Source organism: Xiphophorus maculatus, chromosome 16 (assembly GCF_002775205.1).
Source record: "Xiphophorus maculatus strain JP 163 A chromosome 16, X_maculatus-5.0-male, whole genome shotgun sequence".
NCBI classification, from domain to species: Eukaryota; Metazoa; Chordata; class Actinopteri; order Cyprinodontiformes; family Poeciliidae; genus Xiphophorus; species Xiphophorus maculatus.
Genome location: NC_036458.1, coordinates 23,107,522 through 23,179,172, shown reverse-complemented (window position 1 = coordinate 23,179,172; position 71,651 = coordinate 23,107,522). Strand labels below are relative to the sequence as shown.

Here is a 71,651-nt window from a genome sequence, read left to right as displayed (position 1 = left end):
ATGACCTTGGATTTACGACCTTGAGTTTTAGTAAGACATGAATTTCATAAGAATCATTGTCCATTACATTTGTTTAATCTGTCATGCTAGCACTTCTGCATTTCCCTTTAATTAATGTGCCAGTGAATTCTTTACCTGCGTCTCTCCTCATCTTTATCGGATTCTAGAGTTTTATAAGAATCTCTATTGAGTTCAGTTTGTTTAGCTAGCTCTACAGGAATTGATATTTTAATTTGGTAGTATTGCTTCAGTCTGCAGTTCTAATCACTTTGTAAGAATTTAAGTGATGCTTTTGCTACATTGATGTTTGCTAGCTGAACACAGATGTAGCCTACATACATTTTGTGTCTTTGGAAAAGTCCCTGAATCTGCACCTTTTTTAGTCTTACAGCTTTTTATATTGAGTTTCAGCTTTAAGTTAGAATGTAAATGCTTAGCTATATTTATTTGGATGTATATTTTTTTTATTTTATGGAAGTATTTCCTACATCTAGTTTTCCTCTATTTCACAGGAATTCACATTGAGTTTTAGCTAAATTAAATGTTTAGCTATAGACATTTACACTTTAAAGGTGCTAAAGTTAGCAATACCCATTTAGCCACTGCTTTTTATTTCTTCTTGTGATGTCAAACCCAGAACCTGGACAAAATAGACTAACTCACCATTACCAATATTTTTGAGATTAACAAAAATCATTTTAGATAGATTTTGGAAGGTTTTAACCGGAAAAAATCTAATTATGTAATGCAATGTCAGTAATTCTTGTTAGAAGAACAATTTAATTATTTTGGCGTTGTTATCAAAATTTCTAAGAGCCAGACGCCATGTTGTGACATACAGAAGCTGCTGCCTATAACTGTACATGCACACATTTGGCTGTGTAGGTTGCTGCTAAAGGACGCTAAAGGATGCTAACCGTTGCTCTGTCCCGGCCTTGCTGCCATTCAAGTGAAATCTGTCAACAAATGGTTAAGCTAACAATTTGTCATCTGCCTAGACTGAAGACACTATAGCTCTTGTTCTTAGTCTTTGTTACTAAACCTTAAAACTGTCTTTATTTGTTCCTCAATAAAGATGTTTTGAAGGAAAATGTTCTGGTTTGACATCATTAGGTCTCCATGAGTCTGTTCCATGATGAAGGCCAAGGTGGTATCAAAATACACTTCTGGCTACACCTGGATTTGACTGCTAGCAAAATTTAGCTAACATTAAACTCAACAAGGCTTCATTTTGTGTAATGGTTAGTAGTCCCTGGGCATTTATAGCTTCTAGTATGTGTGAAACTGTATGTGCAGGACATGGTGAAGCGCTCTCTGTCATAGATCATGTTTCCACTCTACTTGATACCTGTTTTATTTAACCCAGGCTGGCTAAAGAAGCAAAGGCTTCACATTTACAGTGAGCCAGAAATAGCAAGAACACACTGAGGCGATCATGTTGAGAAAACTAATATGTCTGGGATAGAACTCCTCTTATCCTGGTTAATATGACATATTTCTCTATACAGCTACACTTATCTATACCTACAGGTATACAAAAAGTAACCTAACCTGTACCAGAAACTGTTAGACCTCCTCATGGTCTACCAGCCCTTAACAAGTTTACTGCCATGATTGTCATGACGATGGGACTACAGGATGATGTTTACTTCCACCTCATCGCAATTTTGGCCAGAAAAAAAAAAAATAAATAAATAAATAAAAAAACCTTACCTTAGAGATTCTTCTTTCATTATTTTCTGTGTACTTTACATGGAAACAGTTTTTTGCATCATGTGAGTAATGTGATGAACAACCTGATGTTTTATGCTGGCAGGAAGTGGTAGGAGGACCACTTCCTGTTGTTGGCGTGGCATGTTTTTGACTTATCGCGTGAACAAACTTATTCACGTGTGATTTTAGTTTCTTATTTAATGGAAAGAGCACAAATGCGGAATTGTGTTTTTTCAACATTAGCTGAATATCGACAAAGTTTTGTGCACATTTGGAATGGAAATGCAGCTTATGATATGCAGTTTCCTTATAGCGACACTAGCTAGGGCTCACAAAAAGTCTTCCCAAAAAATGATCAGAGAGCTGGATCTTTGATTTTTGACTTTATTCCTTTTACTTTTAGTTGTGTTGGAATTAGTCCCCTCAAATCTTTCCCACCTGCTCTCCATCTAACATGTGTTAAGCCCAGCCTAAACCACCTGACCCCCTGACCAATTCTTGTTCTCCACATCAACCTTTAACCTCTGCACCTGCCCACTGATGTTTTATATATATATTCATCCCCGATGACTCACTACACCTAACGGAGCCTAAATAATTCATCACCCACATCCGGCCGGGGCAGGGGGACGTCACTCCTTAATGCTCCTCGATCCACGTCCCAGGCCAGGACGTGGATTGACCGGACATGTTGCTATGACAACTCAGCTTTGCCCCTTGACCCTGTACTGATTCTCTGAGGAGATTACGCAATGGCTTTGTTGGTGATGATGTCATCAACTTCATACATACAGACCCGCTAACTGTAATCCCCTCATCCGGTGAGCATACCTGCTTGGATCCTTGAAGGACCTCAGTGACCCTCTGAAAGCCGACATTTTCATTAAGGACAACCGGAAATCCATTATTTTGAACAAATTATTCCCACTTTTAGGATTTACATTGTAGGGAATGCTTTCTGGGCCCGATGTAGCAGTAGCAGGGTTTATTTTTTTCCAACACCCTCGGGGTGCCGTTGTTGCTCTCTTGTTGGGTCTTCAGACCCAATCACGTTTCTGCTCTGTCCCACCACACGGGTGTGTACAGTGTACACTCGGCGGCCCGTCTCTTCCCACATCCTCACAAGCAGCACACAAACACACTCTTAGCTCCATCCCTCCAGGCAGAGCAAGGCTCAGAGTGATAATCTGCCAGCTGGATGTTACATCACTGCTGACAACGCGACGCAGCAGAGAGGGGAACGAGGCACAACTGGTGAATCAAAATTATGAGAGATGGCAACAGGGGGGCTCAGAGGGTGTGGGGGGTGGGGGTCCTGTTGGTCCTGTTGAATTTCCCCAGTGTTGGGTAATAAGGAATATTTCTATTCTTTTCTCACATCTGGTTTGGCTTTGAACTGAATGAACACAAGTCCATATGGAAATGGATACTTTTCATTTCACCATGAAAACTGAAACCTTTGAAACAATATGTATTGTGATAGACACGTGATCAATATCAAGAGATAATACATCTGATAGAATAATCACTGAGCTCTGATTCAGAACCACGTAGCATTCTGGGAAATGTAGGCAGAGCAAAGTCTTTAGCTGCTCAAACTCTCAACCTTGTTTGTCTATGATGGCATCAACTAACTAACTCACCCTTTGGTTACCCAGCAACAACTTATTGAGTGACTTGCGTGGCTCATAGCTGCTTAAAATGAAACAACAGCATAGAGTTAAAACTGTGAATGAAACAGAAATGGTGTCACCCACCATCCCATTCCTTTATGTGTGAGTGTATGTGGGCAGGGGTGGGTGTGTGTGGGGGGTGGGGGGATGCGGGTGTGTGTGTGTTGGACATGAGAGAGGGTCATTGCTAGATGAAAATGTTGCCTTTGTTTTTACAGTAAAACTTGTAATACTCAGGCATGTAAAGATTTCTAACACGTATTCTGAACTGTAGCAACGAGTAACAAGCTGAATCATTTCCTTTCAGTTCGTTACGTTTGTAGATATTCTGGATTCAGACCTTTAACGCCAAGTGAAGCAAATTATTACAAAAACAATAATAATAAAAAAGTTCAGGTTTTCTTGCTGTGGGTACATAGTGAATATAAAAGTCATGCTGGGGCCTGTTGCTGGAGGAGCAGCTCCTTACAGGGAGCTGATGAAGCCCTGGGAGGAGAGCCAGAGGATGAGTCTACAGTAACATGACACTCTGTTATCTCTGTTTCATCACGCAATCTTCTCCTCCTCCCCCTCCAAACACATGGACCCATCCTCTCTTCCCTCCCTCCTCTCTTCCGCTCCATCACCCTGACGCTCTGTGGCAGCGTCTGCTGCTGAATGGGAGCCTGTATTAATCCGCAGCCATCTTTTCCCTCTTTCCTTTCATCCCTCTCACTCGTCGGACGTGCTCCCGCTCACGTCTTTTTTCTTTTCTTTTTCCCCCACATCTGTTAGCATTTCAAACAGGCATCTGTTTAGTCAGCAGGCTTTAAACCGCGGATGCAGATTTAAAGCATCCGCGCCAAATCCTTACCGACAGAATTTGGCGTTCTGAATTTTTCTTCGGTTTGCCCCTTAGTCTTTATCGGTCTGATTCGATCGATCTGTCTTGCAGCGTGGCGGAGAAGGGAGTCGAGGGCTGCAGGGAGCTGATGGAGGCCTTCGCCGCCTGCGTGAAGAGCGCAGCTGAGGGGACGTCGTGAGGAGCCCCCTGCAGCCTGACATGTAAGGATGGACTCAGTCCTGCTCAGTTCAGATGGGAACAGTTGGGAAGCCTTTTTTGTGTGTGTAGGTGTGTGTGTGTGTGTGTGTGTGTGTGTGTGTGTGTGTGTGTGTGTGTGTGTGTGTGTGTGTGTGTGCGTGTGTGCGTGTGTGCGTGTGTGCGTGTGTGTGTGTGTGTGTGTGACATAAACATAAAAAAAATGTTTTTTTAAAAGATGTCAAACTCATGATATGAAATCAGAATTTTTCAGGGTGATACTCTTGGAAGGTTGATAATGTAAATGTCAAAAACTATTGCAAAGTTAAATAAAATAAAAAAATATATTTTTTCCAAATAAGAAAGCACTTATGTTATACTGTTACTTAGTTCATGTGTGCAGATCAGGGGAAGACTGTATAAAACCAATGCAAAACCTCCAGAAGAGAGCTATCCAAATTATGACTGTGTGAGATTGTTTTCATCCAACTAATGAAATATTTCTTACATTGTATACTTTAAATAATGTGATTTAGTAGAGCTCAGACCAGCATTATATGTACAAAGCCTCTAATAAACTCTTTTCAATGTGTATGCAGAAGGGGTTCGACATTAAAGAAACAAACTGATTTCAGAAGGTCAAATATTAAAAATGACTGTACTTCAGTTAGAGGGATTCAAGTGTGGGATAATGGTTGTGGAGAGTTAAAACTGTGTTTTTCTCAATTTAAATAAAAAAAGGTGTGTTAAACAAATGCAATAACATTTATTCATGTTTTCTTTTATGAGTTTGTCCACAAACTTGACTGGAATGTTTTAGAAAATAGTAAAGAAATATTGTGCTTCTTTGAGTCTGAGGAGGCTTTGTGTGAAAGCCTACTTTTTCCGGTTTACACTTTGTGTTCTTGCCCCTGACAGGAATTTAAATATTATTAATCTGTTTTTCCACTAGTTTTGTCTTGTGTGATTTTTTTATTTTATTTACCTGTGTTAAAAATGACTGAAAAAATAAACTAATTAATATCTACAGAGTCACAACTGTTTTTGCATTTTACCAAAAAAGAATCCTCGCAGTGTCACAAAGTGCCCAGATGCTAAAACACTACAACCACAAACTTTAATGTAGTTTATTGTGGATGTCATGTGAAATAAAAACAAAAGGTGTCAGGCTGTTTGAGAGGACAGAGCATGCACACAAAATAGACAGAAGCACGAATTCTGTACTTCTGCTGTTAAAGAAAGGTAAAGATTTAGTATCAGCTTCTTTATCTTGGAGAGAAACTCTACAGTTAAACATGTTAACCATATTGGCAGAAAAAACAGAACAAAGCAATATGAAATAATATCTTCAATGCTAATACAACACATTTCTGCTGAAAGAAGGATATTAACGTTGCCATTTATGTCCAAGGTTTGTGGAATATATACAAGAACAACTGAACCGATATAAAGTTGACAAGATAAGCAATTTAAAAACCTGAAATCATTTGCTGTCATAAGTCTCTGTTTTAAATCCGCCCTCCTCTCTTCCAGGTCCAATGCACCGAGTCCTCCAAGTTCCCAGCATTCCCTTTCTGCACAACAGCACTCGACTGAATGGTGATAACAATAAGGATGACGATTATCGTGGGACAAACACTGTGTTGATCGGTCTGAGTTTGGGATCTGGAAGCAGTAACCTTAGCATCCCCTCCCTGCCCCCTGCGTTCCTCTCCCTGTTTTAGCCGTACCTGGTCTCCCTCAGTCTTTCCGTCGTCCTCCCTGCTGATATCCAGTACATTGACAATTCCAGAGAGCTGATGGGCTGTGATGTAACCTGTCGACTTGAGATAAATGCTTATAAATGGAAATAAAGTATAAAAGAACTGGTGTGAAAACAAACTGATGCTCTTGGTTTTTTGGGGGGGGGTTATGCCTGTATTGTAGGATGTGAACGCCACGTTTCCACTGAGCGGTACGGCGTTGGGTGTTGACGTGGTTCGGTGCGCCATTTTGTCCGTTTGCGATGCCGCAGCATACAGCGACAAGTCGATTGCAAGTTTTTAATTTCCAGCTCTGTAGGAACATTTTGAGGATTTGAGGACAGTTGAGGATACCTCAAAGTTTGTCCTGTACACAAACCAAATGTTTGGTGACCGTCCTGCAGAGAACAGAGAACCTTTAGAACAGGGCTGCCCAAAGTGGGTCCTGGAGGGCCGGCATCCTCCATGTTTCAGTTCTCTCCCTGATGGTAACAACCTTTTCAGCATGTCAGTGTTCTTCTTAGGCCTTCTAACGAGCCATCATTAGATCCAGGTGCGTTAAACCAGGGACAGATCTAAAACATGCAGGATGCCGGCCCTCCAGGACCCACTTTGGAAACCACTGCTTTAGACGCAGCCTGGCAAGAACACATTCAGTTACAGCAGAGACTCTACATACTTGATCAAAGCAGAAAATTCGACTCTGAGTCACGTGGTTGCGGACTGTTCGTTTTTGTACAGCGCTTTCATACTACCTAAAGCAGGGGTGGGCACTCCTGGTCCTCGAGGGCCGGTGTCCTGCAACTCTTAGATGTCTCCCTGGTCCAACACACCTGAATCCAACAGCTGAATCTCCTCCTAAGTGCAGTCAAGTTCTCCAGAGTCCTGTTAACGACCTCATTATTTGACTCAGGTGTGTTGAAGTAGAGATGCATCTAAAAGTTGCAGGACACCGGCCCTCGAGGACCAGGAGTGCCCACCCCTGACCTAAAGGATTAGGTAGTATGAAACCTAATCCATAGGTTCTCCTCACGTTTTATTAGACCACGGACAACAACGTTCCAATTTCCATCCAGGGAATTTCAACCGATCGGCAGTCTTTGTAGTCAGATTGCAAAGAATCATACAAATGCACATAACTTCATTTTAACTTCATTTTTGTTCAGAAGTCTTTACTCTAGGTGTTTGTAATATACTTGCACTAAATTAATAATAATTAAAAAGTCATTCTCATATATACAAAAAGTTAGGAGGAAGAACTTTTTTATTTTTAATTTTCTCTGACACTAGATGTTCCATCCGGTGTTTGTTAGCTAATTTCTTCCCTCATAAGGTCGTTACGTCTCCTGGCAAAACGAAAACCGGACAGATGAAGCGGACTGGTTGATGAGAAATGTCAACGTTGCTGCAACGAATGAAGTGTGTGGGTGACGTTTTTGCATTTTATTTTGTGATGTAAAGGGTCAAAAAAAAAATTCCGTGCATTTCATTTGTTTTATCATGTTTAAGTTAAGCCCCTGTTTTTAGTCTCTTACTCTTGATTTTTCCTGGAATCGTCTTGTACGTGAAACGTGCGACACAGATCATCTCGCCCCACTTTGCCTTTAGCCAGGCCTTCTCGTCCATCATCAACGTCTGACCTCACAAAAGACTTCCAGCAGACTGCCTTCCTGCAAGAGTTACAGCTGTTATATTGTATTAAGAAAGGGGTCTCATTAAAGTTAATGCCAAGCATCTCAATACAAACCATTCTATATTGTGTCAGTGCTGAAAGGTCTTCAGCCTCGCTAAGAAAGAGCCGAGGGATCAGATTCTGACAAGCTCACCCGAGACCTAGCAGCTGTCATCGGCTGTCCCAGAGGGTCAAACCGGACAGTCGTTTGTCCACACGCTTCCTTCATTCACATAACTGTGGAGGTGTTTGTTAAATCTGGTGTGTGCATGTAACAAAATGTACAAAAAAGCAAAAAATAAGCAACTATTTTTATTAAATATACCAACAAAAAAAACACAAGCGGAAGCTAAAGTTACTCGTCTAACGTTTATGTAAAGGTTCCCACTTCAATAAATTATAATGTCAAGGAAAACTGTATGTCATTTGTTTGAAATGGTTAGACTCATGTACCTGATATGAATTCATAACATAAAGATGTAACTGTACTAAATCTCATGTGATCCAGAAATCAACCAGTCTGTCGTATCTATTGAAATATCCGTCTGAAGGAAGGATTCCTTTTGGATTTTTCAGAAATACTGAAGATGTTTTGTAACTCAAATAACTGAACTGTATTTCCTGGTAACCATTGGAAACGCACCGATCCAATATTAATATATATATCGGTCCAAATATTGAAAAGAAATTCTATCTGGTGTCATTGTCACAATACCCGTCACATCTATTCAGTCTAATTCTATACTTTGTCCTGTGACCGATGTCATGCTTTATTGTTTATTTTACATTATATTTAGAATTCCTAAGTGCACTTTCTGAACCATCTGAAAGGTTTGTTGCAGTTTATTTTACATGTTTGACCAACATAATCAACCTATTGTTTTTTATCAGTTTCAGTTTCTTTATTATTCTTTATTGTAATTAGGAGAAGCTGTTCTACTCCTAATTACACTGACTGCACAAATGAAAACTGTGTTGCTTTAACATGTTTGACCAAGATTGTGAAGCTATTAGTGAGCTGTACTGGTGCAGAGTTATTAAATAAATGTTTAATTCAGCACATTTATGTCTGTGTTTAAAAACAAAGAAACATTTTTAGTCAGTTCAGCTGTTTTTCTGTATCGGATTCGCAAAGATCATGTCTGACATGAGACAAGAACTTTTAAAAGGACATGTCATCCTTCCACTCAACTTCCCAGTAATATGCTGGGATACAGCCCTTCTTCTTTAGCATTGGCTTACCCTCCATGTTGAAGATGTCAGTGACTCTCTAGGGCTGAGGCAATTAACCGTAATGAATCGATTGTTGAATTAATTGTCAATTTAGCTAATTGATTGATCAAAAAGGCCTAAAACTGAAAGAACAAAACAATTACAAAAGGAATTGAATTATTTTTTTACTTGCATCTTTTAACATATTTTTAATATTGTACAAAAAAAGGCTTAAATGAAAACTCCGCAAAATGTGAATAAATTTTACCCGACTAATCAATTAATCGTTAGAATAATCAACAAATTAATCCACAAATTAATTAACAGATTAATCAATAATTAAAATAAGTGTTCGTCACGGCCCTGCTACCTGCTGTAAAATTTTCAATTTAAGGCCATAACCAAACAAAAACCTCAATTATGTTTTCTTAGATTTTAGTAATATTGAACCTAAACAAGTGTTTAGATCGACTTACCTGAGCAAGTAACCGTTTTCTTAATAATATATTCTAATTTACCGCATTGTACTCGCCAACATTACAGTGCAGGTGTTGTAACTTTAAACATCATCATCCTCAAACTGAGCTTTTACTCTGCATGAACAACTTCGATACGCCACTCAAACATGAGCAGTCCAGACCAGAACAAAGTCTGAGTGCCTGACAGCAGCTGTATCATGTCTTCTTGTTAAATACCAAATAAAAATTCCACAGTGGGGAGGAGGACATACTGTATTTCTGTACAGACGAGCCTAAAGGGCAAAGGGAAGAGCGTAACATCAGAGAGTCAGTCAAACTACACGTTAAAATGACAAAACCGCTCAGTTTAACCAGTCATTTTTCATTACACAAGTTTTCTGAACACATTGAAACTGTAAACTGAAAGACCTTCGTTGTATTTTCACCCAGTGCAGTTAATTCATCTACATTCAAAACCTGGTTCTGTAAAAAAAAAAAAAAAAAAGTGACAAATCTTGTTTGTCTCTCATTTAATCAGTCCAGACGACATAATTCTGACCATGTGAGCTTCTAAGTTAATTCAAAGCATTTGAGTAAAACACAGAAAAAAATGTGAACATATCACAATTTAACGCATCGCTTCGTTGAGTGACATCATAAAAGAAATAGAAATAAAATAAAATCTGTAAATATGTCAACAGATTTACATTATTCATAATAATTTTTTACCAAATAATTTGACTTTAAAAAAAATGTTCATTGTTCTGGATTTGTCATCACAAAGTTCTGACCTCAGTGAGGACAGACCCCAGAAAACAGTGTGTACGCATCAGGTGTCCGTCTGTGTTTGTGTTACAGACTCTGTTCAGGAGGACGGTCCATCCGACTGAAACACACCAACAGCAGTGAAAAGATCTGCCAACAGCATCTTCTTCCATTTATGATAACATGAGAGGGACAAAAAAATCAAACCAAATAAAAACGTAACACCGCCATCTTGTGGTTGGAAACATGTACTTGCATTAGCAGGAGTAAACAAGGTTTTACATCTAACAGTAAGTGCATAGCCAGTAAAAGAGGAATATAAACAGGGAGTCTTTATACACTTTCAATGTCTTCCAGAGGAAAAGTATGAAAAATTGACAAACATACATCTGAAAAGTGTGGCTTGCATTTATAGTCGGTCCATCTGAATTAATACTTTGGAGAACTGCATTTTGCAGAAATTAAAGCTACAAGTTTGAACATCTAAAGACAAAAATTGTAAAATTTCGGATCCAAATTTCTTCACACCGTTTCTTAAGATCAGTCGCTCCTGTTGAGCAAATCTTGACCCAAATTCTCAAACAGATTTAGGTTTGGACTTTGACTGGACCACTCCACCAGATGGCCCCTATCAGAACAAAGGAGTCTGAGTAGACATGGAAGGCCACACTTTTGAGATCTTTATTGTGAAACACAGAAACGTCTGTTTGCAACTTGATCAAGTGAAAGAGCATGAACAATTTCTAGGAATCTGTTTATGAACAACAACAAAAACAGAAATAAAAAATGGCGCTAATCGCCCAGCAATCACTAACCATCGACTCCTTTGTTGTGATTTGATTTAATTTCCAGTTGCAGAAACTGAGGAATTCAGATTATTATTATTTGTTTTATTATTATTCACGATGCTGCCTCAGCGGGTCAGAGACAGAGGGACGTTTGTGCGCTTACACACTCACACACACACACCCCACACCCACACACGCACAAACACACACATACGACAACACACGGCACCAATGGATAATCTGAGCTGCATGCATCAACCTGACCACATCCAGAGATTAAGATTAACGTGGATTAAGCTTTAGGAATCAACATCATGCAGCTATCACAATGTGGAGCCTGGTCACACACACAGATTTGTAATGTCTGAAAAGCGGATGCAGCCGGTAGCCCGGGTTAGCCTGTTAGCTTGTTAACAATATCAGATTTTTTAATTTATTTATTTTCAGTTTTACTATTAATTGAAGAAGAATTAATCACATAAAGACTATTTTTCGCACACTGAACGCAGATTCCGTCCAGGCGGTCTAATCCTTCTGATAACTAAACTGGGGCTTTAATACTGTTCCTAAAAAGAGAAAATAAATATTAACGTAATAGCTTTTCTCCATTAGACTGCGCAACTAAGCCGCATATTTGTAAAATCTTCAGTCTGAACAAGAGAGCCAGCCATCTGGCACACCATAATAACCACTTGTTTGACTGTCAAACCAATTGTTTTCTCTTTTTTTTTCTTTAATTACAATATTATATTTGTGATTGTGATTACCTTCCTCAGTTTTCATGTTCTTTTATTATGCCAAAGTTCCACACGTCCAGTAAAGTTCAAGGTTTCCAAGCCCCGAAAATGTCAGATTTGTGTGATTCTTAAATATTAAAGTTTTTTTTAATCCTTTATGCTTAATATCACACTGTACACTCCTAAAACCTCTTTTCAGTAATCCTCCAAAAGCTGTTTCATCTTCTTACCACAGTAAGATGCTGCGTTTCTTAGAGCTGTGGCTTTAAAACGGAGGCTGATGCAGCAAAACACCAGGAAATAAATCTATCTATCTATCTATCTATCTATCTATCTATCTATCTATCTATCTATCTATCTATCTATCTATCTATCTATCTATCTATCTATCTATCTATCTATCTATCTATCTATCTATCTATCTATCTATCTATCTATCTATCTATCTATCTATCTATCTATCTATCTATCTATCTATCTATCTATCTATCTATCTATCTATCTATCTATCTATCTATCTATCTATCATAACAAAGTAATAAATAACAAGATTAAGTCAGAATATTCTGACTTTATATTCTTATAATTTTATGGGACGTTTATCCCCATATTATGATTTTATTCTCATATGAGTTTTTCCATATCATTATAACTTCATTCTTGCAGTAATATATGAATTTATTCTCATAATATTATGACTTTATTCTCGTAAATGTCATTATTTTTTTCCTTCTTTGTATCACCTAAACACTTGTTGTTATTTATCTGCCTATGTATGAACATTTGCAAGTTCTTTTTTCATTTCTAAGCAGAAATAACCAGATTGGGCGTCCCACAGGAAGTGGGTAAGTGTTTCGCCCACGACGCTCTTCATGCAAGGACCGCCACTGGTTAACTAAATAAAATCTCCTTCTGTCTTCTCTCTCAAAACCTTTGTTTTGTAATTTCCCGTGACTTTGATTCTGACCTTCCGGTTGAGATTAATAGATATTTTTTCTTTTGTGGCTGCGGCGGGTGAAAAACTGGAAGTTGCATTTCAGACAGGGAGCAGGGTGGGGCCGCATCAGCGGAACCCGGATGCTGATGCTGACCGATGGAGAGCAGGAAGCTGGAGAGAACGAAGAGGTAGAGGAGTGTAAAGAGAGAGGGGGAACCGGCTGGAGGGTCGGCAGCAGCAGCAGCAGCGGTACCAGTCTGCAGCAGGACAGGGACATCCCGACAGCGAAGCGCAGCTCCTGTGGATTGTGTCCGTCTTCAGGAGCAGAAAGCCGGCCTGGTTTAGTTGTTTGTGCATCATCTGCGCCGGCTGATGAGGGAGGAGATGCGGTAACATCATGAGCACAGCCGTCCAGGGAGGGAGGAAGCAGGGAGGGGGGAGCGCTGGGGAGTCGCCAGCTGAGGATGCTTGTTGTTTCTAGAAACGAGCTCAACCGTCGGACCGAGTTCTGATCCACCTCCAGCAGCACCGGCACAGGGCGCGAGCCCCTCCCCGCCGCAGCCGTCCCGAACCCGGGGGCGCATCGCCTGTCTGCCTCGGCCTTCCCGGAGGGTGTCTTTTTTTTTTCTTTTTTTTTTTTTTCTGAAAGCTCACCCTCCTCTTCCTCTGTTTCCTGATGCAGGGTCAGGGAGGGGGTGAGCCGAAGTGTGCACCGGATATTGGAAAACCCATTCTTCTTGCTCATGCCTTAGTGATAGCAGATTATAATCTGGACGACAGCAGACAGGAGCCGGGACATGCGTGACGTTAGGAGGACTACGGGAACATGTTTAGACGGCAGCAGCAGCAGTGAGGACAGGGGGTCCCTGATATCGATCCTCGGGATGGATCCAATCAGGCCGTTCTGACTCGGGTTATTTGAGACTGTACTCTTAACAGAAATCAATCTGAGGCCAAAGTAGCCTTTCCTGTCCAGCTCCCTGCATGAGCTTCTGCTTTCCTGCTCCACTTTGGCCAACTATTAGCTGGATGCACACGTCATCTCTTCCCACCTCTCCATGTGGATGATGCTGCATTCCGCGCGGCGCTGAAAGGGAACTGCTTCTGGATCCGACCGCATGACAAGTTGAAGGGAGTAGCCTGCAGGAGCCCCCCCTCTTCACACACACACCTCGTCCCCAGCTTCGGATCACGACCAGTTTACTCTTTTTTTTTCTTTTTTTTCCCTCCGCGCGCGCGTGCGACGCGCGTTGCGGCGGTGCGCACGTGATCTGGATCTGCCGTACAGTCTCGCGGGGGCGTAAAGTCGACTTTTGGCAAGAATGAGCAGCAAAGAGATCACGGTGGGCCAGTCCAGCCAGTACGTGGGGCCTTACCGGCTGGAGAAGACCCTCGGGAAGGGACAGACAGGTAGGGCCCAATTTAAATTCATCCATACAACTAAAATCAGAGGCGGTGCGACGCTATGTGAGGCCCTGGGCAGATATGTATCTAGGGGCCCACTTACAGTCAGACTTAATGCAAGTGTTAAAGACATAATTTGATTCTTTGTTCACAAACCATTTTGAGGCCAATTTCCAACTTAATGTTTTCATAAAAATCTCCAATTTGATTTGTATTTATTAACTGTATCAAATAGGGATGCAACGAGACGGCTGCTACAGGATGATACCAGTTGACAATTATCTTTTGAGTCAGTCTGATTCTGGCGTCGACTAAAATTTCCAAGGACTATAATGCATAAACGAGGAAAGAAAAACTGCTGTGTGTTCATTGATAGAGGAAGTAGTTTTGAATCCAACCGAACATTTGAAAATCACAGGATCATCTCAATTTATATAGCACAGCAAGTGTCCATAACATTTATTTAATAAAATTGTTCATTGTAAATGTGATTAAAGACCTGAATTGATCTGTTCGATTGAAATCCAAAATTCCTCACTGCAAATGAACCAAACCTTTTGAGCAACCTGTCCTCCTACTCACCTGTGGGGGGCGCTGCATCAAGAACCACTGAAGGACACAACATGAAAACCTCTGAAGACACTCAGAGCAACTTCCTTCTTCACAAAATGTAAACAAAAATGGAGTGGCATCAGATTTTAGCGGTTGTTGGATTTCTCTTTTATCTTTGGCAAAAGACCATGAGCCATTTCTCCCGCTGGCGCTAGTTACGTACATTTGTTTTGGCTGTATTTACCCATAATGCCCTGCGCTATAGTCCGCTTCCTGCTTTATATACATGTCTATATATAAAAACAAAAGTGATTTGTTACAGAGTTGATATTTTTAGCGTTCAGAGATTTTTAAATCGCGTGGTAGAGATTAGCACAGTTAGAATAACTTCCTCTGTCTCTGTGTGTTTTCCCAGAGAACGTAGATCCTGCCATAAGGCAGCCAACAATTTGTAAGTCCATCATGGTCCACAAAAACTTTACAAAGGATTACAAGATCACACAGCACAATTTTACTATTTCCTGTTAGCTGTTAGCTTTTTTTGATAGTATTCTTTTGAATAGCTTTGTTTTTTTATCTCTGCGCTCTAGCTGACTTCATTTTTCGACACCTAAGTGCTACAGAAAATAACTGAGACTTTTTTAGGGGCACCAACTTCCATACGACTGTTGTTGTCAACACAACCTGTTGGAAGTTACCTTTGGCGCATTTGCTGATAAAAAAAACGTGTCAATGTTAAGTCAAGCAGAGATTTACACGTTGATTCATCCTTTGCTACAAATTATCAAGCGTTCACCAAAGGAATGGTTGCATTTTAGGCAATGAAATGTTTATTTTTTTATTTTACAAAAGAATTTAAAAGTTTTTGCATCTCTTAACGCATTTCTAACCTCTGCATAAAAAAAGGCTTAAATGGCTAAATGAAAAATCTTTGGAATTTTTCACATTTTTTCCCAGATCAATCAATTAATCATCAGAATTGATTAATAAAATAATTGTTAGTGGCAGTCCCAGTTATGAGTTATATACATAGATGCCAACCGGATTCATTTTAATGACACATGTGGAGAAAGTCTTCCTGAATGAGTGGCTTTTATTTGAGCAGCGTTTGTGACACTGTCAGAAAAAAAAAAGTAAAAATTTCTGAATTATTCATGACATTTTGCTTCCTTCCTGCTCCCCCTCTGTCTGCCTCTCAGGCCTGGTGAAGCTGGGTGTCCACTGCATAACCGGGCAGAAGGTGGCCATAAAGATCGTGAACAGAGAGAAGCTTTCCGAGTCGGTTCTAATGAAGGTACGGCGCCCGGTTCTGTTCGGGCCTCCGACTGATGCGTTCACGTGTGTCGGTGTCTGTCGTGTTGCTCTGCAGAAGCAGCAACAGGAGTGGTTAGTTATTTTGTGTCAGTAAAAAGCCTCCCGGTGCGTCTTGAGGCCGCTGAGTGTGAGGGCACTGCCTCTCTGCGCTGAACAATTGGAGCGATTTCAGTCTGCTAACTGATGAGAGCTGCTGCAGACAAAGTGGACTAAAATAAAACTTCTGCTCGGCCCCGGCATCTTTGCTGTGGCTGCAGGCAGAGAAGGTGGAGTGTCAAACAGAACGTAATGCCAAATAGAACGTCAGACCCTATGGAAGCCAGAGATTTAGCTAGCTTCCATAGGAGCTAGCCAATTCTAGCTCCTATGGAAGCTAGAGATTTAGCTGCCATAGAGCCTGACCTTCTGTTTGGATTTAATCTAAATCTCCATAGAAGGGTTTGCCTCTATGGAGAGAAGACAAAAGTATAACAGTTGGAATAACATCAGTTAATGCAAAATTGGAGAGTAGCAGAAGAAGAAAGTGAGGACAAGTGGTCAGTTTGCCCTCCAGTAGCCTGAGCCTATAGCGTCATGGCTACAGAGATAACTCAGGTTGAGCTTACTGCTTAGAATGAGACATGAGAAAACCAGATAAGCACATACAATTCAAGCGAAATACTCTGTATTGCATTTGTAATGTAACAAAAAGTAAAAAGGTTGAAAGAGGAATGAACACTTTTCCTCTGCCCTGTATTTCACACCGTGGCTCAGGCCCCATGGAGCCTATTTAAAGGACAGGGAGCATTAGTGTTCAATACCCAATCCCTGAGTGTGGAGCGAAAATCAATGATGGGCCTCGTGTTCTCCTCTGAGGCAGACTCTTTCAGGACATGTCACAGACAGCTACCTCTGCTAACGCCATAAATGACTGGCTTTAGGAGCGAAATCAGTCATTCATAACAGTTAGTGTGAATATTTGTCAAAACTTGGAGATAATTGCGTTCTTTTGAGAGTTAAGGTTTGCTGTCCACATCGGGATATGGATATTTTCTGAGTACTTCCGAGTTAGAGTTGATATTTACTAAAGTGGAGTTTAGTGGGACTACTAGGGTCATCAATATTATCAATAATATCAGAGCTACAACTTATCAGTGGAGTTCAGTTCACACCAATTTCAGCTAAATAATTCCACCATGCAGAATAAATTCAGAACCCATTAAGAAGTCTAAGCAAACACCATTGACCTGGCAGGAGTTAGGTCAATGTTCTTATTTTGAAAAGTAACCTATTCTTCTCATTCAATTTTCTTTAGAATGTCCAGAAATGATAAGCAAAGGTGACCTACTTTTTCCTGTTAAATACCCCAAAAACCTGGCAACGCAACCTCGGTAGAATCTGTAAGATACGAAGAGAAACATGCTTAAACTGATTTTATAAGGAAAATTTGATCCGGCGTTATAAGTAGACTTAACAGAGGAGTGTCTTATTAATAGGAGTGATGTAACAAGGCTCCTTTTGAGATGTGGAGGAGGAGAGTTCAGAGCCAAGGGCAGGAGGAAGGCGACGATGAGGAGTTGGAGAGCAGAGGTCTGTAGGGGTCAAGAGGTGAAACAGTGAAAAGCTGAGACAAACCATAACGCCAAAAATCATTTTTACCAGGACAGGTAAGCATTAACTTCTACACAATACCCCACATGTTCAGGCTCACCCCTGAAAAAGAAAGTTGAGTCAAACGCCTTAAAATAAATGTACCATCTACTTCCACATCATGGAAGTGCATTTATTCAGTGAGACAAACGTCGTCTTACACTGAGAAATGTTTGTTTCCTGTAAAAATACCTTTTCCGGGCATATTGGTAACCTCAACAATTCAGATTAAGAAAATACGACTGGTTTTTGGATTTTATGCTTCAATATTTTTAGAAAGGCTGTTGCAAACTATTATTTTAGTAAGCAGGCAATCAATTGATTATTCTGACAATTAAATGAGCAAGTGAATGAAACATTTTGTTGAAGTAAAATATTGGTAAGCAACTGCCATAACAGGAGTATTAATATCGGAAGTTAATATTGGCCCAAATTTTTGCATCCCTGCAATTACTTTACTGTGGCTTAAAAAAATGAACCTGTAACAATAATAGCTCACTTTTTAAGTTAACCTGGACAAAAATGATACAAAAATCTGAAGCTATGTTAAATTTAATAAGAAATCTGCAAGCTCACAAAGACACTTCTAAAAGATGTCTATGCTCCAGTTTATGTGTTCATCTTCAGCCAATTTAATAGATGATCTCTCACTTTGCAAAACATTTAAAGCTTTTGTGTGCATGTTAGCAACGGGATTTGGCACCTTGGTCACACACAGAAACAACACATCCCAGCTGTACACACCACGGTGCGCTTCACCGCCCATTTGTTGCGAGCGCCGTGGTAGGAAAGTTGATTTCTGGTTAGTCTGTAAAACTACACACAGCACCAGCTACCGCAGCCCGCTGCGTTCCGTGTGTCAGCGTGAGTCTCCGCTCCACCTGCACACCTTCACCCGCCGCGCACTTCGTCCTTAATGGCACACGCAATTTCCAGTAAACTTCATAGGGCTGATGCATTACATGTAAAATGTTGGCGATTGGGTGAAATCAGATCACACAATCGCTCACTTTTGCTCCAGTGAGCGAAAGTTTCTCAATAGTCGAGGATCCAGACCCTCGGGACGAAGCAAAGCGTAAAACAGATGGCAGGTGGTTTCTACCAGACTAAGACAAACCAGGTCTTTTTAGTGAGGACATTTCGAAGATCCATTTTCTTTGTGTGTTTGTGAAATATTATAGGGAAAGACTTATGTGCCAAAGCACTAAAACCACTGGTAGATTTATTCAGAGGAATTGCACAGGGTGCGTACAGCAGTATTGGGTCGGATGGGGTTCTGTATCAGTTGTGAACCCTGGCATTGGCTCTACAAGTCTCAGCTTCATGCTCACCCTACTGCTTATCACTAATTATCTCTGTTTTAAATTTACTGAACTAACTAAAGACTATTCAGCATCGGAGTGCTCTGCATTTCACCTTACCTCCTCTGAAGACTTGCTTCTCGGCTCTTTAAGTCTCACAGTACACCAGGTTTACCTCTCTCTCCCGTCTGACATTTCTATCTCCATCATTTGTAACCTTCTCTTTTCTCTCCTAACCTTTCTCCATATCTCTCCCTCCCTCCTTCTGTGCAGGTGGAGAGAGAGATAGCTATTCTTAAACTAATAGAGCACCCTCATGTTCTGAAGCTCTATGATGTCTATGAAAATAACAAATACCTGTGAGTATCCTTGTGTCCGCATCGTCACTGCGCTCTAAAAATAAGAGAACGCTGCATTGTTTGCCGTGTTTCTGTCTGAAACCGAGATGAACGACCACATCTGAAAGCAGAAAACAATTCCTTGTTTTAATTTTATTCCCTTAGGTATCTGGTGTTGGAGCATGTGTCTGGTGGAGAGTTGTTTGACTACTTGGTGAAGAAAGGCAGGCTGACTCCCAAAGAGGCCCGGAAATTCTTCAGACAAATCATCTCCGCCCTCGATTTCTGCCATAGTCATTCCATATGGTCTGTAAAAAGCTCGATTGATAAAACTGATTAAAGTAGCTGCAAATCATTAACAATGACGTTAATGAGTATGCTGATGAAATATTGTGTGTCATCAGCATAACTATAGCACTATTGAAACATCCTGTAGTTTAAGCTGGGGGGGACATGTAGATATTGAATATAATAGGACTAAGAACACAGCCTTGAGGAACGCCACATGTGATCTGAGCCACATGAACACTGAAACAGAAAATAGCAACATCTATTTTTAGCTCATTTCCAAGTCATTCCTGGAAACAGACAAGAGTACAATTATTTTCAGAAACATACATCATAATAGATATATTGTAATAATCATAATGACAAAGCAATTTTCAGAAGGAATTCTTTGTCATTTTTTGAGCACTAAAGCACACACCCTCGGCAGGGTCCTGGAGGGTGCATGGGAGTTCGCCCAACCAGTCTACATGTGTTTTGTGGACTTGGAGAAGGCGTTCGACCGTGTCCCTCGGGGAGCCCTGTGGGGGGTTCTCCGGGAGTATGGGGTACCGGGCCCTTTGATACGGGCTGTCAGGTCCCTGTATGACCGGTGTCAGAGTCTGGTCCGCATTGCCGGCAGTAAGTCGGGCTCGTTTCCGGTGAGAGTTGGACTCCGCCAGGGCTGCCCTTTGTCACCGATTCTGTTCATCACTTTCATGGACAGAATTTCTAGGCGCAGCCAAGGTGTTGAGGGGATCCGATTTGGTGGCCTTAGGATCTCATCTCTGCTTTTCGCAGACGATGTGGTCCTTTTGGCTTCATCAGATCGTGATCTGCAGCTCTCGCTGGAGCGGTTCGCAGCCGAGTGTGAAGCGGCCGGGATGGGGATCAGTGCCTCCAAATCCGAGGCCATGGTCTTGAGCCGGAAAAGGGTAGAGTGCCTTCTCCGGGTCAGGGGGGGTGTCCTGCCCCAAGTGGAGGAGTTTAAGTATCTCGGGATCTTGTTCACGAATGGGGGAAGAAGGGAGCTGGAGATCGACAGGCGGATTGGCGCAGCGTCTGCTGTCAAACGGGCGCTGTACCGGTCCGTCGTGGTGAAGAGAGAGCTGAGCCAAAAAGCGAAGCTCTCGATTTACCGGTCGATCTACGTTCCCACCCTCATCTATGGTCATGAGCTTTGGGTCATGACCGAAAGAACGAGATCGCGGATACAAGCGGCCGAAATGGGTTTTCTCCGTAGGGTGGCTGGGCTCTCCCTTAGAGATAGGGTGAGAAGCTCAGTCATCCGGGAGGGACTCAGAGTAGAGCCGCTGCTCCTTCACATCGAGAGGAGCCAGTTGAGGTGGCTCGGGCATCTGGTCAGGATGCCTCCTGGACGCCTCCCTGGTGAGGTGTTCCGGGCACGTCCCACCGGGAGGAGGCCCCGGGGAAGACCCAGGACACGCTGGAGGGACTATGTCTCTCGGCTGGCCTGGGAACGCCTCGGGATTCCCCCGGAGGAGCTAGAAGAAGTGGCTGGGGAGAGGGAAGTCTGGGCCTCCCTTCTGAAGCTGCTACCCCCGCGACCCGACCTCGGATAAGCGGAAGAAGATGGATGGATGGATGGATGGATAAAGCATTTTAGGAAAATGCTTTATTTTCCTAGCATCTGACTGAACTAGGTGGAAACATGTAATAGTCAATAAGTAATATTGTGTTTCTTTTCTTTTTTAACTGGTTTCTTATATTTAATATGTTTTACAGTCAATATGTTTTTACATGCAGTTTATAGGAGATATGACACAATCAAAAGGAAATCTGCTTTTACTTCCAAGATGTAAATGTCTAGTATGTTTTGTTTAACAACTTTTATTTTTACATACGCCTATGCATCTTAACTTATGATATTTATTCGTTTGCTATTCGTTTTTTAATGTATGTGTTTTGTTAATTTATCCTGTATGCGTAACTTAAGCATTCATACGGATTTTATTGGCATTTGTTTATTTATTTTATGTAAACAATTTTCGCCTTTATCATCAGTAGCAGCTATAAATGTGTATAGTTCAATTCAAGTAGGAACTGGTTTCATATGTTAATTAGAACATGCTTAGTATAGCTTTTGAGAGCCAAAGGCGCTTTTATGAGCTCCAATGTGTGCAATCTTACGACATAGGATGTCACATAACGTTATTTCTTTTTCTGTGTTTTTAGTCACAGAGACCTGAAGCCAGAGAATCTTCTCCTGGATGAGAAGAACAACATTAGGATAGCAGACTTTGGCATGGCCTCACTTCAAGTTGGGGGCAGTCTGCTGGAGACCAGCTGTGGGTAAGCAGAAATGGCTGGTTTCTATTTAACACTCGGATCTTTTTTTTTTGTTTGTTTATTTATTTTCTTTTTTTTTTTTTTCAAATCAAAGGGAAAAATAAGGAATTGTTTGATTAGGAAATATTCTAAAATGATGAACCTAAACACTTTCCGCTGAGAGATTTATTTCACTTCCTCAGGTTTTAATTCTTCACTTCATGAAAACAATGTTTCATCTGACAGACTCCAACATATAGCAGCTAACAGATCAGCTCTGCGTTTGTGTATTTGGTTTAGATTAGCAAATTTCAGGCTTATTCCATTGATATTTTTCCCACTTGAATTCTATCAATAACAATGAGAGGGTTTTTTTGTTTGTTTGTTTTTAAAATGATTTCCTGAAGCCAAAAAGCCAAAATTTTCACAAAATAATTTTGGAATATCTTTGAACGTGTCTCACCTCCCTAACAGGAGAAGTGACATAATCACTTGTATTGTTTATTAAGAGCTTAAAGTTCTGAAACCGTCCATGCATCAGAAGAAATGAGGATCTAAGACCTAAAGTTAGGAAGAAATTTCTGCCTTAACGTTTGGTTTTCTGTGGTTGTGTTGTCCTGTTTTACACTAACACTGTGAAGGCAACTGTTGAGACTTTTTTTCCTGTTCTCTCCTCATAGGTCTCCTCATTATGCTTGCCCAGAGGTCATTAGGGTAAGTAATTTTTCTGTGTATTTTCTGAAGGCGTGTGTGTGTGTTTGGTTGTTTATTGCTGCCCCACTGTGTGTTTCAGGGAGAGAGGTACGATGGTCGCAGGGCTGATGTTTGGAGCTGTGGAGTTATTCTCTTTGCTCTGCTTGTGGTAAGGAGTGATTTTATTTTTTTTCTTAAGATGTTGGATTTTTAAATTACAGTTTCTTGTGGTATTTTTTAAAACTGATTAGAAAAAAAGTCTTGGAACTCTGCATGTTGTTCATTCTTCAGTTTTTAAACAATCTTCTATTTAGTGTCATGATCGCCTGGGGTTTGAGTTTAATTTTTTTAATATTTCCTTTTTTTAAAATTTGTGATATTCCCACTGTTCCTCGTCATCACACACCCCACACGCCATTAATCACCTTCCCTGCATTAAAGCCACCAACTATTTCAACTATTCGTTGTCAGATCCTGCTGCTCACAAGCTTGTTCTCTGTTCTCAAACTTGTTCCTCTCACACATTGCATTAAGTTTCCTTCTCCTCAACACATTTTCTGCATTTCCATTGACCATATAATTGCACAATTTGACATTTAGAAAATAAATTTGCTTACTGGAAACATGCCAATTTAAAAAAAAAACTTGTTTTTCAATAAAAAGTTTGGTGCTAGGAGGAGTTTTTTTTTTTTTTTTTGACTGTATCAAAATTAGGTTTCTTTCCCAAAACTGCAATGAAAACAATATTTTTCGTATCACGAGTCACATAATCAACAAGTGGATGTTGAAAATGGGTACAAACCACGAACGAGAAGAAGAAGACAACAGGAAGTAGTTGGAGGATCGTGGTGTGGCATGTTTTTTTAATGACTTATTGTGTGTACAGATTTATTCACATGTGATTTTAATTGAGTGTCTAACTTCATGGAAATACTGCAAAGTAGACAAAGATTTGCGCCCTATAGCCTCAGTGAGTTAAGAACTAAAATGCAAAGTGCTGTGTTCCAAAGTTTCTGATCAGATTTGAAGGATTCATTTTAAGTGTTGGAAGTTGGGCTGTGAGTTTCTCTCTCATATTCTCCGTAGCAATAACTAAAACTTCGATTTTGTCCTGATTTACCTGAGGGATATTCAGGATAATCCATGACTTAATATCTGAAGTACAGTTCAAAAGTGCATATCTATGAAAATGAGTCCCATATCTCCTGACGACACCAGCCAGTGGCAGCATATGAGCAATAAAAAAGAGTAGGACCTAAACGTGAGCCTGTGTTTAGTTCAGAACATCGTAATAAACAGTTTCTTATACTGGCAAAGATTTTATCATCATTCCGCTATGGCAGACACACCAGATTGTAAGGCCAGCACAATCTTCCACTTGACATTTTTTAAAAATCCTTACATCTGTATACAACTAGAACATACTGATGATGAGCTGAGGAAGAACTGGATGAATTTTCAACCAGTGCAAAGCTAAAACGTAGCATTGCAGTTGTTTTCAAAGCTACGTGCCAGCTCTGCCAATCGGATCGGCTGATGGGACGGTACCAGTCAGAGTCGACGAGCGTCTCCGCCGCGTTTTACTTAATCGGGGATTGATTTCATCAAGAGCCAATGCTGCACTGCAGAGGTTAGAGGGCTACAGGAACTGTTGCTACAGGAATAAAACCAGTCGGGGAATCTTAAGTGATTGATGTTGTGCAGAAGCGAAGCAAGTTTATTTATAAAGCTCCGTTCAGGCACAGGGCAGTTTAAAATGCTTTCCTGAAGCAGGTCTGTAGACTAAAAGGCAAATTACAAAATAAGGCAGGAAACTGTTGAAGGAATTACATTAAAACTGACCCAATAGTTAAAAAGGAAACGCAAGACTGAAGCAAATGATTCCAGACGAGCGGCAAAAACAAGGTTTTAAATTAGTTAGAAAAGCTTCGGTAAACAAAATTATAATTTCAGTCTCGATTCAAAGGAGCCAACCCTTTCTGCTTGTCTAATTTTCAGGGAGTTGCTGCTTCATTGAGTGTCTTGTAGCTTAATAATATTTTTAACTATATACTCTTCAGAAGCAAAGAACTGGTGTAAAACTGGTGTGACATTTCCAACTTCCTGGTGTTGCTCAAGGGTCTTTCGGTAGCGTTTTGGTTGAGCCACGACTGTCTGATTTTATTTCATGTCAGTTCAGTTAACTTTATTTATTCTGTATGGCGTCAGTTCTAAACAAAGGTTGTCTCAGTGCCCTTTACAAAGCAAACAGACCAGATTTATATACAGAAATATACAGTAAATTCAAAAGTACAGAGAGATAATCCTGCATTTCATTTGATAGTTCTACTACAGTGCAGTCAATGGATCTTACATTTAATAACCTACTTAAAAGAAAAGCATGCATCTTTTTGGTGCCCCTTTATTCAAGCATTTTTAAATTTACTTGATTACAGGATATTAGCTGTGGGCTAATTTTGCAATAGAGTTTCTACAATGCTACACTTAGATTTCTGGTTTTCTCCACAGCTTTTAGAATCTTTGAGTCTGGTTGTTTGCTAATTCCTAGCTTAACCTTATTTGTAGCCAAACAATGACTTATGTATAGACATACTTACTTAAAAGTGTGTCATCAGCATTGTATGGTAAGTGATGGTACATTGTCTGAACCAGACGGATTACAAAGACAGTAAATAAAAGTGGCTTGAGAATGCAGCCCTGAGGAACACCAGTGATCACTACAGACCAAAAAGACTAAACAAAAAAACTGCTGCATGAAACTTTACTCTATGTTCCACATGTGGAGGGTGGGTGAAACATTTTATTTTTGTGTTTAGGATACTAATAAGGTTGCTTGTTTAAAAATTACATCCAGAATTCCTCTTGATGTCCGTCAATCACTGTCTACTCTGAGCTCTTATTGTCGCAGAGCAGAAAAACCCACAAATATTTCCATACATTTTGAATAGAAAGCCATTTTGTATTAACTTGATAACTGCTTAAGTTGTTAACCTTCAACTGAGTTCCTAATATCACAATATTCTGTGTGGAAATACATACATCATATCTATTATATCTGCTTTCCTCTAACAGTTGAGTCACTTTGGATCATAGTCATCGGTCCCAGTTCTATTATCAATTAGAAATTGATGCCAGGTTGCCAAAAGCTGTTTTCCATTCATGGCAGTAAATGTTGATGTCATCACGGCCAAAATAATTTGATCAAATGCATCTGATTGATGTGTCTGTCATTCATAGTGAGAGATCTGTGCCAGAATAAAGTCTGCTTCGGGACGTTCTAGTACATCCATACAGAAACAACTAACAGCAAAGTGATACGTAAATCAGATTGGATCTCTTTTTTTTCATCCTGTCCCCTGTCAGGGTGCCTTGCCTTTTGACCACGACAACCTGCGGCAGCTTCTGGAGAAGGTGAAGAGTGGAGTTTTCCACATGCCCCACTTCATACCGCCTGACTGCCAAGCTTTGCTGAAAGGGATGATAGAGGTCAACCCTGACAAACGACTCACGGTAAGAAGTCACAACTCAAGACAGGCGGACAGAAAACAAGGAACCTGAAGCACTGAATCTGGAAAAATCTGAATTTACCAAGATATATGAGGACCTCGTTTTGGTTCATCATTATTATTATTAGCAAATGGATTGTTAGAGTAGCCTTCATTTATATGAATGTTTGCAAAAGTTAGTAAATTAATTGAATAGGTAGGCCTGTCACGATAACAAATTTTGCAGGATGACAAATTGTCTCAGAAATTATTGGGATAAACGATAATATTGCTGTTAGGTCTGTTGCAATAAGCGATTAATCAAGTAATTGCGTGATAAATCAAAATAAGCTCAATCATTTGATTTTCATTTTGACGATTCATATTTTTTGAATTGCAATTTACATCATAACCCGTTTCATTTACACCTTTGATTGTGTGGTTTTTATTTCGGTTTTTATTCCTTGTTTTTGGTTGTTGTGTTCTATTTTGGATATTTAAAATTTCTTCTAGTTCCAGCGTTAAGTGGACATTAAAGTTTATTGGTCTTTGAGAGGGTGAACTTGCATTACTATGTCATTATTGGCATATTACTCCAGAAGGTCACAAAACAACAATATTTTTTGTTTATCGCAATATTTATTGGGACAATGTATTTAAAGCGACAGGCCTGATTGATGAACATGTCAAATTGCTTTTTATAGTATGGGATGGTTTCTTCATAACTTCTACTAGTATATTTAGCAAATAATAAAAATAATTTTCACAATTTTCTCAGAAAATGGAGGTTTTCATCTTTTTTGTCTCTGTTTCTGCTCTGGCGACTTGTTCCGGGTGTTCTCACGGCGTTTCAAATTTTGTTGCATTACAAGTACAAACCGCAGTGGATTCATCGGGATTTTATGTGAGGCAAACCAACGCAGCAACTATCTGTAACATAAAAGTAAAAGGCAAAAACTGTTCATGGTAACTTTGGAGGAGCTGCAGGTGGACAATATGTTGGTGGTATGGAAGAGTGGCTACAGCCGCGTGTAGGGACACAGTAAACATCTGGATAGTCTGGATTATTTCTTCTTTTAAACTCCATTTAGATTGCGTGCAATGAATAAGTGTGTTTTCCTTCTGCCGAAAAGTCAAAAGTGTTACCTGGAAAGACAAAGGTGTTTGACTTTATGCTGCATGTTGAGGATGAAGGAAGCGTTTACGGGGTGGAGGGAGAGAAAAGAGAACATGCAGCCCCCGGGCTTTGCTTTAAGATGGGATGTAGATGAAAGCTGACGTGAGACCTTACCGGGAGAGGAAGAAGAAGAGACAAGTCGGTCCACAGATAGAGCGGAGCGGAGGGACCTCGGGTGCTGCTGAAGGCCAGGAACACGGTCCTTCCTGACAGGACTGGCCTTTGGTCTGATGTCAGGCAGCTAAAGAATGTTGGTGGTTTGGAACAAGAAGTTCTATAAAAAGGTTCATCTCAGTAAATCAGGATAGAAGTTTGGTTGATTTTGATAGGTGCAGAAAACCCCAAAACTCCGTTTCTCATTCAATTTGAACTAGAGATGCGCCGATCCGATATTAATGTCTGTATCGGTACCCATATTGAAAAACACTCTAGATTGGGTATCGGTGACAATGTGCCTGATCCATAAGGGCGGATCTATTTAGTCTAATGCTATGCTTCGTGCTCTGATGTCATGCTTTTTCATTTATTTTACATTCTATTTAGATTTCCTAATTGAACTTTCTGAACCATCTGAAAGAAGGTTTGTTCCGGTTTATTTCTACGTTTGACCAACATAGTCAATCTCTTGTTTGTTTAGTTTGTTTATTATTTATTTTATATTGATTGTTCTACTCCTACTTGCACCAACTGAACAAATGAAAGTAGTTTTTTTTTTTTTACATGTTTGATCAAGACTCTGAAGCTACTGGTGTGTTTAAGCGTGTTGTACTGATACAGAGTTTACAAATAAATGTGTAATTCACAACATTTATGTCTGTGTTTAAAAAAAAAACACACACATTTTAAATGTTGTTTTTAAAATGTTCAGCTGTTTTTCTGTATCGGATCGGTATCGGCCGATACTAAGCCTCTGGTATTGGTGTTGGAAGTGAAAAAAGTGGATTGGTGCCTTCCTAATTTGAACCTTACATCAAACCTATAAAACGTTACTTTTAAGGCAGAACTATAAACCTGCCTACTGCTGCTTCAACCACACTTTTTTCTTCCACTCAACCTTTGTTGATACGCTTACATATAGCAGTCTGTAAGCAGGCGACTTCAAAAACCTTTTGTCGCCTACTCTCCTACCCTGATATTTATGTAGGCATAGTGTAAGTTAGCATTTCTGGATTTAAAATCCTTTTTATTAGCGGTAATTTGTCTCATTTTGCCTGCTGCTGTCTGTGAACAGGAATCTGTAGCTTCTTTCCCTGTCGCTGCTCTCAGTTTAGAGGGGCTTCTTTTCCAAAGTCAGGAGTGAGTACGACGAACACATAAATACGGCAGCAGCGGCGACCTCCAGAGGCAGAGCAGCTGCAAAATACATGAGAGCCTCTTAAAAACCAAACGTGTTTCAAACTGAAATGATGGAAAAAAGAAAAAAAACTGAATTTACGTTCATGGAGCAGAAGATGTTTTAATCATTTAGCGACAACAGATTTAATCAAAGCTGTGAGTTGGTCTGTTGAGCTGTTGATTAATGGAGCCTGAAACCAGGTCAGCCTGTCTCTCCGCTCCTCCGCCTGTCTGCCGTGCTCCTCCACCCAAACCGCAGCAGCTCAGCCTGCGCCGGGTCTCACTGAACCACCTACAGTACCAGTCAGCAACCAGGGGATGTTGCTGACGAAGGGAACGTAAAGCGTGCAGGAAGCAGGATGCTAGTAGACATGCTTCTCTCTGTGTCTGCGTCTGCCCCCGGAGACGCTGATGCAACGCTCTCTGTCATGTGCAGTTCCTGCTGCAGGGGTGTATAATGTATGAGGGGACGGTGTGGGACAGCTGCAGGAAAACCTTCCTGGAGGTCACGCGAACATGGAGCAGCGGCCTGCGGATAGCAAGCAAAAAAAAAAAAGTGAAATGTGTTGCACGCTTTTCCTTTTCAGACCCCTTTGCTGCGACGTCAGTAAATGAAATAAGTTGTTCTGTGGTGGCTTTTTTTTTTTTTTTTTTTTAGAGAATATTAGTTAACAAACCGAGGAACACAGCAGGACGTTGTGAAGCAGGGTTACATAATAACGTAATAAGTGCAGCTTCTAATATCTCTTGGTCTATCACATTAAAACCCTATAAAATAGATTCAACTTTGTGGTTTTAAGTTGAGGTGATATTTAAACTTATTGCTCTGTTTGTTTATTGCAACCTGAATCTGGTGGCTGTGATATTATTATTTAGTTCATTTAGCATTTTTTTGTTTAGAACAGTCTTGTGGTTTCTTTAAGTCAGATCGGCTGCTTGAATTTAAACTAGAGCAACTAATATGAGCATAGCAAGAACTCTTAGTTTTTAAAGTGAATATATATATATATAAACAATGTTCAAAGTGTTTTATGCCAATGAAACAGTTTTATCCACATTCTAATATTGTTCATTCTCTCTTCTTCCAGCTTGAAGCAATACAAAAACACAACTGGTACCTGTAAGTACTTTAATAATGTCTTCTGTCTTGTTATTGTAACACTTTTCTGTTGTTGTTTTTTTCCTTTTCCTTTTTTCCAATCACCGTCCCTTTTTATTTTACTAATACTTGAAAACATTATCTTTCTAGACTTGAGGTGAGGTGCTATGTTTCAGATTTCTCTGGTTCAATGTTTAAAAGAGCATAAAAATATAACAGTTTGTTAAAACCAGCTCTTACTGTAAGCACTTGGAACTGGGAACACTTGGAATCCTGTACTGCCAAAACACAAAATCTTACCAAGTGCTTTTGGTCTAGTTTCTTGTGCAAACATCTTAGTACACTTGAAATAATTCAAAACTAACTTTTAAGTAACTTTTCAAGATAAAGGAGCTTGTTTCAAGTCACATGTGTCAAACTTGAGGCCACAGGGCCAAATCTGGACCGCCATAACTTTTTATGTGGCCCTCTAAATTCTACACTAAATGTGTTTAAATATTATGTTATCGATCAAATGAATTCAGTTTTTATTTGTTTATTGCCAAATTATATCAATCGCTCCCTCCAGTTTCATCCAAATTATTATAAAAATTCACTGAAAATCAACAAATCCCTGCCCTGTTTTTGCACTAATGTATAATTGGACATTTATTGGAACTTTCTTACCTGTACTAAACAGCTGCCTCAGCCTAATGGATGTCAGATTATAGTCCATGATCTGTACAGCAAGTAATAAAAGTTGCATTTACCATCATAAACAAGTGCAGATATTGCAAATATTTCCAAATAGCAACACAGACACTTTTCTTATTGCAAAAAATCACAAAATAATTGTGAAATCCTGGAGGGACTGAAAAGATGTTCAATATTATTTAATTGTAAGAATTAATTGATATTTGAACAGTTTGTGAATGAGTTTTATCAATACCTTCTGGCAGAACCGGCCCTTTTAGATCCTTTATGACCTCGATTTGGCCCAAAATGAAAATGAGTTTTGTTTTGGGCCAAAAAAAGGTCAGACTGTCAACCAGTCCCTGTCCTCACTTTTATTAAATCAAAATTGCGTTTAAACTTTCATTAATATCTTCAAAGTCAAAGCAACACAAGCAAAATGTTTTGCTGCACAAACATAGTCGAGTTGATTGATACCACTTTCATCTGATTTGAAGATGGTGGGGGCGGGGGGACTGGTTGACCTTTGACCTCTGGAAACATTTCTTAATATCTTTTAAACGATTTCGGCACAAACAAAACTTTTTGCTGCACAAACGTTCGACAGCAATTTTGTCTGATTTGAAGAAGGTTTGGGGGGTCGAGGGGAGCAACCTCACTCAGGTAATGATAATAAAGTGGAACTTAAGAGAGTGGATTTAGAATAGGACGCTTCAAAGTGTGAAGAGATGAGCAGCTGACAATGACATCATCCTGAACTTCTGGTGGTGGCTAAAATGGCTTCTACCATTTTCTGGGTTTTGATCACAGGTGGTACGTAACCTCTCTCCAGCTTTCCTTCCTCCTCTTTGCTCTTACCGTCAGCTCCAACCTTAACCAAGGTGTCTGCCGGTACTCTGTTCTAAAGCCGGTGCGTGTTTCCTGCCAGGGGCGGCCGGAACGAGCCTTGCCCGGAGCAGCCGCCTCCTCGCCGGGTGTGTGTGAAGAGGATCCTGTCCCTGTCGGACCTGGACCCAGACGTCCTGGAAAGCATGTACTCTTTAGGCTGCTTCAGAGACCGAGTGAAGCTCACACAGGACCTTACAAGTGAGGAGTGAGTACATGCGACCCGTTCGGCTTCTTTTTCCTCTCCGACTCACTGACAATGCGCAGCAGCAGGAGTTATGAGGCGAGAGAGAATCCTCTAAAGCCTTGACTCAAGTTGTCTTTTTGTCGGTTTCCTCCTGACTGTGCGTTCATGGGTTCTGTTCTTTCTTTGTCGCTCTCTCTGTTTACTCGTTATCCCATTTGTTTCGATGCAGCCGGGCAGTTTTGTGCTTCATTACCCGCCTGAGTGGACAGTAAAAACACTGCTAGTGTCTCCCTCTCTGTCCATCCGTCCATGTCCCTCTTTTTCCTCTGTTTGTGGATTTTCACTCACTTCCTTTTGAAAAGCTGCAGCTCTGCTCACACCTCCACAACTTTTTCAGATTTTCTTGCATTCATATGAGACGGAGCAACACAAAGTTATTCACGGCTGTTATATCAGTGTATTTTGTACCAGTAAAAATCTCTGTGTGACGTGGATTTGCAAGGAGACAGTTTAAAGGAGGATTACTTTCTAAAACTATTTCCAGGCTGTGAACATTTCACTGACGTCTCTTCAACCAACTGAAACTTTTCTGGTCTAGTTTCTGGTGCAAATATCTTAGTACACCTGAAATGAAACAAGATTAACTTAAAATCAATCAATCAATCAATCAAATTTTATTTGTATAGCACATTTCAGCAGCAAGGCATTTCAAAGTGCTTTACATCATATCAAACACAGAAACACAAAGCAACATAGAATCAACAATCAAAACACGGCATTAAGTCAAGTTCCATCAATAAATTTGTAATTGATTACATTTCAAATACAATCCTAAACAGGTGGGTTTTTAGTCAAGATTTAAAGGAAGTCAGTGTTTCAGCCGTTTTACAGTTTTCTGGAAGTTTGTTCCAAATTTGTGGTGCATAGATGCTGAAAGCTGCTTCTCCTCGTTTGGTTCTGGTTCTGGGGATGCAGAGCAGAACCAGAACCAGAAGACCTGAGAGGTCTGGAAGGTTTAGAGAGGTCTAAAAAGTAATTAGAAAAATCACTAGCTTAGTAATTCAATCCTTCTCGAATGTTGATGTAAAAAAGTACTACTTTCATTTTCAGATTTTTATTTTACTCACAACATGGGAAAATGTATTGTTTTCTTATTTCTCTTAAACTTGTTTTGAGAAGAGTATTTTTTAGATAACCGCATTATGCGATGCCAGAACAGCTCAGGAAAAGTTGAGACTTAATCCTGGTTAAGATTTTGTGGCAAGTCTTGAAAATGATTCAGTCTGACTGGCCTTGGGATATTTTGCAAAGCGATTTGCTACTTTGTGTTGATGTATCACATAAATTGGACATTCTGGTTTGCAAAGTATCAAAGAGTGAAAAAGCTTGGGGTCCATGAATCCTTTTTGAAAGTTACTAAACATTTTTCCCAAGGAAATTTTGAATTTATGCTCAATCTAAGAAATGGCATGTGAATACCATAGGAACCTTCTGTTGGCAATAATTACAAAATGGCATTAGCATTTAAAGTCACAGTATATGATATGATATGTTAAGATACGTTTTATTTACATATTTGTTAAAACTGTCGTTATGTCCTGACAGTAGAACAGGAGACAGATAATCTGTGTGAAAATCAAATTCCTCTGCCTTCTCCCGGCGGTCCTACTGCCATCTGCAGAAACACTTAGCTCCAGGTCAGAAACAACCAATCACAGTCAGGGGGAGGGGCTTAGTGCTCTGCTACACTACAGCTCCTCCCCCACAGCAGGCTCCGCATTTCCAACAGCGGAGCCTGTTGGAAATGCTAAGGCTGGTCATGCAGTAGGAACACACAGAGGATCTCAGTTTATTTACACATTATCTGTCTCATATTCTGTCAGAACATAATGACAGTTTTAACAAATATGTAAAAAAAAAAAAAAAAAAAGAAGAAACAATTTTATAAATGTTACCTGCTGCAGCTATGAGAGCACAACTGTAACATGATGGAGTAGAAACCTCAAGTTATTGGTTGGATATAGAATCTTTATAGAAATGCCTGCCAACCAGTCCATGTTTTATCTGACTGGAGAGCTGTCCTTTTCCCGTTTCGTCTTGTTTTTGCCAGCTTGTTGCCTTTGTCTCACTGTTCTCTGGTCTGCAGGGAGAACCAGGAGAAAATGATCTACTACCTCCTCCTGGATAGAAAAGAGCGATACCCGAGCTGCGAAGACGAGGACCTGCCGCCCAGAAACGACCTTGGTAAGAGAAGTTTGTCTTTCGTCTCCTTCTGGTCTCATGAGGGAAACGTGCAAAACTGTCAGAGCCTGTTAGCTTTCCTAAACTCTGATTTAAAAATGCAACAGGTTCATTTCCTCCAATGTTGTACAGCATTGTCCTACCAAAGCCAATTTTGGTAGATTTATTTCACTCAAAAGCACTTACATTGACAGAATGCAAACTCTTAGATTAAATGCCATACTTCAGAAGACTGGAAGGATGTTCCAGAACAGATTGCACAAGGTCTAAACGGATAAAGCAACTTTGTTTAAAAGATTATTCTTTCTGTTGATGTCTGAGTTTGGGCCCAGGTCAATACATTCTTTTGCTTGTTTGACAAAACATACTGAAAGTGGGTTGAAATTAAATTGCTAAAAAAAAAGGAAGAGGAAAAACTAAAATTAACTTTCTGATATAGACGGCTGTTTTTGATATGTTGAGAAGAAATGAAACAATAGGATGAAGTCCTATTGCTGCAGTCTGCTGCTCATAAAGAAGTTCCCAATGTCCAGATACTTTTATAAATCAAATTTCTTTTTCTTTATCTGTGCCTACAATAGACATGTCTCTATTCTGCTGTCCCATGACTTGTGAACCTTTTAAAATGTTGCAAAAAAGGGGGAGGGAGAATGCATATTGGGTGTGTTTCCATCTACTAGTTTGGAGCGAATCAACCAGGCTGACTAAAATGTAATTTTGTCTGATGTTGACGCTATTTATCACCGTAGCAAACAAAATAAACTAGCATGGACCACACATTTACAAACAACTGAGAGACTCAGTTTGTAAGTTTGCTGAAGTTAAGTTCTCTACCTCAGAACTTATTCTTCAATTGTATTTCCATTTTTGGTAATTTCCAAAAACAATTAACTCAATAGAGCGTTTTTTTGTTGTTGTTTTTTTTTACTGCATTAGAAATTTGCGTATTTCAAAATTCTAAATTCTTGCAGTACTTCAAAATTCTCATCAAAAGACGTTGACAGAATCACGTCAACTATCTGGGAAATTTGTGACAAAGATTTTGTAATACACATGCTGCACCAGTAGGTGGCAATAATGAAACTAGTGAAAAGAAAATGATTTTGAGAATGGCTAAAGCAGCACTGGGCTAGAGATTTTCCCCAAAACAGCAGCAGTGTTTTGCTAATTGTTAATCTCTTCATCTTAAATTTGAAAACAGAATATACACACTTTCTAACTTTGAGTGGTCTTCCTTCAGTATCAACTTCCACACCAATGTGTGTTAGTGTGTGGAAGTTGTGCTTTCACAAGGTATGTTGTCTGACCGGCCACTGACTACCTAAAACTCCTGAAGCTGAAAATCAGCTGAATCTAGATGATTTGCTTGGTGCCTTTCTGCCTTGATAAGATGTACCTAAGCAGAAAGTTCAAATTCTGTTTCTGTGTTGTTGGTATTGTTGTCCAAGACCCACCCAGGAAGCGTGTGGATTCCCCGATGTTGACGCGTCACGGTCGGTGTCGTCCAGAGAGAAAGAGCTTGGAGGTCCTCAGCGTCACAGAACAGGGGTCTCCCACCCCACCTCGCAGGGCTCTGGACACCAACGCTCACAGTCAGAGGTACAAACGGATTTACTGCCAACAGAGCACGTCTGGATTGCTTGACCTCACTGACTCTTTGCGTTACTCCTCCAAAGGTCTCGTTCGGTCAGCGGTGCGTCCACGGGTCTGTCCTCCAGTCCTCTCAGCAGTCCCAGGGTAAGGACTTGACATTACTCTGCTCTGTTGTTCTATCTTGAAATAGAACTTTATGTACTGTCACTAAAAACAATTATTTCAAAAAAAAATTGAGAAAATGCCATAATTGTGTTTGGAGAAATGTAGTGTCCCGCGTATTACAGTCTGCAACAAATAATGCGGCAATATAACCACATACTGATTTGGCACGATTCCCAATGGTGTTTTAATAACTTTATATTGGAATACGGTATTTAAAAGTAATTCAACTTGTATATCCGTACACACAAATCAACCTGCGGGAGCCATTTTTGATTCCTAACAGGAAATCGTGGTTATGTTGTAGCAATCTGATTGGCTGACATGGGTTTTAGCTTTGCACTACACTGCCCCCTATGGGTTTGGCATGTTTGAAAGAACGCTCAGAGGGTTGGTTTGGATGAAAACCTTTCTGAAACCAATGCCGTGTGGAGATTAGTGGCAGGACAATTTAACAGCTACCATCCACATCTTGAGTCCTTCAAAACACTTTATCCCAGACTTTTCTGTCTGGATTTACGCTAGCGGCTCATAGCAGCACATCAGAACTTGACTTTGAAAGAACCAAGTCTTTCCTTCCTTATGTATTATCAACAACTTTGGCATATAACTATCAGTTTTGTTTACCAGAATTAATTTATTGTGATGTGACCTTTGCCTTAGCAACGCTTGCTCATTCTGTTTGTGCTAGCCATGTTCTTCCGCCTTCCTATCACATCTTCATTTCAAACACATCATGCTCTCCATTTCTCAAAATAGGCAAGAAAAAAAAACGCTGTCACATATCTTGTTGATATTTTCTGTCCATGAATCATATTTCATGACCATTGCTTCCTGTCTCATCTGCCCACATCCCTTTCCCTCGTTTTTTTTTTTTTTGCATCTTTCTCTGTCTGCCCATCAGAGCCCGGTCTTCACCTTTAGCCAATCAGAGGCCACCTCCACCTCCACTTCCTCCTCCAAAGACCCCAAAGCAGGAAGTGGCACCACTCCTCGACCCGCCCGCCCGATGCCCGACCCAAAAACCCAGACCTTGCCCTCGAAGGGTCCCGCTGACCGGCCCCAGCTCCACTCCATGAAGTCACTCCCTCTCCAGACTCCACGCTCTCCTTCCCCCTCCCCCTCCCCCGTCCTCTCCCCAATCCCGCGGTTCTTCAACTTCCCCTCTCCGTCCGTCTTCAGGTCCAAGAACGTCCACTCGTCCTCTAACTCCTCTGCCACCCCTTCCCCTGTGTCGCAGGTCACACCGCAGGGCTCGCCCCTGCCCACCCCGCTCGGCACACCCGTGCACCAAATCCATCACCCTTCCTCCACCACTCCTCCCTCCTCCTCCTCCTCGTCCTCTTCCTCCAGAGTGGACGGGGCGGGCGGGGCCTCGTTGACCCCGCCCTCCAGTCCTGGAGGTAGCGGCAACTTGGCCGCCTCGAGCTCCACCCACTGGAGGACGAGGCTCAACTCGTTCAAAAACAATCTGCTGGGCTCACCGCGGTTCCATCGGCGCAAACTGCAAGGTGAGCAGAGATTTAAAGAAGATGGGTTTTTTTTGTTTTTTTATTGTCATACTCTTATTTACTTTGGAATTTTTGGAGGCTATTTTATTATTGTAATGTTGCTTTGTCTTTTGGGGAAAAGAAAAATACACAACAGAATAGTTCAAAGTCTTATTGTTGCGTTATTTTCTATTACTATTTATTCTTATTTATTGGTATATGATGTCTTTACATTTTTAGTTTCACTGGAGGAATGGCCAGAAACATCATGTTGATTCCTTGTACGTCTAGGACATATGATGACAATAAAGTAGACTTTGACTTTGGCTGGGGGGAAAAAGAAAAAGAACTTGTAGTATTCTTTAAATTAGTGCTTCACCTGAGGGCTGACGCCACTTTAAATTCCATCGCAATGAGCTTCGTAATAGCAGAACGATGGAAAGAGTCTCTGGTAGCATCTCTTCCTACCAAAGGAGCATGTGCTTCAGCTGTGTTGAGTAATCCTGCTGCTGTGATGAGCTGTAATTAGAACAATTAAATTAGAGTCTGTCATCAAGAATCTCTGGTCTTATCTTTCCCATCTTTCATCCCATCTCTCTGTCTGTGTTTGTTTTAGTCCCGACATCAGAGGACATGTCCAGTCTGACTCCAGAGTCCAGTCCAGAGTAAGTACACACATGTAATTTTTTTTTATTTTCATGTTTGTTGGTAGCCTGGTAAAAACCAGCTCCTTGTACTTCACACTCCGTTCTAATGGTCTGGGCTCAAGGCTATTGAAAAAAGATTACTTCCTGGAGGCGTGGGCTCTGTTGACATTTTAAATTTTATCCAGTCGCTCACGTTTAATGCACCAGCTTGATGCTATAAAGCTTACCTGAAATTGCCTGTGCTGTAAACAACCATCCTCCACTGCAAAGAGAGACGTGCCGAGCCCAACGAGGCGGCTGTTTATGTTAATACAGTATTTGGAGATGTGACCAATGTGAACTGAACGACTTTGTTCACTTCCTCCATTGCCATTGCTAAAACTACAGGCAGAATACGATTCTAAAACAGCGCAGAAACTCAAAATCGTTCACAACTTCTCCTTCTGTCCACTGATCGACCCAGTTTAAAAATCAACTGGAGAAATCCAAGACAATGGGAGAAATCCTAGAAGGAGCACTGAAGGGAGATGAAAATTTCGTCGGAAGGCAGTTGACAGACATTTTTCATCTCTATTTCAAAATATTGTGAAATTCACCTGACATGGTTTACATAAAATACAATGCAAAACATGCCTTCATAAAAAAAGAGAAAAATGAGAAAAAACTCATTGAACACAAAAAATTGAAGCCTTGGGCGACAGCCCGTCTAACGTCTGACGCACAGTAAAAGTGATTTTAAATTGGTTCAAAATTGTTGTAATTTTTTTGTTGTTGTTTCTAGGCTGGCTAAGCGGTCGTGGTTTGGTAACTTCATCAGTCTGGAGAAGGAGGAGCAGATCTTTGTTCTGATCAGAGACAAGCCGCTCAGCTCCATCAAGGCGGACATCGTCCACGCCTTCCTCTCAGTGAGTGGCTTTCAGCCTTCAACCGGCTTCACACATCGTTATCGTCTCCTTTGTCTTTTCAGTCTTAACAGACTCCATCTCCTCTGTCGTCTCCACAGATCCCCTCCCTCAGCCACAGTGTGGTGTCTCAGAATAGTTTCCGGGCGGAATACAAGTCCTCGGGCGGCCCCTCTGTCTTCCAGAAACCTGTCAAGTTCCAGGTCATATTTTCTTTTTTTTTTGCCTTGACATTTTTTTTTATCCAGCCAACATTAACAGAAAATAGGCCAAACAGGGTTTCAAACAGTTCCAAAAGTAGAGTTTAAAATCCAGTTTTCTTGCTCCCGTTTTTGCAGGTGGACATCGCTTTCTCTGAGGGAGAGAGAGAACGAGAGAGGGAACGAGCAGAGAGGGAAGGACGAAGAGAGATGGGCATCTACAGTGTCACCTTCACGCTATTAGCAGGTGAGCGGTTGAATGATAGAGGCCCTGTCTACATCTGGTATCAACATATGACCCGGCCACTTCATCTACTAGTGAACAGCTAATGGGACAAGTCAAAATAAATCGTGCTTTTGAAAGTTTTAGCCTGAAAAACTCCTGTTTTCAGAATCTTTCTTTTGAAGTAAAAGCAGTCAGTATCTGTTAAAGTTGTACGTGATGCCGGCTAATTTGTAAACAAAGTAAACAGGAAACTATGTGTAGTATTGTATGATATTCAAATCTAACTAACTTAAATCACAGATTTAGACCCTTGACGTAAACCATATGAGCATATCGTCACCAATTATGCTTGATTTAACTAGCAAATTATAAAACACATAGTTGTCAAACTATCCAAACATCAGCATTAAGCCCTACTGTGCAATAAACTAGAGCTAGCATTATGCTAACTAGCTGCTAATGTACAAAATAACCCATGTACCCACTAGCATTTCCATTAGTTTAAAACTAATTTGTAAAAATCTTAAGTAAGTAATAAGTAGTTTTAAGGTTAATTTATATCGCTTATTTCAGCTGACAATGTTATAAAACATCTTCCAGTTCGCTACCAACTCACTTCCGGTTTTTGATCAGGTCTCTTGAACCAGTGTAAATAAACTACAGAGCCCTCTAGTGGAACGGGAGGAGTGACTCCAACAATCTGTTTTTAACAATATTGTTTATGGAATGTAACCCACATTTACCAAGAGGCTCTGGGGTAATACATTGCCTTACAAAAGAATTCATACCACTAAACTTAAACTTTTTTTAACAGATTTTACAATATTTTAATGTGATTTTATATGACAGATCATGTCAAATCTACCAAAACAAGGCAGTTTGTCTAAAAGGATAATTGACTGTAGGCCTAAATGTGTTTTTCTTATTTTTGTTTGAAAAAGGGTTGATGAACATAGTATACATGCCTTCTTTGTTTTGGTGCCCTTTGCCCTTATTATTAATGTAAAAAGTTAAAGATGTAATGAATACTCCACAAACATATATGGCACTTTCTTCTTTTGGAGTGTATTTTTCACAGCGCTGGGTGACATGAAAGGCTTTTTTTATTTATCATGAAAGAGGATCACCCCTCCCTGTTATCATCTGTAAACAGGCAGAGCTTATCAGACCGTCCATATTCCAAGCTGGTGATGCAGTGGCCGCTGCTAATATCCTGGATCTAATGGATCTGTTGGCTCTTGTAGCCACTTTCACTAGATTTTTAGTGTTTCTGTCGTGCTTTAAAATATGCAAAAAGCTGTTGGTATTTACTTTCATCACAGCAGTAAGGAAGAAATGTTGACAAACTGGAGTAAACAGAAAAGACCACAAATATTATGCTATTCAAGAAGCTTTATGGATCTTAGTGTATTAGGAGGCTGTAACAGGAGATTTCTTGAGAATTCCCCCTTCACTGCTCTGTCTGGGATTTCTCCCACTGAGCTGGATTCCTGCAGCAGAATTTCAGTGAACAGAAGAAGTTGTGAAAAATGACGTTGATTTTCTGCTCTGTTTTAGAATTGCAGTCTAGCGACGGCAGCAGAGGAAGTGAAGGAAGCCGTTCAGTCTTTTTTGGTCACGCTTCCAAATTCTGAACAATTAAAAGCCGGAGTAAGAGAAATGTTTAAGTTTACAGCGCAAGTCATTTCCAGTAAAGACTCCTACATACTAGAACGTACTGTCAGTACTTTGTAAAGCTAGTTTTTACCTGGCTTTTGAAATGCTTAAATGAGACTTTCCTTTGGTTTTACAATTGGCTTCCTTGTAAATCAATCAAGGATTTTTGTAGAACATGTTTCAGCACCAAGGCAGTTCAAAGTGCTTTAAATCATGAAAATATAAAAATATGCATTTTGTGAAGGGCCTTTGTTGAAATCATCATTACTCATCCAATGTGTTGGTCAATGTTCCATTTATTATGGTCCAAAAGAAACTCTAAGCAGGTGGGGTTTTAGTCTTGATTTAAAGGAACTCGGTGTTTCAGCTGTTTTGCATTTTTCTGGAAGTTTGTTCCAGATTTGAGGTAAAGTTGCTGACGTCACATTATGAGTAAGGACAGTAAAGTGTGGAGATGTTGGGGAAAACTGCCTCATAACCGACTCTTGATTCTTCTTTCCCCTTTAGGTCCCAGTCGCAGGTTTAAAAGAGTCGTAGAAACTATTCAAGCTCAGCTTCTCAGCACTCACGATCAGCCATCTGTTCAGGCTCTGGCAGGTGAGTTCCAAACATTCATATACAAAGCCTCGTAAAAGTATTCATACGCCCTGAACCTGTTATGGCATTTGGCCATGTTGAGTACCGTCAATAGGAGCAACTCTTCCATAAAGGCAAGATATCTAGAATGAAGGGGATTGAACACAAATAAACTTCAAAAATTGAAGAACACTCTACAAGTCACCTGTTTGTAAAGCGATTTGAATAACACCTCCTCTCTGGAATTGTGTTCCTTGCCTCTCAGATGAGAAGAACGGTCAGCTCTCCCGTCCGCCCAGCGCTCCTTCCCATCAGAACTCCCGGAATTTCGAAAGCGGATCAGATCGAGTGGAGAGGGAGCCCACGGTGGACGGGGTGAGCGGCGGTGGCAGCAGCAGCAACAGCGGCGGGACGGCCTTACAACGGCGAGAGTCGGGGAGAGACAAGACCAGACTCCTTTCATCGTCCAACGGGACGCAGTCTCACCCGTGAAAAGAATGTTGCAAACGAGAAGAGAGGGTTGACCGCTTGGCTTGCCTCTCTTCCTCCACTCAGTCCTTCCTGCTTTCTTCCCTTAGCCTTTTCCTTACTTCCTTCCGGGCTTCTGACCTTTAATCCCATTTAAAGGAACGGGAGGCGAGAAGGACTTTAGTCAAAAATCGTCTAGAGATCCAGAGAATTCCCCCACAGTGTCTGTCTGTAGTAGGAAGGCGTACAGAAGGGAGTGGGAAAGTAGAACAGAGAAAGCTCACAACCAGGGAAACGAGTCGTTCACCTCCCACAGCAGATCGACAAAGCACAGGACATTTCCAACAAACTATCACAATCAACAGTTGCTTCAGACTTTGCAGGAAACCTCCAGGTCAATCAGTCAGGTTGGTTCACTGTGACACTGGCCAACGACTTGAGTGCGTCGAAGCATTCCCTTTCATCACTTCCTGCCCATCCAGATTTATCGTCCACATCACTTCCTCCCCTCACCTTTCTACGGGCGAACAAATGAGTTTTCTCCAAGCCGAAGGAAAGCCGGCCAAGAATCAGATGAGCTTTGTGATTGTTTGAAGTGGTTTGTGTTCCTAAAGGCTCAGCAAACCCTAACGGCACGTTTTCACAATCAAACGGGAATAGAGCAGAGGAGCAAATATCGCCAGAGAACGGATTCACGGTAACGTGGACACCGTGCGTCGGAGTGACATAATTTTTCCTCAAACATATGGAGCCCCACCCCAACTCCACAGTTATTTCTGACATACAACGATATGAAGCTATGATACCATATTGCCTTTACAAGAGAAGACAAATGTGGACAACGGTGAGAATTCAGCCACATTTCAAGGAAACTAGTCACGCTGCGAGGAGGGTCCCTACTAGTCTAAAAGCATGCTGGAGGAAAAGATTAGGAGGCTAAACATAGAAGGAGCTGCCTGTTAATTTAAATGCAGTGGACACACAAAAAAATAACAAAAACAAGAAGCCAAAAACCTTCTCTTTGGCTTATTTAGAAATGAAAAGCAGTTTTTATGTGAATGACTTTTAGAGCATTTCTTTTACACCATACGTAATCCATATAAATGGAAAATTTTGTTGTTTTTTTATTTACTAGTTTCTCCCGATGCATTTGCTGTTTTAGAAATTTTAGTTGCTTCTTTTTTAAGTTGGTCTCTCTGAGCCTTAGAACCACTTCTAATCTAAAACACATGCTAACGCTAATATGAGCTGGTTCCACTTCATATTTGGTCGTTCAACCAAACCCTGGTGCGGTACGCTAATTTTAAAATCCCTTCATCATCATACAGGAAGTACCAAGTGCATAATTGATAGACCTGTAAACCTTTAAACAATTCAACAAGTTGTCAAGTTTTACCCCACCGTGGTTAGCATTAGCTTAGCATTAGCACACTTTCAGAAATGGCTTTTCTTGAACACAAACCACAATCTTTTTCTTCCTATTAGTGGAAAAGATTCAAAGATTCTCTTCTCTGAATCTGACCAAACAAAGAAAGTTGTACATCTGACTCATAATGACAGTGATATATTTCAGTTATCTCAGTAGCTGCTTGCTGCTCATATTCTGTTTAAACCAAATCCACTTTCCTTTTGCCTAGATGCTCGTTGGCCCCTCTTGTCTCTACATAATTTACTTCTTTTTATATTTGAAATTGTTCCTGGCAGAACAGTAAAGCATAAAGCCGTGTTCCAAATAACAGCAGTATCTTTGAGAGAGCGAGGAAAATCTGATTGTAGCTTCTATTTCTGCACATGCAAAAGAATTGCGAATACTGCCCATTCCATGCCAAACTGGGAGAAAAATGTATGACGTTTGTTTACACAACAGGGTGAGAAAAATGGGGGATTAAAAAAAAATAACTGAAAGAAAATGCTGGAAGATTCAGCTTTTCTGTAAAGGACTTACCAAATATTTACGTGTATAACTATTAAATCTGAAAATTGCCTCACATCTGCGTTGAATTACATCAGTCAACATCTGGCACCTATTAACAGGTATGTCAGCTTGTTAATAGTTTGGAGTACATTCCACTGTTCCTCTGCATTTCTTGATTTTGCCTCAGAAAAAGGAGGTCTGATGTCATCAAATAAGTTTACGATTGCCAGGTCCAAGGACTGGACTGCACTCTCTGTAAAGATAATAATAGATTTTCTTCCACACCTTGCGGGTTTTTTGTTTCCGTTTGAAAACAACCACACATCGGATCCATTCCTAAATTTCTTTATACGTTTTCCTTCTCCAGTTAACCCTCTGACATCAGGAGTCGTAAATCTCAGAACCTCCGCCAATCCACTAGAGTAGATTTTCTCATTAGTGTCAGAATGAATAAAGAAATGCTGAAATTTTATCTATAGAATCAATGCAGTAGTGGTAAGGACGTTGCAACACCAGTCAAATACCAACATTACTCAATCTCACTCTAGAATGTCCTCTCTGGTGAAAATTTACTCCACTGACAGTCATAAAACAGGAAGGAAACTTTAGGTTTGGCCTTTCTGATTAGATAAATATTTGAATGTTGGTCCAAATGTACCCCAGAGCTCAGTTGGATCATACATATATGCAAAAAGTAATAATTACAAAAGAAACGTACCCCATCGCGATACAGCAGAACAATGTAAATACCACATCCTTGAGCCCAATGCACCTTCACTAGTCCAAACAAAGCACAAGAAAAGCAACACAAAATGTGACAAGGTTTGGTACTTCACAGAAAACTGCTTTGTTTCCTCATATTTAGACTCAAATAAAATGACTTTTTCTTTCAATATTACAATGCAAAGAAAAGACTGAAAAGCATCTTTAGTGTTGTAAGGATGGAATGTTTGCTAACCAAGCCTCATGTTTTGGTAAATTTGGACTTGACGTATGTCCACTTTGTTTACAAAAATACCTAACGGACCTGAAATTACTATTTATAAGATGTCTGTGGACGTCCCGTCTTTGCAAGGCTAAAGCAGCTAATTTACCGGCTTTTGCTACATTGCAGTGTCATTGAATTGATAGCGACATCATGTGAAACCCGTCTGACATTTTTGTGTTTTTAACATAAGTTTAACCAAAGATCCACTGCGATCAATGTTCTTCACGTATTTGCTTGCATTAAGATAACTAGCCTCCAATAAAGGGGAAAACACAATTCTGGGCTAGCTTAAACGGCTAAAAGCCACATTAGCCGAAGCTAAAACTTATCTGAAACATTAATAAATAAATAATTGTCCATTACTGGCTTCTTGAGTCAGTAAATAATGAGTCAAAGAGGCTCATTTGAGAGTCATGAAGTGGAAATATGAATAACAAAATTCAAAAAGTGATTAAAATTGCAACACAGTTGTTTGAAACCATTCCTACTCCCAAAGTCTAAATGTTTAATGTCTCACTGAAAAAGAATGAAGGTCGGGAATGTACTGTTTACAAGAAAGCTGAGGTGAAAGGTCCAGCATACTCAGGTGTGTCTGTCGTCATAAAAACTCTACACTCATGCTGCCTGGGTGGGAAAAATGAAGCCAAACTGAAGAATGAAATGTCCCTGGTATCTTTATTTATTTTTTATTTTTATTACCATCTCCTCCCTTTTATTGCACCGGTCTCTGTGTATGTAGTTGTTTTTCATCGATGTATTTAATGAGCCTGGAATTAATTATTTGAATGTCAAAAAAAGAGAAGTTCTTAAAATTACTGCACCAGATTTTGATCCGTGTATTTATTGAAGTTTGTACTTTTATTTATTTTTTTATTTGCTATGTATTGTTTGAAAGTAGGTTTTTTTTTCTGTGCAGGAATTTTAAGAGTAAACCAACGTCTGTCACTGAAGAATAACTTACTTTGACACAGATATTTTATGCCAAAATATGCTTCAAGCTCTGATGTACATTTTTGCATCTTCTGTTAAGTTTGGAATTTATTTGTTGTTGTCTATGTGTGTCACCATAGATGTTCACCTTTTACGAAGCTAAACCAAAAGTTCATCTACACTCTGACATTTTAGGAGGACTTATTTGTGTGTCTTAAAGGAACTTTAGTGATAGGTAGATAATTATCCGAGCCTTCATTCTAGTTTTCTGTGTTTGATCTTTATCACCGCCTCAGACAAAATGAAGATAATAGGTTACTAGAATGTTGTATGACTACTTTAAAGAATTTCTTTGTCTTTCTGCCTAGGGGAACAAAACGCATACATGTAGGACATTTTAGACATTTTGTTCACTGTGGAACAAGCCCCAACGCAGATTATTCATTAGGTGCTACAGCTCTCATGGCATAAAGAATAACATATTCACAGCTATGCATGTTGTCTACAGATGAAGCCATTTATTTTATTTTCTCTGGTCTTGTTTCCAAGGTGAAAAAAAAAGTTTTGATCCAGTACAATAGCTTGGTAACTACAACAGGATCTGACGTAGGTCATACAGAAAGAAGAGGATTTTCACGACTATGCAGGAGGTCCACAGATACAGGCGTTCATTCTCTTTCATAAGGTTTCGCCTCCAGTTAAAAAATATCGGTTCTGTAGAACAGCTGTTCGGTGCCGTCCACCCGGAGACGTTTTTAGGTGGGTTCACTAAAGTTTTTGGTCGTTTAGGCAGTGCCTCCACACGAATTTACAGCAGTGTATTATGGCCCTTGTAGGTATAATTTTTTTTTTTTTTTAAAGGAATGGTAAATTTCTTCCAAAAAAATTCAGAAATTTAAAAATAATATCAAAAATGTCCTAGAAAACACAAGGAAATTTCTGAACCTGAAAAGGTTCTAGAAAAAACTTGGACATTTCTGCGTTTCAAAAGTCAAAAATATGCATGAAAAAAACTGAACTAAACTAGTTTTTTTCATCCTTTTTTTTCCATCTACAATACACCCTGATACGCCGTCATACAAATTCAGCAATTGTGGAAACCAGAAAAGATGAATTTTGAAACTGGGTTCTGGGGTGGATGGATTTCATGACTTTGTGGCCATGCGAGCCACATGGAATTAACTCTGATGTCATGACTCCAGCTCTCTTTACCCCCCATGCGCCTCAGTCTCACAAATGACAAACATGCCACGTTCTGTTTCTTGTGCCATAAGCTGGCAGTGTTACAGTGCCACCAATGAGCCTGGCATACCTACTACATTATTTTCTGTGGCGTGAACGCACTTTAATGTTACTTTTTATTTTTTAAGTAAAAAACGAAAAAATACACGTGTACAGGGCCTCAAATTCATTTTCACAAATAGCTGGCTGTGCTCTGCATTTAGAGCTAATTGACATGTTAGCATGTTATCATGCCAAACATAACCATTTTTTATTAATTTCAAAGCTGACATGGTAAGGGCAGAGTTGTCACATTCATGTTTTCATGTACTTTTTGCTTAGTCATCAAAATCTCTTAAATTTAACCCGTTCTCTCCTGACTTTTGTCAACCTTGTTCTTCAACAGAGCTGGTTTCAATAGCTTCAAACCTAAAGGCAAACTAAACCCTTTCAGAATGTCTGCTACGATGGATGCACCATAGACTCAGGTGAAGCTATTTAGTTTTTAAATAGCTTTGGGGAGGAACTGTAAGTTCTTGCAGTAAGCCGGCACTTGGTAGCGATGTTAGATATATGGTGGACGAGCGTTTTAGTCCTCTGGTGAATGCATGCACATTTGACACCTGTGGTGACCCTGGAGCACAAGCCCCGTGTCCAAAGGGTAGAGGTCAAACAGGTCTCAAGTTACAGATTTCCGTACCTATTTTAAAACACCAACTTAGAATGTAAGTCAGAGGAAAGAACAAACCCAACTAAAGCTATAGAAGTTAGTTAATCAGTGACAGAACTTACTTACCTTATATCTTGTACATCTTCCCATCCCGTCTCTTTGTATTTCAATCCCCACCTTCCTCCTAAATGCACATAACACACCCTCTTATATAATCACCCTTCTTGTATACATTTTCTATACTATATACTTTGATGCAGATGCTGTATACGTTTGTATACACTGTGTGCCTGTCTCTATCTCCATTGTATGCCATTCATAGCTATGTAGCATTCACTATGTTTTAATGACTCTGTAGTCACCATACAGCTCTTCTTCTCATCATTATTACTCATTCTTCTTCTGCAGTCATAAAAAAATACAACTACAATATCTGCAGCCCTTCCACCCTCTTTCCGACTTCAAATTCCCTCCACCCTTGCTTCCGTTTCACAGCCCCCCACCCCAAGCCAATTCACGCAGTAGACAAAAACAAAAAAAAGACTTTTTCACTCTAAAAGAATTCATGAACAAAGGGGAGTCAAAGAAGGAGCAGGTGTGACGGGGGGTCGAGAGAGGAGCTAAGGCAATTAATGATGATGATGACGACAAAGAGAAATGTCTGTAGTACAATTACTCAAAAGGAAAAGTGCACTATTATGACTATGATTATTATTGCCTGTGAGAAATGCTGTTCAATAAACAACAATGGAAATGTAAGTTGGAGTTTGGGTTTTGTTTTGTTGAATAATCGCTACGATTTAAGCTTCCCGTGGGGTTTTTACCCTGTACGCGGTCCAGTGGGGTCGCACTGAGAAAAGCGTGTGCTTTTAGGATATTTGTGGGGCTTTTTTGGTTCTGGCCAACTGGCCAAAACCAGTTGGCCAGTTGTCAGATGACTGTCAGACTGTCATCTGACAGTCATTAGACTGTCAGATGACAGTCTGATGTCTGTCATCTAAGCTCAAGCTAAGACCATGGGAGGTTAAAGAAGGTTACTAGTGGCCAACCTGGTGAAGTAACCTGACCCTATGTGAAAAGTAATTTCCCCCAAACCTTCTAACTGGTTTTGCCATCTTTGGTCTTGACAAACCATCTGGCATCCAAATAGACTACCAATGGTCACCACCAGATTTAAGCACGGACTTTGACAAGGCCAGTCCGAACTTCATTACCTTGCCTCGTAACCAGAATGTTGTTGAGTTTAACCGAAATGATTGCCAACTGATTGTATCAATTGCATCAAATGGTCCGGGTCCGGAAGAAGCCCCAGCCCACCATCCTACCGCCACCTCTGCTGAGTGTTCATACAATGTCTTGTTTCTGAAAAGATGTTTAGTCTTTAATTTTGGCCTTGAATCACTCCCACTGAAACAACTTTTACATAATTTTGGTTTTGTTTAATCTTTAATACTGACTTTGGCTGTTAGATGTTGTGTCGGGTTGCTTTATGATGTCTTTGATAAGTCGTCGATGCACCTTTGGAGAATTCTGGTAAGGCTGATCCGTCCCAGGAAGGTTCACTACTGTAATATCTCATGTGTTGCAGACTGATGAATCACTTTGTTTCTCATCTGTTCTTAAATTAATTTGGATAGAGGAATGTTGCGGTTCTCTCTTAAATCTTTTACTTTATGTTGTCAGACAGGTTCTATTTAATTTAAGTCAATGTAATATTGAGATCAGGTGATGGTTTTACAATAGGGGCAAATGTATTTTCAGTTAAGAGGGAGAGACCAGTTAAAATATCTTGCTAAAATATCAGCCCAAAGTTCAAAATTGTTGAATTTTGGACTGTGGACAGCAGAGTAACTGCAAAGAACCAGGCCCCAGGCTGGGATTCGAACCTACGATCGTCTTGTTACAAAACAACAGTGCTAACAACTGTACCACCATGCAGTCAGTTATATTTGTCAAATTAAAAGTAGTTTAATGGTCTGCAAAACTTGGACTTAATGTCAAAATGATTGCTAGGTCCGGCAGATTTACATTTCAACTAATCTTTGAATTTTACCAACATCTGAATTTAAGTAATATTACCACTTTGCAACCAGTCCCAACTAAAGTCTGACAAAGAATCTGTTTAGGGAGGTAAAGATTAAAATCTTGAGAAGGACGTGTTAGTAGGAAGACAAAATGATCTTTTTAGGGGGAGGTGAATACTGTTGAGATATGTCATAGCTGTGACTGATGCAGAATATTATGTGTTTGACCCAGAACTCGCAAATTATCTGACCCAGAACATTGTGTGTGATTAACCGAGTGGTTAAGCCAGTTGTTATGTCAACAATCCATCTAAAATGATACTTACAAGGCCTCATGCACCAACATAGTATTCCTAAAAATGATAACTAAAAACCTGAGGTGGAGACAAAGACTTGGACCTCTTCAACAAAGATGAATCATCAGAATACCAATGAAAACATTAAAAAAGGAGGTTAGAAATGATTAGATGGTTTTGACTGTGATACATATATAGGTTTTTGCAACGACTGTTGTTGAGAAAAGCATAAATAATGTTTGACAAACATTTTATCTAGAGGGAAAAATAATACATGTTTTTAAACTGGTACTCTTTGAGAGAGATTCTGGTCATCTTTTCTTTTAGAAACAAAATTTATGACTAAATGAAAACAATTTTAACCCTAAATCTGCTGGCTGTATTTAGACTCAACTTTATCATACTTTACTATAATTTCATACTTCATCACAGCAGTGGACTCACATACAATCCCTTCTTAGACTGTTTTTGCAGTACAACTAAAAGAATTAGAATTCATTTACTTATTTCAGAAAATAAATCCAAAATTGTGTCTCTGAACATACTTTTCGGAAACATTTCTGACATTTCTGTTTAAAACTTCATTATTGTCAAACTTTTGTAATACTAAAATTTCCAGAGTGACTGAAATTGGTTGAAATTATCTGTAATTCAAAATTGTGGAACCTGGATAAGGACTGTTTAGAAATAATATGCTAGCTATGATCATAATCATGCAAATGATCAAAAATATGTCCCATGTCAATACAGGTTTTGCATTCACTCTGTTAAATAAAACTATGTAAATAATACAGTTACCACAAACAGTAAAAGTCTGAATGTCACTTGCCCTCCATTTTTTAACACCATTATAATGCTCAGGTGCTGCATCTAAAATTAACTCTTATGTGACAACACAGGGCAATTTGGGGCAGTACTGAAAATGGCATTTCCTTCTAAATGCATACATTTTAGTTTTGCAGCACTAACAAATGACAAAAAAAATTACCTTTCTTTTGTTTTTATTATGTAAAATTAGTATTTACACAGGTGGGAAAAAGTTTATATACTAATGCCAAGTTTTGTGAGGTTAAAAAAACCCTGATAAATTAATTTCAACAGAAATGTGAAAACTTTGTATAGCGACTGTATGTACTACAGTGTAAACTTGCAACAAATATCTCCAGCCATTTTGTAATGAAATTGATATTTAATAATAATTAAAAAAATAAATAAATAAATAAAAAAATAATAATAATAATAATAATAATAATAATAATAATAATAATAATAATAATAATAATAATAATAATAATAATAATAATAATAATACATATTTGTTTAAAATACAAAATACGAAACACCTGCCGTCTTTAACTTCTAGTTTACCGCCTGGGTTTTCTCTGTAGGTTATGAATCAAAATGGGTGTGAAGCTCCCAAAAAAAGGAAGCAAATGACGTACAGCAGCTTCTCAGCCATTGGCTGTAGATTCTTCTAAAGGGCCGCTCACGTGTAACGGGCTCGTGAAAGGAGGGGCGCCAGCAGACGTTTGCTACATCTGTTTCCATCGTTCAAGATCCTCTGAAAAAAACACGAAGCAGGTAATTTTACCTTTGTTTTGTCTTCTCTCGTCGAAACCACTCGTGGTTTTTTTTTACCTAATTGTGTATTTGCAGGCCTTTTTCCTTTTCGTTGTTGTCAGTTGTGCGTCGCTCCGCGAGCGGTTGGTGCTGGGTGGTTCTGTGCGTGTTGTGTAGCACTTTTACGACGTTACTACTAGATTATATTACCGCGACAGACGGTGATTCTTGCTTTGCCGTCGGAGCGCAAGATACTCCCTGAATTGTTTTTGCGTTGATTACATGGAAGCTCGCCTGTGTGGAGGTGTTGTACAGGTTTTGTATGTCTGTCCACCCACAAATGATGTCAGTTGACAATGGAGATCTTCTGTCTTCTGGTGACAGACTGTTGTATTCAAAGTACGCGCGTGGCTTCGAAAAATAAACGGTCTCTTTGTGTCGCCGTTGCTCCTGAAGGGAAGTATTGATGGTAAGCAAGTGTCGTTTGTGGCAATTTGTTGTCCGTTTCGTCAGTCTGAATGCAAAGACAAATGACTTGTATATTTAAGGGGTGGGAGTTGGCTACAAACTCGCGCAATAACTTTAGAACATGGCAACGAGGTGACAGAAAGACAGAGTGAATTATTGAAGTGCCTTTCGGATACTAATAAAGCCACTTTACTCTTTTTATGGCCCAGCTTAAATAAATCCTCTATTAATTTGTTAGCATTGCAAAGTGGGGACGCTCACTAGCACGCCAGTTCCCTCCCATCACTCTTGTATGGAACGCGCTAAGCTAGTCGGACCCTCTTTTTTGCTCGAGCCTGTTAAACTGGTTTGGCGTCATAGCTTTAACAATAACACGCGTGGATGACTGATTTGGAGCTTAGGGTTAATTAATATTTAGCTAAGTTACTCCAGAATGCATCGGTGCAATTAGTTACTTTTTTTTTTTTGCCATTTTCATTCTGCTGCTCAAATCATTTATGTAGAGATATTAGTGTATTTTTCCAGAACAATTGCGTTTTCTTTTAAACACAATGAAAAAGGGGGAGAAAAAGCACAGTGAACAAAATTGAACTGTTACATATCATGACTTTCTAAACTGCAAACTTCTCAATAATGTTTTGGGTTTTTATGTGGTAGACAAACCTAAAATGGAAAATTCTATGATGTTTGCAAACAAATTCACAAATTAATATCTGAAATAAGTATTAGGCTTTGTTTACTCTGATCCCGGAAATTAAAACTAGTACAAAAAAAATATCACCTTCAAAAGTCACCTAGTATTAGCACTAGTAAATTGACTGCCACTGAGTAATTTTCACACTGTTCTGTGAATTCCTCCTAGGTTTGTTAGAAAGCAAAGTGGACGAACAGGATTAAGAAGACTTGACAAGACTTGAATATATGTAGCAAAGCACAACTGTGAAAGAAAACATAGTCAACTAACTCAAAGAGAGCAATAATAAAAAAAAACTTAAGAGTCTTAGCAGAAATGACTAAAAAATGTTTAATTTCTGCCATATGACATGTTGGAGACACAGGTCTGGTCTGATAAAAGCAAAGTATAACCATTTGTTCTAAACTTGTCAGATTTCTATTTTGAAAATTGTGGTTTGCAACATGATAGAAGTTGACAAATTTCAATGAGTGGGAATTTCATGTTCAATTTTCTTTGGAAAAACCCTGTATTAGACAGTGCATGAAAACCACACGTTTTTTTGTTGTTGTTTTTTTTGCTCCATAATTGGTGCACACTAGGGTGGTGTAATTTTAGCAATTCTACAATATTTATTGATATTTTTTCTTCAGAAAGTATCGATTTTTCATCCGCAAGTATCGATACATTAAATCCTTCTTTGAGTTTTATGTCAAATCCACATGAATTAAATGACACATGACATTTTCTACCCACTTGTACATCAAAATATTACATGTAATGAAACAACCAATTACAATTAATTAAATAATGAAATGAAATAGATCAATTACATTATCTAATATAAGTGAATAAGACAAAAACATTTCCTTTTCTGCATAACCAAATACAAAAACCACACAATTAACATTTAAGCAAAGCAAATATATTACAAAAACAACATTCATTACACCAGTATTACACCATCAGTTCAATTAATTCAATCCAAGTGATTCATATTGTATCCTGAGCAGAATATTGCGTATCATATTGTATCGTGAGATTAGTGTATCGCTGCAGCCCTGGTGCACACAAACACTACATTAAAAGACTTGTGGAGAAGTTATTCTAGCCCAGAGGTGTAGAACATTCTTTCTTGTTGCAGCCTTATAACAGAAGTCGCACAGGGTTCAAGTGTAGGTGGACAGACTGGATGTTGGACACATGACCAGAGACAATAGGGACAATTATAGCTGCGCTCACAACAGAGGGGTTATGTAGTGGTGTTAGCACTAGCATGCTAGCTAACAGCAGTGCCTTTTCACATTCTGCTAGAACAAACTTTAATGTAGTTTACTGGCACTTTACGTGGTCGACCGAGAAAAAGTTCAAAATAACAGTAGAAGGGAAGAAGTTATCCAAGTTCTATGAACTGGGATATCAGTTCTATGAGCTTTGGGAACTCATAGAGTGTTGTTCAGTTCACTAGTTCAAACCCACCAGTAGATGGCTGTGAACCTAAACCTAATCCAAAGTTTGGGTTAAAACCAGGGATGCACGACCCACTTTTTCATTTCCAATACCGATATAGATGTCTGAGGTTTAGTTTCGACCGATCTGATACAAAAAAATAGTGCCAAATGGACTTCAAAGTTGTTGTTTTTTTAAATATGGCCATAAATGTACAAAATTGCAACTTTATTTAATAACTCTTTAAATAAAGAGTTATTAAACGTGAAGTTAAATACACCAATAACTTCACAATCTTGGTCACACATGTAAAAACAGCACAGCTTTAATTTGTTCAGTCAATGCAATTAAGAGTAGAACAGCCAATGTAAACTGAGAGTGATAAAACAATAGGTTGACTAACTTCGTCAAACATAAAAAAACAAACTCTGGCAAAACCTTCTTTCAAATGGTTCAGAAAGTGCAATTAGGAATTCTAAATGTAATGTAAAATAAATAATAATAAAGCATGATGTTGCTCAGAGCACAAAACATAGAATTAGACCGAATAAATCTGCCTTTATGGGTCAGACACATTGTCACAGAATTTGTTTCAATATTTGCACTGATACAGATATGAATAACAGATTGGTGCTTCTAGTTAAATGTGATTGATTGAGCCGGTAGAAGACAGTGGATTAGCTTACCTCTACATAATTGTGAAACACTTTAGTCAAGTGATGTTATTTTTTAATATGCTACATAAATAAACATGACAGTGACAAGTTTATTCAGTTCCTGAAGGAAAGGCTCATCTAAGAGACTAAAGTAACTCCCTATCCAGTCTTCCTGAGATCATTGTGCATCTCATTGCTCTAAAGGCTGAGCACTTCTAAAATCTGCCAGACTAAACTTGGGCACTGTGCCCCTCCCACATTCACATACCCACAGTGCAGTGACTGTGATGCGTGGGAGACGGGTGGCAATCAGTCTCATTGCTACACAGGAAGAAGGAACAGGCCATTCCTTCTATCAGGTTATCATTGAGAAGCAGTGAAGAAAAATCTGCATTACAAATGTATCTGCTTCTGTTTATTTGGAACAACGTTTAAAAAGCCAGTCATCGTGCTTGTTCCACTTCACAACCACTTTGCACTAGCTTGTGTTGGTTTATCATAGGAAATCCCTCCCCAAAAAAGCCATTGCTGAATGTGGCTGTAATGTGAGAAAATGTAAAAAGTTAATGCAGTATAAAGTTTTTACATTTTGATCTGATGCACTGTCAAATTAGCCCTTTACTCACCAAACACTTCAGGAACAGTTGTCTGAATTTTCAGCGATTCATTTTTTTTTTAAATAAACTGCATGAAATAACCAGAGTGAGCTAGCAGCGGAATACGCTGTGCTGTTGGTGCTGCACATGTAAAAACAACATTCCTTCCACACTGAATAACTCGAGTGTTTTCACATTGATTTGCACACTGTGATGCCTTCTGGCTTTCAGAAAACCTTCCTAACATGAGACTAAAACTTTTTCAATTGATTTTCTGCGATTGTCAACCAGTTCCTGAAACTAGGAGTGGGCATTTATTTTATCGTTTATCATTTACTGTGATAAATTCCTTAGTATAATACAAATTCTGATTTATTGTTGTCATGATAAATTCCTAATATTGTTTAATCCCCCCCAAACTGTCTTTGTTGACGGGATTCTTAGTCTTACTATTTTCTCCGAAATGTATTTTTTCAATTAATTTGACAATATGACTAAATGTAATTACTGTGTGCAGTCTAGTGATACAAATCGCACTTCTTTTTATGACCTAATGAGGTGTATTATAAATGGAAATGTTTCTCAAGAGCAGTACTTGTCTTTGTGAGGTCATGGTTGACTACCATACAATTACCAAAACAAAGGCAATAAATCGTTCTTATCATCACTTTTATTATTATCGCCACGATATTACCAGAAAATACTGTGACAAAACTTGAAGTCCATATCGCTCATAGTGACGTCACTAGATTTATTTTAAGGGGATTCAAACCTCCCTGTTCAGTTTTTTAAAATTATTTTTTAAAATTATTTTTTGTTTTACAAAAGACTGCTAACAACATCACTATAGTGTGGCCAGAATATGAGTTAACCCTGATATTATAGGGGCTGAAGTCTCCCAAAAATATTCTTAAGCCCCCTAAATAATTTTGTGATTTTTTTCTGTTGTTATTATTATGTATTTTTGTTTGTTGTTGTTTTTTATTTATTTATTTATTTATAAAAGACTGCAAACAAATATAATGTTTCCAGAATATGACTTCAAATAAATAATCACAAAGTATCATTTTTAACTCTAATATCATCATAAATCTGTCAATTTTCCTTCATGTCATCGTTATAATCTGGGAATTGGTGTAAAATAGGATGAGAATTGCTGGGAAGGTGATACAAAGTGTACCTAATAATTTTTAGGTGTAGAACCACAAAAAAATGATAATCGTCTTAGCAACATTTGCTAAGAAATCATTTTATTAAATGGATTAAGTATTTACGGTCATATTTTGTATTAGAAGAGGTTCATACTACATTAATCTCCTTGCATGTGACAGCGATGGCGGAGGCTCATCAGGCGGTAGCGTTCCAGTTCACCATCACACCAGAAGGCATCGACCTGCAGCTGTCCTACCAGGCCCTGAACCAGATCTACCTGTCGGGGGTCCGGTCCTGGAAGAAGCGAGTCAGCCGCATGAAGGTCAGCATGGAGAAGAGATAGAGTTCATCTGTCACATCAGCTTCATTATGCCTCTCATGCTTGTCCACATCATTCTGATGAGCCAAAATTCCTCCTGAATGCCTTTCATTAAATGTCTTTCAGTTTGGCATCAATACCCCATTGGATAACTGGATGAACTAATTTTACGTTTGGAGTTGGGACAAGATATTAAAAAAAAGCAACATATTGTTCTTCATTTAAGGCAGCATATCTGAAACACATGCCAGTGTTACAGCATATTAAGGTTTTAACGTTATGCCATCAACACTATAAGCTACAATTTTCTCTCATGCTGTTCCTATGGTTTACATTCATTTTAAAAGAATTGAAAGAAGCTGGGGGCTGCACAGTGGCGCAGTTGGTAGCACTGTTGCCTTGCAGCAAGAAGGTCCTGGGTTCGATTCCCGGCCGGGGTCTTTCTGCATGGAGTTTGCATGTTCTCCCTGTGCATGCGTGGGTTCTCTCTGGGTACTCCGGCTTCCTCCCACAGTCCAAAAACATGACTGTTAGGTTAATTGGTCTATCTAAATTCTCCCTAGGGGTGTGTGTGTGTGTGAATGGTTGTTTGTCCTGTATGTCTTTGTGTTGCCCTGCGACAGACTGGCGACCTGTCCAGGGTGTACCCCGCCTCCCGCCTGGAACGTAGCTGGAGATAGGCACCAGCAACCCTCCCGACCCCATTAGGGACACAGGGTGAACAGAAAATGGATGGATGGATGGATGAAAGAAGCTGAAAACACCTTTGTAGTGATGATGTTTTGATAAACCTTGACTATATATTTAGTGTAACCCATCAGGGAACATGCTTTGGACAGAGTTAATTGTGTTCCTTGCTAAACTCATGCTGAGAACATTAGTTTGAGGTTGTGTTTTTGCTCTGAACATCAGCCACTGTCCCCTTTTTGCTCTTCAGTGAGACAGAAATGACAGACAGACCCGCCCACCCGATCACGTCCGCACATGCCCAGTTAACGATTGCCACCTTACTGTTGCCAATTTAATGACTTTGTTGTTCTATTTAACGACTTTTCATACCAAAAAAACCTTTAAAAGGCCTTTTAAAGATCAGTGATCAGTCCAAAAACCTCAATCAGTTCACATCAAATTACGTCTCTAAAGTTCTTTCACTTGCAGTTTTACTACATTGTTTTCCAGCTATACAACCTGAAGTAGATCAAAGTGTTTGATCACTGTCTCTCCTTTTACAAGAGTCTTGACTTGCTTGCATAATGTTGAGTTAAAGTAATATATTGCTTTAGATAAAATTTCAAACAGGTTTATTATGTCTCTAAACTCTGCAGAGTTTAGAGCAACACAGGCCCTCTAAAGTGATGATGATACACGGAAAATATTGATCGCTACTACCCTGGTGACTGGATTTACAAATACCTCTAGAAATCAATTAGAAACTGACAGAGACAGTACAAACCTGTGTAACTTATTGTGAGTTTGTACTCCAGTAAGTTTTCATACCTCAGTAGATAAACATTTTCTTGTTGCCAAGACGTAATCGCAACTTGCTACTACATGTGCGGGTGTGTCAAGTGTTGCGATGGTATGCTGGAATGTCGTTTATGACCAGGAAGAAAAAGAATCCAGAGGCCTCTAATAAACGGCGTCAGAGTACAATCATAATTATATAGAAGTCACAAAAAGCAGGTGTTATGTACTTTGTTATGCAACACATTTATACTGACTAGTCTGTTGGAAAGCTGTTTTATAAGCTTCAACAGTTTTAGTTGCACCTTAGTCTACAATCCATTAATCATTCGTTGAAAACATGAGTATCTCTTCAACTGCCACCACATACACACATGCACAAACACACACAACTCTCTGGGCAATTCCACTCCCTGAACCGGTGTTCCAGAGAGTTGTGTGTGTTTGTTTTCTTCCTTGCAAATGACATTCCTTTAACTCCTCCACATTTTGTCACTTCACATTCACAAACTTCCAGGAGTTTTAATAGGATTTCATATATTAAATAGACCCAAACAGTGCAGTAAAAAAATGTTTGGGGGTTTTCTACATATTCATTTCACAAATTAAAATCTAAGGAGTGTAGCATGTAATTCTCTTCAGCCCCCCTGAGTTGATTAAAACCACCTTTTGCTGCAGTTACAGCTGAAAGTCTTGTGGGCCAGTGATTCTAACATTTTTGCCAGTCTAAAAATATTTCTCCATTTTCTATCTGCAAAATAGTTCAGGCTCAGTCAGATCTGAAGCAATAGTGAAAAACAGGAAACCGTTTAATTTCTGATAATATTTTACTTTAGAAAGCTGAGTGAAATCACTTGGATTTATTCATCTGAGAACTGATCTAAAAAAGATTGAGAAATATGAATTAGGTGAGTCAGTAAAAAATGAATTATTATTTTTATTCATTGTAAAAAAAAAAAAGTATTTCATTAAAAAACTACTAGAAGCTGAAATGGTTTACAGACTACATTAACATTAAAAGCCCTCGATCTGGAGGAAATCTAGTCTCCCAAGAATCAATTTTAAATGAAGAAACAAATATTCATGTACATTTGGTCCAAAAGCAAAGAAAAATACTGATTTTAAAATCATACTTTGTTTTCTTCTTCTGCTGTTACAGAACAGAGTGATAAAGGGAGTGTATCCTGCGAGCCCGTCGTCGTGGCTCTTTGTTGCCATAGGGATCCTGGCTACCATGTATATGCAGTCTGATCCCAGCATGGGGCTCATCGCAAAGATACAGCAGCATCTTCCTCTGAGGTAAACAGAACCGGGATGAGTTGGCTTTATAAACCACCAATGAAGACATAAGAGAAAGGAAACAATATTAATTGTTGATGTGGAAATATATACTAGATTATTAAAGAAAAAAGTACTTGTGTTTTCGATTGTCAGTCATATTTTAAGCAGAGATAAGTACGGTAAATGCAAACCTTTTTTTAAATGTTCATATGAGAATTTTTTTTTTTAAATGTTCTTATTTAGTCAGGAAGGTATTTATTCAAGCCTACCTGATCCTGTGTGAAAATATATTCACAGTCTTTGTTTTAAATGTTTAAATGTGTTTGCTTTGAAACAAACCAAAACAGAATAGATTTGGAAGGAAGCCGCTACTTTTAAACTTGGTTTTTTTTGTTTGTTTGTAAGTCACAATAAGTTTCAAGACTTTCTCATTAAGTCCAGAGTCAAGTCTAAGTCCATTTTGTTTTTTTATTGTTAACAAGATTTTTGACCAACTATGTAATTTAGTCACAGAATAATAATGAATAATTTCTGGAATTTTAAAAGATCTTTAGAAGGTGTTTTTTTGTTTGTTAGCAAGAGTATTGTTTGTTAGTAAATCTTTCTGAAGTTCTTTCTTCTCTCCTTCCTTTCTTTCCTAATTTATTAATTTATTTTAAGCTATTTAAATTTAAAAAATCAGTGCTGATGTTGCTTTTTACTCTGGATATTATCTTATATAATATATTTTTCCATGCACGTTCATTTTAACCATGTATGATTCTAGATTCTAGAACATTGAACGTCGACTGTTTCTTTTTACCAGTAGATGGTGCTGTTGCCCTTTCCTAGTCTTAGTTCTCCACAGACACATTTTACCTGTAAAGATAAATACTTTTTCCCATTTTATTCGTCAGAATTAATTGAAGATTGTGTTAATATTTGTAGTTTCCTTTGTGATAACGTTTGTTCCCATCTTTCTGCGCAGTCTGCATGTTTCTCTGAGCAGTCAGGGTCAAACCATGGTGTCAGCTCTGGTCTTCAGCACCCTGCTGTGGCTCTCCCTCATCCTCGCCCTGCGCTTCTGCCTCAAGCTGCTGCTCTCCTACCACCACTGGATGTTCGAGCAGCATGGGAGAGTCTCCAACACCACCAAAGTCTGGGTGGTAAGAGCCAGGCTGTTTCCTGTGCTTACCAGTGATTGTCATTTATTACTAAATCTGAGTGGAATTTCATTTAAAATCTGTTTTAAAAAAATTATCATCTGTTAACTTTCTGAAAGTGACACAAAGATCTTTTTTTTTGTTTTTCTCAGACTCTGATGAGGTTATTTTCAAGAAAGAAGCCTTTGCTGTACAGCTATCAGACCTCTCTTCCTCACCTCCCCGTTCCTGCCATACAAGACACTCTGAGCAGGGTAATTCTTCTTCAGCTGTTCTCTCTTCTTCTCTGATTAGTGCTCTCCTGTGAGTTTCTATGAACAGCCATGTCTGTGTAGGTTTTGCATTTGTTGCATTCGTCCCACCGTTGAGTCTTTATCAAGCTGCTTGTTTATTACTGTTCTCTGACAAACCTTCACAGAACATCTGAGTCACATTATATTCACATATTAGGTAACTTCTGAAGGAAATCCACGCTTTTTATATGTTTGAATTCTTTAATATATTGAAAATTTTGAAAAAAGTCTCATCACATTCCTTTCACTTTTTGTTTCTGTACTACTAAAAATCTCAAATACATTGAAACTATTAAAAACCTGAAAAGGTTTAAGGGATATATATATGTGAAATAAAACAGCTCTAATACACGCAGACACCTCTTGATTAGCCTTCCTTGCTTCCCTTCTGTCACTCCCTGTGTGTCTCTAGTATTTAGAGTCAGTGCGCCCTCTGCTGACCGACTCAGAGTTCCAGCAAATGACTACGTTGGCCAATGAGTTTGAGTCGACCCTTGGACACCGGCTGCAGCGCTACCTAAAACTCAAAGCTCTGTGGGCCACCAACTATGTAAGAGGATTTTTTTCACTGATTAAATATAAAAAATAATGATTAATGAATTTGTTTTATTTGCTGGCTGTTTCTTGCTCATTTTTTTTCTCTGTGTGCGTGACAGTTTGAGTCATTTCTCACAATCTGTTTGTCCTGATCCAGACTTTTTTGCACCAATTTAAACTGTCTATTTCATTTTTTATTACTAAGTTTACTAATAAATCATAAGTAAATATATGAAAAGCATTGGAAGTAGTTGGCTAAGATAAACAAAGAGCTTGCTTTTTTTATTTTGTTCTGTTCTGTGGGAACTGGAAAGAAGAAGAAAATTAGCAGCTGTTCTGTTTGGGTTCCAGGTGAGTGACTGGTGGGAGGAATACGTCTACTTGAGGAGCCGAGGGCCAATAATGGTCAACAGCAATTACTATGGCATGGTAAGAAACGCCTCCATCACTCTGTTTCTGTTTCCACTTAAAACTACTACGTTCTGCAAGGTATGTTTATAATAGCAGTATATCACCAGCACATTTCCAAAGATATGGCATTTCTAATTTGAGAGGATCAGAGATAAAAACAAAAACAAAAAACAAACAGCTGAAGTCAGAACTAAAGCAATGGAACATTATGTTTCTGTTTTTGGAACAATCTGTCTAAAGAAAACTGAGATAAATTTTTCCTTTTACAAAAGTAATATTTCATATATTGTCAAGGTTGGATGAAGTATATTGAAAATGGAGTGTTGAATCATTACAAAGATAATATATAACCTTTTTGTTATTTTATTTTTTCTACATTGTCTGTTTTGTGTCTTAAAAGTTTATTTATATGGATGGTTGTTTATGCTTAGATGCTTATGTTATAGCAAAGACACAAAATACAATGCCTTTTCATTCACAACCATTCGTCATATCCACATGTGACATGTTTATTTTAAATTGTAAATGAATTAAATAAATCATAATCTTTCTTGCTTGTTCGCTGCAGGACTTCCTGTATGTGACGCCAACATCAGTTCAGGCGGCGCGAGCCGGAAACACCATCACTGCTCTCATGCTCTACCGACGCAAAGTAAACAGAGAGGAGCTCACACCGGTGAGGAAGTGGCTTATTTGTGGGATTTATCTACAGCTTTCATATGTCAGAGGTTTGGCAAATCGGATTTCTTTTTGTGTATTTTAATATAAGTAGGTTTATTTAAGCCCTCAAGCTGCCATTAAAGGGATGAGATTTTGAGATCATTGTTTCTATTAGAGGTTTAGGATTTGTCACGGCATGTAAGAGAGGAGGTGCTATAAAACAGGACTTTACTCATTTAACACATAAAAAAAGATCCGTTTTCAACATCATCAGTGTAGCATTACCAGCTTTAACACACAGCAGCCTCAGTGTGTTTTTTCTCAGAGAATGGAAACCCTCATCTTAACTGTTAGACTTCTGAAAGGATGCTAACATTTCCAAATCCAGTGTTTTCTTTAACAGACAGACACTGAAAGCTCAAAAGGTTAAAACAGAGCAACTGTGCTGTAATACGATTTAACTCAACTCCAGGTCAGTCATCATTTTTAACAAAATGTCTCCAACAGTGATGCCCAATTGACGTCAAATCTCAAAACGTTAAGTACCAAAACCTCAAAAGAATGAAATAAAGGTTGAAATAACAATCATCCTCCAAAATCTGGCTCTGTGTTTCAGCCTAAATGAACAGTCATCATCTGGAGAAAATACTGTTTCCTTTAAATATCTTCTGATATCTTTGTTTTTTTCTGAGACTTCATTTTTTAAAACTTACTCCTACTGAAAGTAGCTTACCTTTGGTCTCCCTCTAGCAGTAACAACTTCCACAACGAAGAGTGTTGTCAGTACTCAGGTGTGGTTACAAGTGTGACAGTTGATTGCTTCCAACATTAGAGTTTACTTGAGACTTTTAAGATGTGCGATTTTATTGTGCGCTTACTGTTATCTCGGATTTCAAGAAATGTCACTTAAAGACTTAAAGCGCGATAACCATAGAGAGTTATAAATAATGAAGGATGTTTGTGTGATTCCGTTTCAGAGTCGTGTTCCAGGCACCGTGATCCCTCTGTGTGCAGCTCAGTGTGAGCGGATGTTCAACACCACTCGAACACCAGGAGTCGAGACTGGTAAGAAACTGCATGCTGAGCCCTCCCTTCTACAGACAAACAAAAAAAATCAGGAACTGAATCATTTTCTTATCTCTTCCAGATGTGCTCCAACATTGGCAGGACAGCGAGTTTGTGGCGGTGTACCACGGGGGGCGTTATTTCCGGCTGTGGGTGTACCGGGCGGGCCGGCTGCTGTCTCCCAGAGAGATCGAATATCAGATACAGAGAATCCTGGACGACTCTTCACCACCGTTTCCTGGAGAGGAGAAACTGGGAGCTCTGACAGCTGGAGAGAGGTAGCCGCTATCTGCAACATCTGTCTGAGTTTAACCACTAAAACAATAAAACCCAGTTTTATTAATCTGGGTTTAACTGACTCCACTATCAAGTTACAAAGAATACACTGAATACTTCCTTTTGTTTTTTCTTCATGTTTTGACAATGCATTTGGGAACTTTTTTTTTTTAGAACTCAATTGCACTTCTGTGACTGCATTGAATTCTTGCACATAGTGCTGCAACAGACAATTATTTTAGTTATCGATTATTTTTACGATTAATTGTTTAATCAGATAAAAGAAATTGCATGTTCTTCAGCTTTTTCATTTAAGCCTTCTTTATACAATATTAGAAATGCAGTAAGAGTTGCAAAGCGACAAATAAATTCATTTTAAATAAGAAAATGAACATTTTATTGCCTTATATTTAATAACAGCAGTCCTTTAGTGAACGCTTGATTATTTGTAACAGAGGAGGAATCTTCAGCTAAAAAAAATCCTTCTAACATCAACATGAGAAAATCATCAGTACGGTGTAGCGGATGTGTTCACTAGTTTTGGATTAACAGATTAATAATTGAATATCAAAACATTTTTAATAAAAGATTTGTTTACAGAATTTGAACAGAATTTTTGTCTTAAAGACAAAATTTATATTTTTTGCACTGTTTTGGCTTAATGATTACTCTGAGCATGTTGTTCTTTTAGCAAGTGACCTATTTTAAGTCTGTGCAATCCAGTTAACAATTAATCAATTACTAAACTAGTAGGCGATTATTTCAATAATCAGTTCCTCACAATTAATCTTGTCAGCCCTTATTTGTACCCTTTGTATTTATGAGTGTAATGCGTGTGAACCGGGGATTTAAACAACATCTCAGTGATTATAAGGTGTGTGTCTCCACTCCAAGGATCCCCTGGGCTCAGATGCGGCAGCAGTTCTTCAGATCGGGCCTCAATAAGAAGTCTCTGGACGCCATCGAGAAGGCGGCGTTCTTCATCACGCTGGACGATGAAGAGCAGGGCATGAAGGGAGACGACCCTGCGGGGAATCTGGATCGCTACGCCAAGTCTTTGCTCCATGGCAAATGTTACGACAGGTGAGACCCAACGGGAAAATAACCATCGAGCCAACATTCTTTTTAAAGCATTCCCAGTAACAATAATAATAGTGGTTCACATTAATGAACTTAGGTTTGTCCATATTTCTCATAAAGTGGATACTTGAATTTCTATCAACATTCAGAATAATACTTACAAGATCAAGGTTACAGCTCAACATTTTTAGGTGAATCTTACAGATTTTCTAAGTCAAATCATTTCCGTGAATGATGACATTTTTTTTATTACAATGACTTGGTCAAGAAATCTGTAGTTTTATTGAATTTCATTGGATAATTTCTTTGCTGTCATTGTACTGCAGTGACCAGTCGAATCTAATCATCAGATTATTGTCTTTATGTCTGATTATAGATTAAGACTCAGAGTTCTGGAGCCCTTTACAGGGTTTCTGTGAAATCTAAAAAAGTATTTTATCAGGTTAATCTGAAATATTTCAAGTCCTAAATACGTCCAGGTTGATCAGACTGGAACATCCCAGACCCAGACGGGGGGCATAGACCTGTCACGTTGAAAAAATGTGTTAAATATTGTTAGATGCCTCTGAAGTTGTTGTGATAAACAATAATATTGTTCTTTTGAGCTTGTTTTTCAGAAATATAATGGTAATGGCATAGTAATGCAAGAACACATTCTCAAAGATCAATAAACCTTAATTTCTCATGAACATTTAACTTCGGCATTTTAAATATCCAAAATAAGTAAACAAAACAACAGAAACAACAAATAAAATGAATTATGAAGTCTCTGTAAACAAAGAGTTTGTTGAGACCAAAGCACCAGACTGGAGACTTTAGTCATCCAGTTTTGTTAGAAAGAGAGAAAAGAGAAAAATGATAAATCATGCAAATAGAAATTATTGATCTTGTTTTAATTTTACTAATGTGAATGATTTATTGTTTATACCGGTTCACTGTAGTTTTTTGGGGGCAGCCATGTAAAATGTCAGCGTTCTTAATGTAACTTTCTTTCTTCCGCATGATTAGATTTGATCTATATTATTCCACCTTTGTTTATTGTATAACACAAACCAGAAAAAACTGCAAATCTCACAATTCCCTGCTCACACCGCAACAGTCTGAGCCAAGCTTTCCATGCTCTTCACTTCTGTGCACCAAGTTCTTCCATTTAAGCATAGATATAATTGTCTTAGAGATAGATTCTATGGACGAGTTGGAGTTTTTTCTTTAACCTCTGCTCCTATTTTAACAGCTGAGAAAACTAGTAGTCCATTTCACAATGCAGTTTTCTATGCTGAAGTTGAAAAAGTTCCAGTTCAACGTCTAAAAAATCTGATTTTAAGACAGATATTCCACAGCAGTTTGTTGTATAGTGTGATCCGTTCTATACATTACAGCAAATTCTTTATTGATTTCTCCAGTCATCCATGTCACTGTTAGTCATCCAGACTTGTCTCTTATTGTAGCATTTTTCTCCTGTTACTTTTTCATTTCCTCTGTTAGGTGGTTCGATAAATCCTTCTCCATTGTGATCTACAAAAACGGGAAAAGCGGCCTGAACGCAGAGCACTCCTGGGCCGATGCGCCGACAGTGGCCCATCTGTGGGAGGTACGCATGTCTGTCACAGCTGTGGCATGCTGGGAAGGTTTTTCTTTATGGGAGCGGCTTAAGATGATTGCAGCTATGTCTTCAACATAACAAGGCAACAAGAAGCTACATTTGTAACATTGTCATTGTGTGTTTTGTTTAGAATAAACACATCGGCAGTGTGTTGGTTATGTAGGATGTAGTTTGATGCTCAGAGTCAAAATTGTTGTGTCTCCAGATGAAAGCTACTTCGCTCATCTAGATGTCACGGTTTTTGTGTTTCTCTTTCCCAGTACACTCTGGCTACAGACGCCTTCCAGCTGGGCTACACTGAAGAAGGACACTGTAAAGGAGAGGTGGATCTGTCGCTGCCGCCGCCTCAGAGGCTGGTGTGGGAAATCTCTCCAGAGGTATCTCCTCTTTGTGTCAGACCTAATGTTACATACCACAAATTTCTATTTATTTCATTCTGATTTTATGCGACACAGAAACACAAAGCAGCACATAGTTGTGATGTGGATATAAAACATTCAAAGCATCATACATGTGTGCTGCTTATGCCCTCTGCATGGCTTATGGCAAACTAAAAACAGGACTTACCACATTTCCCTAAAGTGCAATTTTCAGCTTTTGACTTTAAAAATGTTTTAAATGTCTCTTAAAAAGTACAAACTTTGGTTTTATCCATAAGTTTAGATAAGTATTAATGAAAAGTGAATTAGGAATGTAAAACAATCTTGATTTTCCAGGTGGTCATGATTTGTATCAATTTTTTTTTTACCTTTCTACTTAGTGATTAAAAGCAAACTCATTCAGAAATTCACAGAAACAGAAACATTTTACTAACTGATCAACTAGATTTTTGGTTTCCAGGATAATACTGCAAAAGCACAAAATCTTACTGAGTATTTTTGGGGTAGTTTCTAGTGAAAATATCTCAGTACACTTGAATTTAGACAAAACTAACTTACAAGGAACTTATCAGCAAGATTTAGAAGCTTGTTTTAAATCAATAATTCCTTAAATCTGATTAAAACTTTCTAGATCCATTGGCAGGTTATTTCACTTGTGGGAAAAGTGTCTTGTTGTAAGTCAAATAATCTGCCAGTGGAACAAGTCCTAATTTTATTTTAAGATTTGGGAGCTTATTCTAAGCTTGCCGAAAAGTTATTTATAAGTTAGTTTTGTCATATTTCAAGTGTACTGAGATATTTGCACTAGAAATTAGACCAAAACTACTTGTTAAGACTTTGTGTGTTTTTGCAGTGAAAATGTAGAAAGAACATGTAGCACTTCAAGTCTGGCAGTGGATGGAATCCTGTTCCAGACTTTGTCGGTCTGACAAAAAAATCCCTGTCAGTTTCAATCCAAGGTTCTGCTTCTAAAGTCCAAGAACAAGTTTAAGAAAGTCCTTTAAGCTTAGTGTGCATGAAGAGAATTGACATGTATTTACTTTGGTTTTAACAGGACATTAATGTTTTCATAGAAAAAGCAGAGAAATACTGCTTCTCCTGTTTAATTCTCCAGCAACACAAACTTACACTCACATCTCTGTGCTCTCACAATTGAACATGTCAGCTTCATTCCCTTACAGTTCTGTCAGCATTGAGGACTTGATTCCATTTAGGCCCATCTTGATCATTCTCCCTCCATCTGTCAGGTCCAGGCTCAGGTCTGCAGCTCCCTGGCGGTGGCCCAGGCTTTGGCTGACGATGTGGACTGCCACGTCTTCCCCTTCAGGGATTTTGGAAAAGGTCGCATCAAGAAGTGCCGGATCAGCCCCGATGCGTTCATCCAGATCAGCCTGCAGCTGGCCTACTACAGGGTAACCGTCAAAAACACTTTATTTGAAATTCATGTTCTGCAGCTAAATCCAGGAATTTAGTCAGTTAGTCAAACATTTCCTGAGTGCTATTGAAATTAAAATAGAAGTGGGAGACCCAACACTAATACGCAGATCCTTCACTAATGGGCTCTTTGCACGCCAGCTTCTGTGCTTCCGTTTGGGGAAAAGCGGCTCGGTCGTTTCTGGTCTATTGAAAATGACATTTTACACTAGGTGCTTGCAGGGCTTGACTAAGGTAACAATTAATGATGAACATCAATCCAAAGCTCTAACAAGTAAGCTGGAGAAAGATTTTAAGATGTACGCCTCATTATACATTCACAGATACGAAGGTGAGTTTTACTTTCTTTAAACTTTGTGGCTAACATTAACTTTAGCTTATGCTAGTAGGCAATATGCCCTGCGACAGACTGGCGACCTGTCCAGGGTATACCTTGCCTCTTGCCCGAAACGTTTGCTGGAGATAGGCACCAGCACCCCTCCTGACCCCGCTAGGGACAAGGGTGTAAGAAAATGGATGGATGGATGGATGGATGGATAGTAGGCAATATTCTCGGACATTTTTCTTGTAAAAATGTGCTATTTAAGTATCTAAACAAGGGGTGTCGAACTCCAGTCCTCAAGGGCCGGTGTCCTGCAACCTTTACATGTGCCTCTATAATTAGGTCATTAAGGCTCTGGAGAACTGATCTACACAAGGAGGAGGTAATTAAGCCATTTCATTTCAGTGTTTTGTACCTGTGGCACTTCTAAAGACTGCAGGACAGCGGCCCTCGAGGGCTGGAGTTTGACACCTGTGATCTAAACATTTTAATCCATTCTAATGGACAATGTTTTTACCTTATTTTGTACTTATTTTCAAGTATATTATGTGTGTTTATTGTCGTTAGTGTCAGAGACCTGGGCTTTTTGCTTCCGAAGCATGAGGAAGCACAAGAAGCACCATAGCTTAAAAGTAGGGCAGCACTGGTAATTGTCAGAGTTCGAGTTCAGCTGACTGTTCAGGTTCAGTCAACAACTTTTATTTTTCTAAAAGCAACAACTTTCTCTAAAAGTTGTTGCTTTTAGAAAAATATGGCTGTGTTCCTTAAGGTCTCTGCGTTATTTCATTTTATTACTTTTGCATGCTTCTTGTGAAGAGCTCAAATAAGATTGTGTTTACAACAGTACAGGGGGATCAGTTGCTCGGCTGTCTGGATCTGGTCTGCTCACTCATTCCCGTACACTCACTCTTTCAGGCTGAATACAGAAGTGATTTCATGGAAATAACTCAGGGACGGCTCCTTTATTGACCTTCTTCTTTAGGCTGAAGTAGCTGATCCGGAGTGAAGTGAAAGCTGCAAACTTTGCTGCGTGGCGTTAGCTTTAACTAGTAGCGACAAATATTTACAAACCACCAATTCAGGATCGCTTGAAAATAAATGAAAACTTAAAAGCCCAATACATTAGGAAGACAACAATGTTCATAGAATTGCTTTATTTACGTCTGAAATCCGACTTTGTATTTTCTAGCTGTCATGGTAACTCAAAGCAGAAACAAGAAAGCCGCATTTGCTCATGCAGATGTTTCGTCAGCGCCATACGTGCAAAGAGCCCATATACGCCAACATGTCTCCCAGAAACTTAGAGACTGGTAAAACTAAAACCCAACAAAAACATTCTCCTGAATTCTGCATATGTGGGCCCAGATACATATAATGGAGCTATAACTTAGATGCATATATGGATTGTGTTTCAGACTGTTTTCTTAAACCACACCCAACTCTTGTCTCCAGGACCGTGGTGGTTTCTGCCTGACATACGAGGCGTCCATGACCCGTCTGTTCAGAGAGGGCCGCACGGAAACTGTGAGGTCCTGCTCCAAAGACAGCTGTGCCTTTGTCCGAGCTCTGGAGAGTGGACAAGTAAGCATTTTCACTTCCTAGAGCTTCCACGCAACCTGTTTAAGAAGTTTATATTAGTAGCTGCTAATTCATGGAAGAGGATTAGGACTACTGAAAAAAAATATAGAATTCTGATTTTTTTTCCCTTAGAATTCTGGCTTTTGATCTCAAAAGTTTGAAGTCAGAATTCTGACTCTTTTCCTCAGAATTCAGACATTAAAGTCACAATTCTGAGAAAAAAGAAGTCTCAGTTCTTGTTTTTCAGTGGCCCTAATCTTCTTCTGTACTAATTAGAATTGTCTTTCTACTGTAAAACTTTTCTTAGCCTTTTAATTATGAAATGCTAAATGTTTGAACAGACGGAGGAGGAGTGCAGACGTCTTTTCAGACTGGCTTCAGAGAAACACCAGAACCTTTATCGGATGGCAATGACCGGAGCTGGGATAGACAGACACCTCTTCTGCCTCTATGTCGTCTCCAAATACTTAGGTGTAGATTCGCCTTTTTTGCACAAGGTACTTATTTGTTACAATCAATATTTCTTGAACGTTTTAACCATTTGTTAAATGTTAAATGACATTATTCATTAATTATGCATCATCCTCCTTCTAGTTTAACATCACTTTCTGTTGGTTTATTTCATAAAATCTCAATGAAATACTTTGAGGTTGGTGGTTGTAGTGCGATTTAAAAAAAGGAGTCTTCCATCATGTCAAACCTTTGACCTCTTCAGTTAGAATACCGTCCTTAAGGAAGTTGATTTTCTTTATTTTACTTCAAACTGAATTTTTAAGCAAAAGCTCCAACATTCCGGAAATATCCATGAACCAGAATTAAGTTCTCATATTTGTGTGACTCACCAAACAATAACAAAGCATTTCTCCCACCTTGTCTACGGTCCAGGTTCTGTCAGAACCTTGGCGCCTCTCCACCAGTCAGACCCCAGTCCAACAGCTGGAGCTGTTTGATCTGAAGAACAACCCAGATTACATTTCACTTGGAGGAGGATTTGGACCTGTAAGCACACACACTCCTTCAACTAACTGTCACTTTGAATGTCTGCAGATACTCTATTTAGCCCTAGTATAGATCCACATGACTACAGTTCTTTGTGGAAGAGCCACAGGCTGGTTCTGTTGGACCTCAGCACATCATTTGACACTGTGGACCATGACATATTATTGAAGCGACTGGAGAGTTGGGTAGGACTCTCTGGTCCAGTACTCAGTTAGTTCCAGTCTTACAGTCTTTGTGTCAACAAGTAACTTCTCAAAGAAGTGGACAAAGGTCACATGTGGTGTACCACAAGGTTCAATTCTAGGGCCCCTCTTATTCAATATCTACAGTATATGCTCCCACTAGCTCTGGTTATAATAGGAAATATGATTAGCTACCATAACTACGCAGATGATACACAGCTCTACATTATGATGTCAGCAGGTGACTCAAAACCATCCAATCACTGAATAAATGCTTAGAACAGCTAAATGTATGGATGTGACATAACTTTCTCTGGCTGAATAGAAGCAAAACTGAAGTTATTATCTTTGGACCTAAAGAGGAACGATCCAGAGTTATAAATCTAGAGTCAATGCACAACTTCAGTTATTACAACTGAAATCCAGCAATCAGGCCCGAAACCTGGGAGTAGTGATGGACTCTGACCTGAACCTTCAGAGCCACATAAAGACATTTACAAAGTCGCCCCTCTGTCACCTGCAGAACT

The 71,651-nt window shown here is 39.3% G+C and overlaps 2 protein-coding genes and 1 long non-coding RNA gene across 9 annotated transcripts in view; all 3 read left to right on the top strand.

Moving 5' to 3' along the window:
- Positions 1 to 6,285, top strand: part of LOC111611679 — an 11,026-nt gene extending 4,741 nt beyond the window's left edge. For both annotated transcript variants that reach the window (XR_002754158.1, XR_002754157.1), the window contains exons 3-4: positions 4,321 to 4,430; positions 5,938 to 6,285. This is a non-coding gene — a long non-coding RNA (uncharacterized LOC111611679). The remainder of the gene's footprint in view (positions 1 to 4,320; positions 4,431 to 5,937) is intronic.
- A 7,735-nt stretch (positions 6,286 to 14,020) lies between these two features.
- Positions 14,021 to 42,672, top strand: LOC102224777 (serine/threonine-protein kinase BRSK2-like). Of its 5 annotated transcripts, none has more exons than XM_023349310.1 (20): positions 14,021 to 14,125; positions 15,871 to 15,965; positions 19,189 to 19,274; positions 19,419 to 19,559; positions 21,714 to 21,830; positions 22,487 to 22,520; positions 22,600 to 22,668; positions 25,863 to 26,009; positions 29,585 to 29,616; positions 31,196 to 31,360; positions 33,486 to 33,583; positions 35,029 to 35,179; positions 35,257 to 35,317; positions 36,240 to 36,846; positions 37,442 to 37,490; positions 38,254 to 38,377; positions 38,476 to 38,577; positions 38,713 to 38,821; positions 40,964 to 41,053; positions 41,298 to 42,672. In XM_023349310.1, exons 1-20 carry the CDS (start codon positions 14,038 to 14,040, stop codon positions 41,522 to 41,524), a joined length of 2,592 nt encoding a protein of 863 aa, XP_023205078.1. In that variant the 5' UTR covers positions 14,021 to 14,037; the 3' UTR covers positions 41,525 to 42,672. The 5 variants fall into 5 exon arrangements, with proteins under 5 accessions (XP_023205078.1, XP_023205077.1, XP_023205079.1 ...); XM_023349309.1 differs by having other exon boundaries at positions 35,023 to 35,179; XM_023349311.1 differs by having other exon boundaries at positions 35,020 to 35,179; positions 36,576 to 36,846.
- Positions 42,673 to 51,036: 8,364 nt separating this feature from the next.
- Positions 51,037 to 71,651, top strand: part of LOC102225046 (carnitine O-palmitoyltransferase 1, liver isoform-like) — a 25,473-nt gene continuing 4,858 nt past the window's right edge. The window contains exons 1-17 of one of the 2 annotated variants that reach the window (XM_005811817.2): positions 51,037 to 51,125; positions 56,278 to 56,420; positions 59,041 to 59,180; positions 60,130 to 60,307; positions 60,457 to 60,558; positions 61,010 to 61,147; positions 61,486 to 61,563; positions 62,114 to 62,221; positions 63,183 to 63,270; positions 63,353 to 63,548; positions 64,441 to 64,629; positions 66,112 to 66,217; positions 66,490 to 66,606; positions 67,857 to 68,021; positions 69,818 to 69,946; positions 70,285 to 70,440; positions 70,829 to 70,942. In XM_005811817.2, coding sequence (XP_005811874.1) covers positions 56,280 to 56,420; positions 59,041 to 59,180; positions 60,130 to 60,307; positions 60,457 to 60,558; positions 61,010 to 61,147; positions 61,486 to 61,563; positions 62,114 to 62,221; positions 63,183 to 63,270; positions 63,353 to 63,548; positions 64,441 to 64,629; positions 66,112 to 66,217; positions 66,490 to 66,606; positions 67,857 to 68,021; positions 69,818 to 69,946; positions 70,285 to 70,440; positions 70,829 to 70,942 — 2,145 coding nt within the window. In that variant the 5' untranslated portion in view covers positions 51,037 to 51,125; positions 56,278 to 56,279. Of the gene's footprint in view, positions 51,126 to 51,480; positions 51,574 to 56,277; positions 56,421 to 59,040; positions 59,181 to 60,129; positions 60,308 to 60,456; positions 60,559 to 61,009; positions 61,148 to 61,485; positions 61,564 to 62,113; positions 62,222 to 63,182; positions 63,271 to 63,352; positions 63,549 to 64,440; positions 64,630 to 66,111; positions 66,218 to 66,489; positions 66,607 to 67,856; positions 68,022 to 69,817; positions 69,947 to 70,284; positions 70,441 to 70,828; positions 70,943 to 71,651 lie in introns of those variants that run through there. The other variant, XM_023349313.1, reaches the window with a different exon arrangement.

Excerpts from the sequence above, each read along its gene's own strand:
- LOC102224777 (XM_023349308.1), top strand. The coding sequence starts at position 14,038 with ATGAGCAGCAAAGAGATCACGGTGGGCCAGTCCAGCCAGTACGTGGGG. Across the intron at positions 22,521-22,599 it reads CTTGCCCAGAGGTCATTAGG|GGAGAGAGGTACGATGGTCG; the intron begins GTAAGTAATTTT and ends TGTGTGTTTCAG. Across the intron at positions 35,180-35,256 it reads ACCAACGCTCACAGTCAGAG|GTCTCGTTCGGTCAGCGGTG; the intron begins GTACAAACGGAT and ends ACTCCTCCAAAG.